Source organism: Maylandia zebra, linkage group LG16, assembly GCF_041146795.1.
Source record: "Maylandia zebra isolate NMK-2024a linkage group LG16, Mzebra_GT3a, whole genome shotgun sequence".
NCBI lineage: Eukaryota > Metazoa > Chordata > Actinopteri > Cichliformes > Cichlidae > Maylandia > Maylandia zebra.
Genome location: NC_135182.1, coordinates 23,480,678 through 23,552,766, shown reverse-complemented (window position 1 = coordinate 23,552,766; position 72,089 = coordinate 23,480,678). Strand labels below are relative to the sequence as shown.

Here is a 72,089-nt window from a genome sequence, read left to right as displayed (position 1 = left end):
TTGGTGAGATTTTTTAAGAAAGTACATTGGTCATCAGTGCTGTCTAATCTCCTGGGTTTGGTGTTATCTAGGTCAACTACTGGAGTGCTGACTCATGAATTCAGGAAGTATACAGCTCCAGGAGGAGAGAAGTTTGCTGATACTGTCACGGCTGGCGGAGGGAGCCGTGTGGTGTGGAGGAAAAGGAGGACCCAAGATGCAGCGAACTGATGACAGAGTGATGTTTATTTACAAGGTGGTGGTGGCAAAAACAGGCAACTCAACATGAGCAATTACAAACCTAAACTGGGAGAAACTAAAGACAAACCTGAGACCATACAAAAGGGGTGCGGGGCAGAGAGACGCAGAGACAGGAACGAAACACCATAGAATGCAGAGCTACACGGAGGAACGCAGTGATACATGGATGAACGCAGACGAGCCGACGAGGAGCACAGGCAGACACCAACTATAAATACACACACCAGGTAATGAGGAAATGGCACACAGGAGGGGACACAGCTGGAACTTAATGGGCATAACGAGACACAGACCTACAAAGTAAAACAGGAAATCTAGAACCCGAACCGGACACAAGGGGGGAGGACACAGAATAACTAGAACAGAGGGAAATAGTCACAAAACACAAAACGCTGGGTCAACGACCCAGGACCATGACAGATACATAATTTCAAATCATGTACATTATGTATTCTTTTTCAGCTGTCTTTCATGTATGAAAAGAAAAACTTTTTGAAAGTCCTGGGAGAGAAAAATCTGTGCATTTCATTAACTCTCAATTCTTGTTTTTCATTATTCAATTTTCTTTTTTTTTCAGCATTTTGGTTCTTTAATTGCTGTACATGTTCTCTGAGTTCCCCTGTGTTAGTAAAGCTGGCATGATAAAAATATATATCTATACAGGGAGTGCAGAATTATTAGGCAAATGAGTATTTTGTCCACATCATCCTCTTCATGCATGTTGTCTTACTCCAAGCTGTATAGGCTTGAAAGCCTACTACCAATTAAGCATATTAGGTGATGTGCATCTCTGTAATGAGAAGGGGTGTGGTCTAATGACATCAACACCCTATATCAGGTGTGCATAATTATTAGGCAACTTCCTTTCCTTTGACAAAATGGGTCATAAGAAGGACTTGACAGGCTCAGAAAAGTCAAAAATAGTGAGATATCTTGCAGAGGGATGCAGCAGTCTCACAATTGCAAAGCTTCTGAAGCGTGATCATCGAACAATCAAGCGTTTCATTCAAAATAGTCAACAGGGTCGCAAGAAGCGTGTGGAAAAACCAAGGCGCAAAATAACTGCCCATGAACTGAGAAAAGTCAAGCGTGCAGCTGCCAAGATGCCACTTGCCACCAGTTTGGCCATATTTCAGAGCTGCAACATCACTGGAGTGCCCAAAAGCACAAGGTGTGCAATACTCAGAGACCTGGCCAAGGTAAGAAAGGCTGAAAGACGACCACCACTGAACAAGACACAAGCTGAAACGTCAAGACTGGGCCAAGAAATATCTCAAGACTGGTTTTTCTAAGGTTTTATGGACTGATGAAATGAGAGTGAGTCTTGATGGGCCAGATGGATGGGCCCGTGGCTGGATTGGTAAAGGGCAGAGAGCTCCAGTCCGACTCAGACGCCAGCAAGGTGGAGGTGGAGTACTGGTTTGGGCTGGTATCATCAAAGATGAGCTTGTGGGGCCTTTTCGGGTTGAGGATGGAGTCAAGCTCAACTCCCAGTCCTACTGCCAGTTTCTGGAAGACACCTTCTTCAAGCAGTGGTACAGAAAGAAGTCTGCATCCTTCAAGAAAAACATGATTTTCATGCAGGACAATGCTCCATCACACGCGTCCAAGTACTCCACAGCGTGGCTGGCAAGAAAGGGTATAAAAGAGGAAAAACTAATGACATGGCCACCTTGTTCACCTGATCTGAACCCCATTGAGAACCTGTGGTCCATCATCAAATGTGAGATTTACAAGGAGGGAAAACAGTACACCTCTCTGAACAGTGTCTGGGAGGCTGTGGTTGCTGCTGCACGCAATGTTGATGGTGAACAGATCAAAACACTGACAGAATCCATGGATGGCAGGCTTTTGAGTGTCCTTGCAAAGAAAGGTGGCTATATTGGTCGCTGATTTGTTTTTGTTTAGTTTTTGAATGTCAGAAATGTATATTTGTGAATGTGGAGATGTTATATTGGTTTCACTGGTAAAAATAAATAATTGAAATGGGTATATATTTGTTTTTTGTTAAGTTGCCTAATAATTATGCACAGTAATAGTCACCTGCACACACAGATATCCCCCTAAAATAGCTAAAACTAAAAACAAACTAAAAACTACTTCCAAAAACATTCAGCTTTGATATTAATGAGTTTTTTGGGTTCATTGAGAACATGGTTGTTGTTCAATAATAAAATTAATCCTCAAAAATACAACTTGCCTAATAATTCTGCACTCCCTGTATATGTATATGTATGTGTAATGAATCTATCTATCTATTTATCTATCTATCTATCTATCTATCTATCTATCTATCTATCTATCTATCTATCTATCTGATAAATGTAATCCACCAGTCCCTTTATTAGGTACACCTGTTCCACTAATTTCATTTCAGAACAAGCATCAGTATGAGAAAGATTGGTGTTTTAAGTGACTTTGAAGGTGGCATGGTGGCTGATACCAGAGTATTTCAGATGATGCTGATCTACGGGGATTTTCGAGAACAATCATATTTACTCTGAAGCTTAAAAGGAGAAAATATCCAGGGAGCAGCAGTTTTCTGGATGAAAACACCTTGTTAATGCAAGAGGTCAAAGGAGACTGCTCAGAGTGCTTTGAGTTGACAGGAATACAAAGATACAACAGTGAGAATTTAGCATAAATTTAAAGCATCCATAAATCCTGCCTTATATCAACGGTTCAGGCTGCTGGCACTGTAATGGTGTGAGGGATATTTTCCTGGGACACTTTTGGACCCTTCGTATCGGCTGAGCCACAGCCTACCCTGCTGACCAGAACAACAAAACGATTTTGGCCCACACGAACATGAACCAAAATCTCTGAGGAGTGTTTCCAGCACCTTGTTAAATCTACGCCACGAAGAATTATGGCATTTCTGAAGGAAGAGGGAGTCTAACTGTGTACTTGCAAGGTGTATTTAATAAAGTGACCAGTGAGTGAATACATACATGACAGTAAAACATAATTTAACTATGGCCAACTCTCTTGTAAACTTTTCAGATCTGTGGTTTGAATGACAGCTAAGCTTCCTGTAGTCTGACTTTAAAGGTGTGCTGCTCTATAAAGATGTGGCACTGGTCTGTTATTAATTTGAGGCTCCAGCACTCTATGGGGTCAAGGCCTGTCTGGCCAAATGAGAGGTGGAGCTTAGCCGCCCAGTGGGCAGTTATAGGAAGGCTCCACTCAGGTAGCTGTTGTATGGACTTAAGTAGGGGATCATTAAATCAGTCAATTATATTCATTTGTATATATATTATAACTTTTGTGTGACCTATTGTGAGTTTTGCTTCTAATCTGTTGGGTTTATTATTAGCAAACAAATTAAACTCAATGTGTTGCAAAGGGGTGATAGTCTGAAACTATAACTAAGCAAAAGGATAAAAAGATTTTTTTTTAAATTATATATATTATTAAAGACATATTATTAATATATTGCAGCAGACACAGGGTCATCATTATTTTGTATATATTTAGGGAGACAAAAGTCATCACTGAAAAAGCAGAAGTTGAGGGAGCTGAGGGGAAGGCAGCTGGATCTACCAGATCCAGATGTGGTTAGAGTAAAACAAAAAGCTAACATGTCATTTGATATCCTGAGGTCCTTTACAAATGCACCCCTGCATTAAACACCAAAATACAAAGTGTCATAGGAAAAGACCTCAGTAACAAAGGCTCGCGTGGGAAATTCTTCTCCTCCTTTCTCCATCACAGCTCTTTCATTCCCTCACACTGCTAAATATGTCACTCTGTTTCTCTCGTGTTTTTGCTCCATAGCTGTTTCAGTCAGGGGCAGCTCATTACGCAAGATTTCATTACACTGTGTAAGAGACACAACATAAATAACTTAATATTGTGTTAACTTGCTCTAATTAGGCCCATAAATTAGTCATGGCCACCTTATGAAAGATGATTTAATTTCACATGGCATCTATCAGCATGTTTGGGATAGTTATGAGTAGAATTTTAAAGAGAACACGGACCTGAAATTTGCTTTGCTTCCACATCACGACATTGTTATAAACAGCATGTATTATTTATTCAATGTAAAATAAACATTTGTCTTGCTTTGTCACTCCTTTAATTGTCTACTGGTGTGTTTCTTATAGACTGTGATTCTTAAAAGTATTTATTGGATCTGTATTTATGAAGCTATAACCAGAAGTCATTAAGCTTGTTAACTAATAAAGAAATAAATTAACGTACTCTTTATTCTTTCTGTTAAAGCTAAGCCACCTTTAAACACATGCTACTGTATTAACCTTTCAGTTGAACCCTACAATATGGGACTCTTATCACTGTCTGTTTCGTCATTAGAGATTCAGAATCCTTCAGGGGTCAGTTTCTTCTGCTCACCAAAAACCTCATCAGTACTGTTGATTAAATCCAGGTTCCAGTTTAAAAAAATCATAAAAAAAATATTGTGGTATTTTACTGTGTAGTCACCATGTTTCAGCTCTTAGACAGTTGGTTACTCTAACTGATGCAGCTCACCATTCATGACCCTGAGATCCATTCACAGGAGGGTGTGAGTCAGCTGTTGCGCTAACTAGCTCAAACTGTGACTTTTTAGAGGTTTTTCTCGGCTCCCTTGAGCCCTTCAAGCCTTGTTTCCTACTCATGGCTGAAGGGTAAAAACAAACTGTGCTATTCTGTGATCTAACTCAGCTCAAATGTTGACATTCAAGACTCAGATAAAATATCTGAGGAGAAAACTATAAAGGAGAATATCACTTTGACTGCAATTGGGACTGACAGGATACAGCTGGGATCCAGTGGTTAAAAAAGGGGGTGGGCACTGTTTATTTTTATGCCCAAAACTGAAGAATTCCTCTACATAAATGTAGCAAGTCACACTTTTAATGGCTGGTGAAAGAGAAAAGTGGAAATTGATGCTATAAAAGAAAATCTGTTCTTTGTGCTTCTCTGTGATGACCATTACCACCAGATGTTTGCTGACATACGGCTTCTGGTGTGAGGACATTCTTACTAAAACAATAGCTTCTATCTATATATTTACAAAAATAAAATGCTGTGCAAAAGTCTTAAACCACCTCTCATTTTTCAATGTTCAATGTTTCAGTGTTTGCTAGGAAAATGGTACACGGGTGCAAAGATTGATTGAAATTTGCAAACATAAATGAACATGCAGTAAATAAGGTCAAAACAGAGTAACGAGCTTAAAAGTCAATATTTAATATGATATTATTTATACTTTAACAAAACCTGAACTCTCTACGGTAAGCTTTCTAGGAATTTCTTTAAGTAATCTTTAGGAATAGTTCTCCAGGTTTCTTAAAGGACATTTAAAGCTCTTTTTTGGATGTTGGCTGCCTTTAGTTCCATTCCTCTGTCAAGATGATCCCACGCTTTTTCAATAAATTTCAGCTCCGGGCTCTGCGGTGGTCAATCCATGACTGACAGTGATCCATAGTGCATTTTTCTCTCAAGGTGGAGTGTACTCTTACTTGTCCAGGTATGCACTTTGTTAGGGATCATAGTCAAAGACATGACTTTCATATAGGTTAATCTGCTGTACATGGCTTTTTAAGCCTGGTACTTTTCTTCCAGGTGTCTGTGCTGTAGTCCAGGCTGAAATATGTCAGGGTTTTGGCTCTTTGGAAATCCCCTATAGTGCAAAAAATACCGTGTTATGCCTGTCAAACTGTGTTAATATAAAGCATTTTTCATAATTTCACCTACAGAAATGGAGAAAATTATGTTTGTCATGTTTTGTGAGAGGCTGCTAATAACAAAGATATGATTTAAAAATTTCTCTATGCTATGTTGACTGTAATGTGTGGAATTTTTCCTTGTTAAGACACTTAACAAGTCACATCAAGGACTGGACTGAAAATGGGTGAAAAAGGACAAAAGATCTTCAGAAAGCATGGAGAACTATTTCTCAAGGCCAGTTTAAAAATACAGAAAAGTGTGTTTCCCTGAAATTCTAGCGTCTGGATATAAGGCATGTTAATTAAATGATTGGTAATAGTCATACATTTTAATTTGTCCAGCCCGCTCTGAAGCATTAATATCATTTTAGGCAAACACCTGCCTTACATCTGAAAGAAACTGTATAGTAATTTAATTAGTTTACTCAAAGAGTGCCAAAAATGACAGCCTACTGATCTCCAAAAAATAATAGCTCACGAGTTATATATGAGACAGTGACAGACCACGAGAAAACAAAACATCATAAATAACTAGCGATACAACACAAGATTAATCAAGCACTTCAGGGACATTAGTGTCAGATTGCAGACTGAAAATGATATACACAACAAAAAGCAAGAACTGTCATAACACTCACTCAAACACGCACACGCAGAAATGCTTTTCTCTCACTCTCGAGACATTCTTTTCTTTTTTTCCTCACACATAGACCTTCTGGATAAGCATACACTAATGTACCCGAGCAAGCACATTAGCCGTACTGCAGATCAAACACCAAATCTGTAATTATCTCAGTGGAACACATTTGCATTGAACCTTCACACACAAATTAAAATTCCCTAACGTTACAAGGTCTCGTCTTCCTCTGAAACATCTTGAAAACATTAATTCAACTCATTTCTGAGCATCACACAAATGCATCCCTTCTGATTAGATTTATATAATAATATATAACATAATATATGCCTGCATTCACTACACTGTACTGATTATCCTGCAACAACAAAATGAGATGCCACGCTGAGTAACAACCACTGTGATATTGTGGAATAGCTTAAAAATGTTATAAAATCACACCTGAAAAGCAAAAAAAAAAAGAGTTTTGCTACGACTTGAAGATTAGACGTTTATTCTCATGTAATGTCAGGACACCAGGCTCTGTTCCGCTTCATGGATTGGTCTCTATGCTGCATTCTCAGCAGTAGCATCCAGAAATATTATTCATTAACCACTTCACTACTAACTTTAAGCAACTTGCTCGTCACAACTGTGGAGCACGTTGGCTCCTATTTGACTGTTTTCAGACCTCATTGATTACACCTTGGTGTTCTCACCTATCTCATTACCTTTGCTGCAGAAAAGTCCACTCCACTCTCATCATTCACTCCAACTCTCTCGTCTACTCAGCTCCGATCATGTCGCCATAATTTCGAAAACATTGTGTAGTTTCACATTGAGGCCACCTTTTCACGCCTTTAATTAAATCCTTTGTAATCCTGTAATTATACACATCACCCCCTCTCAACCTCCATCCTCTTACCCAGCAAGCAATACAGGCTGCCAGTGGAGAGACATAGTGATCCTGGTTACAGACAAAAAAGTGTCACTGCAATGAAAAAAAGAAATAAACATTTGGGCAGTAGCATGTTTGCTAATTAGCAAAAGAAAGCACTGATGGGTATAGCAGCTCATCAAATGGTTTCAAACGAACAGAGTAATGAATTAAACTAAACGAAGGCTCAACACAGCTGAATCCTGAATACGATAGAACAGCTTTCAGTTCAGTGGTACTGAATGACTCTTCAGCCCAAAACTGAAAAAAATGAAACTCAGACGATTGCTGTTTGATATTATTTTTTCCTGAACAGCTGCACAGTTTCCGTCTGGACGAGACATAATGATTAAAACCATGCTCTTTATAATCTTTTTTGTTGTTGTTGTTGTTTTTTTGTATATCGATTGTCTTAATTAAACTATCTTTGAAGCAGACACGTAAAGATGATTTGACCTTTTTCTCTTACTGCACATTGAGGGTTTGTAAACAACTGCTTCACTTCAACCTTAGCTAGGGCGTTTTTTACATTAAGGAGGACGGAGACTTCGGTTTAATTTTGTTCTAGTAGAAATATGATCCTTCATCTCCTACAAGAGCTTGTCCTTTGAATTAGCTATAAGAATGACTGAGATGAAAGGAGCTGATTAAACTCTCTGGACGACTCTATCCTTCATACCACTTCAAGAGCTTGTGTTCTTAATTAGTTCAGGCACTAAGTTGGCCATCTATCATACTGGCGGGCACTGTGCTCAGACTAAGTTCAAGGCTGGAAAGTGACTTACAGAGTAAGAAAGTTACCAATGTTGCTGTTGATTTTCATGCTTCATCCTTACTCAGAGTCATTGTGGTATATAAGGATATGTGCTTTCTAAATACCCGTAGAAAATATATATATATGCTGAGTGAGGTGGATTCACAGGCTGTATGCACACAGTCACAGCTGCTTGCTAATTTGGTGCTAATTAGAGCCAACCATTAGGCATCGTCGCCACAAACACTGCAGAGAGGTCCAGTTTAGTGACTCCAGTTAGCAGAAGTGAGTCAGCTATTTGTTACAGATGCCTACCATCCACCTGTAAATCAAAACAGTCCTAAAATGCATATTTTACTTATCTACTTAAAACTATCCAAAGAAACAAAAAACAACTATCCATACAATTGTCCAGAGGGGGAATATTTGTTCTGCTAAGGGCTAAAATTAGAGGCATGGCTGTTTGATTGATTAGTCTCCTGCCAGAGAGAGCTGCAGATGATTAGTGTCTGTTAGGCTGCTGAGTCACTGAATTGAGTCTGAGGATTGTGTTTGTGCTGTTCATGCCTGGTTGGAGTGTTTTATTGTAATTATCAGACAAATAACATGTGTTTTTTTTTTGTAGTGCAATCGAAGACGTTTGAGCTTTGAGTTTTGGTGAGTGAAATTGTAACATGTCATTACTGTTACTAACTGTTACAGCTTGCTAAAAAAAAGCTTATTAGTGTTAGCTGATCAATTAGACACTTTAGTCCAAATATGGTAACTCCTGTGTCCAAAAATCAACTCCAGCATGGCAGCAGTCGTAATGATATATTCAGCGCTTTAAAGTTTGGAAACTGGAACCCAATGGGTGATATTATGGCCATGTCCATTTTTTACATACAGTCTGTGGTTTCGAGTCATATTAAATGCAATAAAATGGTCCCTGGTCGTGTCAAAAAGGACAATAAAGCAGTGTATGATTTAAGGCAGGTCCCTGTGACTCATGAGTTGCTTCCTCAGGTCCACCCCGTCTCTCATCACATGCAATTTCATATCATAAAGACAGAAATGACAAAAATAGAAGCTTTACAGGACTTCACCATCCAGTGCAGATGTTTCTGTCTTTTCTAAACTATATGGACAAAAAAATAAGGCCACACTTCTTAATCTTTGAATTGAGATGTTTTCAATCACATTGCCACTGGTGTATAAAATCAAGCACTTAGCCATGCAGTCTGCCTTTACAAACATTTGTGAAAGAATGCCACCATTACAACAAGTCAGTTCATGAAATTTCTGCCCTCCTAGTTATTCTGGGATCAGCTGTAAGTGTTATTATTGTAAAGTGGAAGCGTTTAGAAACCAACTCAGGCATACAGTGGCAGATGACATAAAGATAGAGAGCGGGGTTACTGAGTATTGAGGCACAAACTGTGTGAAAGCGAGCAGCGCTCCGCTAACTCAGTAATTGCAGAATTTTAAAACATCCTGAGTATAAAGCTATATGTGTGCTGGGAGCTTAATGGCATGGGTTTCCATAAGTGTTACATGGGGGTGGCAAGTGTTTCTTGTTTATAGGATTTAATAAATTTTGAAGGTAGCCTCAAGTGGCCATTTTTAAAAAAAACAAAACAAAAACAACTGTGATTTTTGCTGTTTGAGAGTCAGCCTGAAGCCTTGCTTATATTTTGTCACTAATAGCTGGAATCAAGAAATCCAAGTAGTCATTCCTGGTATTCTTCTTTGACGTCTTATTTATATCCACTGCCTGGCGTACGTGTACAGGTTTTGCATCCTAATGTAAATTCTCGGGGAACAAATTCCCACAGTCAGAAAACCAAACAGACGCACAGATGTCCACACGGACCCTCACGGTCACCATCTGATGATGATATTTTTATCTTTCAGACCTAAGTGGACCTTAGCAGACTCGCAAACCTGGAAAGTAGAATTAAGCCTCAATTTCAGCACTTGGTTCCAGCTCGTTCCACATCGTCCAGTCGCCAGTTAAGGGTCTCTCCTGTCTTGGCACAAGGTCAGTACTCATCACAAACTTTGCTACAGCTGAGATTTTGGGCCAAAGATGGTAAATGCATGCAATACGATGAGATTTAGATATACCAGGACCATCACATGGCATTAATACAAGATAATCTTCTGAATTATTGCATCTGAAAGCGATCACAGCACTTTGGCTCATCAGTGCATAGGCATGTCTACTGTGACATATTGTTGTTCTTTAATGCACTTTTTGTTAATTTGTTTAGAGCCAGTTGAAAAATATTAAAGCTGTTGTAATCAATATTATAGATCAAATGACTCAGCACTGTATGTGTGTGTGAAAATGGGCACTTTGGGTGATAAACCCAAAGCTAATTATTCAACTCTGCAGTTCCACTCAGCTTTATGGAGCATAGCATCTTCAAACTCATTGTTTTAGTTTTCCTGCCAGCAGCATTTACTGTTTTAGTTCTCTCTCATCAGCGGTGTATCCAGCTGGAGCGGGCAGCTGTTTCCACCAAGACCCCACACTACCTTCCCACTGCCAAACAGCAGATGGACACGGCTTGCGGCTAGCTGGTGAGCAAAGTGGAGCGTTTAGCAGCTAAACAGCAGATATTTCCCCTCAGTGGCCGATGGCGATTAAAAACAACGCTTAAAGCGAACGCTAAACCTTTATTCACCACTTAGTCAAACACACAATTGCAAACGAATACTACAGTTGCAAACAATATTCCAACTCTTGTAGAAAAATGTCAGTGCACTGCTCACAGATGTTTTCACTCCCTTCAAGTGGTCCGAAAATCAGCTATTTAAGGTTCAATTTATAAATATGTATGAGGGCTTAAAAGAAACTGCATGCAATAGGGTGGAAATTTTCTGCTTGATAAGGCAGAAAATGCTGTCTTAAATCTGAACAAGATGAACTCAGATATACACAATAAATTCAGACTGTAAGTGTGCACAGGAGTAATTGCTTTGCATATATGTATTTGCAGCCACGCGTCACATAATGCAGCAGAATTTGGCTCTGAAAATGGAAAATAAACTTTTGTACTGGAAGAATCCGGAGACGAGCATGTGAGGACTGCACTGATGGCAGCACCCCTAATCATTAAAGTATAAAGGTGCAGACGACATAAGGTGCAGACGACAGGGAGGATTGAAATCACGTTCACCTTTAAACTGCTCATATATCTCTTTAGAATAATGTTGTTTTTTTTCTTATTTTCACCGTTTTTTGCACTACCCTTAAACCAATACATAATTCTGGATATGGAACATGTAATCATAAATAGATAAATAAATAATATGACAGCCTGTTTGACAGAAATAGTTCTGAAAGTGACACCCTGAGGAGATATAGGCATAGAGTCCTCATTAATGCACCTTCACTTTTTTCTCTCCCACAATAACTCACATTACTGTCTACCTGAGAGGAATAAAATCTGTTCTGAATAATGACAGCATGATATGTTAATGCCATTAGACGTCAGCCATATCTCTGAGCTCCACTCTGCTCTCTCCTTCTTCACCTCTGCCCCACCCCATACCCCGTTCCTTGTCTCGTTTCCTTTCTGGAGAAACATTTTTACTAGCATTAGGACAGTGTGTGTGCGCACAGGCACGTGTCTGTGTGCTGCTGTCGCGGTTTCTCAGCCCATCTCCAGATGTCAGGGGGCAGGAGGGCTGCAGATGGTTGTCATTCCCATCTGACAGCGGCAGGAAGAGCGAGACTGAGGGAGAAGCAGTGAAAGAGAGAGAGAAGGGGGGTGAGGGCGAGGTGGGGTAAAAGGAAAGAGAAATAGAGCGTGTGAGGAACAGAAGGACAGAGAGAGACAGCCATAAAAGACAGTAAAGATGCTACTCTTGTCACAATAGTGGCAATCTTGCTCACACTTAAACTCCACTCAGCTTGAGGGGATGTTCTGTACAGCAAAACTGATGGAGTGAAAACACATCAGAAATGTGTTTTTTACTATGGTAACACTGCACTGGAGAGGAAATAACACTTTTCCAAAAATCAGAACAGCATTGTTTTTTTATTTAGTTTTTTTCTAAAGCTGGACTCAAACATGGATGCTCAATATCTGGTTTTTATATGTGACCTGTCAAAGACAGTATTATTTCAAGATCAAAAGTTTCATAAATCTAACATTTTGTGGCTTTATATGAGGCTTTATACTTGCTTTCATTTAGCAGCTAAGTAAGGCTGTTTGCCTTAATATCGACAGTCTTTTCTTTCACGGGCTTACTCTATGTTTGTCAAAGTATACATCATTTGAGAGGTGTGTAAAAATTAAATTTTATTCAGACTAAACCTGGTAAACACATGTGAAACCGTTTGTTTTTTTTTAATGGGAAAATGTATTTGAGTAGGGATTAAACGGCTGGGGAGAAAAAAAGCAATGTGTAACAGACAGAAATCTTTAATGAACGAGTAAATTCCCACGTAGGATATTCTTTGATGTGGATGCTGGCGCTTGCAGAGAAGTGAGAGGCACAGGTACTCGGGAATGTTGGATTCGACACAGAGAGGAAAGACAGGAACAGAAGGATGAAGTGAAGGTTAATGAGGAGTCTGACGCCGCAGGGAACCTGTCCTTGGCTCCAGACACGCACAGACAACTAAGCACTATGGTAAAAGCCCAATAAAAGCTGTTAACCTGTAGTTTAGCTTACTGGCCAATAACACAGGAAGGTGGCCTCATTAACACACCTAAATATACTCAGAAGACAACAGACAGTTTTGTGAGAACAAGAACAAGCGTCTGTGCAACAGATGACAGCGCACTGGCACTGCATGACATAGAAAGCAGTCATGATGAAGATTAAAACTCCCAAAGTGCACTGCCTGCGAGGAGCTTCATAAATAAAGGAGTTAAAAGGGTTGCAATTTAAAGTGCTGTTGTTTTGGCTTACTGCACGTGTTACCACTCTTTTTAGTTGTGATGAACAATTTATTTTTGCTGTAAGCTACAGATAAATAATTTTTGACATCATCTGCAGTGTACAACAACAAGATTGAACGAACTGAAATGGAAGAATGGAAACAAGGCGAACTTGAACTTTTTTCTTGAATTCCATTTTTTAAATGTATCCATTTTTACTATTTACAGCTTTTGCTAAATATATCGTAAAACACTTAAATAGTAAAATTCCAACTTTATGCCTATATTGTTCCTTTTATACTCACTGACCACTTCACTAGTTACAGATTTCGAACTGCTCATTAACTCAAATATCCAATCATCCAATCACATGGCAGCAACTCAGTGCTTTTAGGCGTGTACTTATGGTCAAGATGACCTGCTGAAGTTCAATTGGAGCATAAGGATGGAGATGGCAAATGATTTATGACGCTTTGAACATGGCATCTTTCTGAAATTGATGATACTGGAATTTTCCAGTAGTCCGAGTGAAAATACCTTGTTGATGTCAGAGGTGAGAGGAGAATGCCCAGACTGCTTTTAGCTGAGAGGAATGCAGCAGTAACTCAAATAACTACTCATTACAACCAAGGTATGCAGAAGAGCATCTCTGAACACAGATGGACAACAGCAGCACAAAACCACACTGTATTCCACTCCTGGCATGCAATGTGTGGCATGCAGTGGCTACAAACTGAGCCTACAATTTGCATGAGCTCGCCAATATTAGACAAATTGCACACAGAACACTAAAAGGACAAGCTCTAGAGTATTTATCTCAGCTTCTTATTAAACACACTGTTGCTTCTTGTGTTCAGTCCAGGTTTGAAATTTGTTGTTTGATCCTTGTACAAGACTGAGGACTAGCGGGGACAGAGCCTTTTAGTCTGTGGCACCGACTTTCAATCTTCCACTTCAACTTCATTCAGCTGAGTCTGTGGACTCAGCTTTCTGTTGAGATTCTTATTGATAGGAAGTGTTTGAGTTTTTATTTTATTTTATTTTATTTCATTCAATGTTTTAACTGACTTTTGTATTGCCATTAACTATATTTTTTATTTTTCAATAACTATGATTATTCATTGCATTTTTATCCTGATTGTACAGTGCCTTGGGACTACAGGTTTTTATAAATAAAATTTACTTACTGCTATCACATGTGTGTACTCAAAACAACTATTGGTGTAAAAGTGAATATTCACTGATCAGGTATAGCATTATGACCACCTGCCTAATATTGTGTTAATCCTCTGACCGTCAAGGAATGGACTCCACTAGACCCCCAAAGGTGTGCTGTGGTATCTGGCGCAAAAAGGTTAGCAACAGAGCCTTCAAGTCCTGAAAGTTACGAGGTGGGGCCTCAGTTGATCAGACTTGTTTGTCCAGCACAGTCGACAGATGCTCGATAGGATTATCCTGTTGAAAGAGGCCACAGCTATCATTCCGCTTCCATGAAACAGTGTATATAGTCTGCAAAAATTCTTAGTTAGCTGGCACATGTCAAAGTAACATCCACATGGATGGCAGGACCCAAGTTTACCCAGCAGAACGTTGCCCAATGCATCAGACTGCCTCTGCTGGTTTGCTGTCTTCCCTGGCACTCTGGTTCCAGGTGTTCCCCAGGTAACCGGGTTTTCCACATAATGTAACAGAAAATGTAATTAATCAGAAGAACCCACCTTCTTTGAGTTGCTGCTTTCAGTATTGGGCAGGGGTCAGCATGGGTACTCTGACTGTTCTGCAGATATGCAGCCCTATACACGGCAAACTGTGAAGCACTGTGTATTCTGACAGCTTTCTGTCAGAACCAGCATTTCATTACTGAGCTACAGTAGCTTGTCTATTGGATTGGACTATTCGGGCCAGCCTTCGTTCCCCATGTGCATCAATCATCCATGATCCTGTCACTGGTTCACCACTGTTCATTCTTTGGACCACTATAGACACGGACCACTGCAGACTGGGAACACCCCACAGGAGCTGCAGTTCTGGAGATCCTCTTGTTGTCAAGCTTTCACAATCTGGCCTTTTATCAAACTCACTCAAATCCCTATGCATGCACATTTTTCCTGCTTCTAACACACCAACTTTGAGGGCAAAATGTTCACATGCTCCCTAATATATCCCGCCCACTAACAGGTGCCACAAAGAAGAAATAATCAGTGTTATTCACTTCACCTGTCAGTGGTCAATGTTATGCCTGATCGGTGTAATTGGCTGGGGAGATTGTGGCCTAGGCATTGGCAGAATCCATCCAGCTTACTGTACCCCACCTTTACATTCACACACATTGCTCAATGGGAGTCATTACTAACAGGATTGTAAACACATATCACCCTTACTATTCTCATACATTAGGCATGCCTGTGCTGCAGTAAACAGGAAACAGAGAGTGGCTGCTTGTTGAAAATTCAGTGGAGGAAAAACAGCAGTGTAAAATGAGAATAGAATTTCCAATGAAAGTAGCAGCAGTTATAAGTAGGGTGTAATTGTGGCAGTAAACACAGATTAGAAGTTGACACAAAGAAAATAGTGAAATATTAGAGCAGGAAGAAAAGCATTATCCACTGCAAGAGGAAGTGAAGGTGATGGGAAAGGATGAAATCACAAAACCCCTTTTTTTTTTTTTTTACTGCTATGACCAAGTCAAGAAACAAACATGTCACCACTGCTTTCTATTCATTCCAGGAGCTTAGCGGTGTTTCTAAAATTCTTTGTCCTAACAGTGCTAAAATACCAGATGAGGCTAGATGCGTAAACAGTGAAAGAAATTGTCAAACTGCCCCACAGTCTTATTTAAGCAACCTTGCTCTATACCTGACAGTTCCTTTGTAAGACATCCTACAGCAGAAATACAACAAAGAAGCAGTTAAGATGAAGACTCATTGCTTTGTAGCTCAACCTTGCAAAATCAAATTTTCATTGATTCAGTTTAAATATCCTGCCTGCAGGACCTTTGATCAACACAGACTGTCTCTACCGCTCTGTCCTTAGCTCTTCCCTGGAAGCTAAATAATGAAGACTTCCCTCTGCAAGCTGCATTCAAAGACCAAGTGTGAACTAAGTGGGCGTCAATTGTCAGTGGGCACAGTGGATGTGTGTTTTGGTGGAAGGGATACTCTTTAATCTTTGACCAGCTGGAGAGAAGACAATTGTGCTTCATCACTGAAGTGTGAAGTGATCAGTGCCAACCACACACACACAAACAACAGTCATTTACACTGCACAGTTTCTGTATGACCTCTCTGCCAAAACAGGAAGCAAACAGTCCCATAGAGTACATATAGAGACTGATGAGGTGTAGAAATTCTAATACAAGTGATATAAACCACACCGTGTAAACTAGTGGAGGCACATTTTGGCAAAACAATGACGTCTCTTGGCTGGAGGCTTTTCTGTTTGCATTAATGAGAGTCATCAAATTCAGCGTACTTGGCCTAAATCCACTGAAAGTGTGAGAAAATGCTGAAAACTAAATCCTCTGCAATTTTTCGATGCATTTTAGCAAAGATCCCAAGAGACAGCTGAGCATGCACAACTGACAGTGAATCGCTGATGTGGAGAAATCCTCAAATTCAGCTTGAGTTCAATAGAATTATTATTATTGTACTTCTTTGGGCTTAAGATAATAACCAGCTTCCAGGCAGAGTTCCTTCAGACAATACTCAGACTTTGAACCAGAGAACGAAGCAGAGGGACCAAGAGAGGAAGAAAAACACGACACAAGTATGTTAATATATAAAAATGTCTTTCATTTAAGTTTCAGTGCAGAGTCTTCAAACCATTATCGAATGCCCACCATCGTTCTGTGGTATTCTGGATACGGTTATACGCCGTTTCGAATGATCAGATGTGACAGGGGATTTTGCAGATAGAGCACAATGATCCCGAGATTCGATGCAGGAAAGCCATTGAGAGGGAAGTGGATTTAGGAGACATGCAAGAAAATGACCAAGAACTGGAAGAAGGACACGGAAAGAGGTTTAGTGGAGACAGAGAGCATGATAAAGAGTTGAAAGGATGAGGAGCTTGTAAAGAAAGATAAAAAGTAAGGTCAGTATAATTGACTCGAGGGATTAATGCTGTCTTCCACAGGGTTTCGGACATTTATATATGGTTCAGCACACATCCACATACACTTCAGCTAATGCAAAGTACAGTGTGGGCATGTGCATACACACATGCTGGATTTATCCTAATCCAGTAATAATCACATCACATCTGATGCTCTGTTCATGACTTCTGGCAAGATGCATTCTTGCTGACTCTCTCTCTTGCTTTGTGTATATGTGTGTGTGTGTGTGTGTGTGTGTGTGTGTGTGTGTGTGTGTGTGTGTGTGTGTGTGTGTGTGTGTGTGTGTGTGTGTGTGTGTGTGTGTGGCACTGCATATGCATCTGCTGTGAGACAAAGCAGTCTAATCTGATCTTCTTAAAAACATCTTCTCTCTTTCATCCTTCCAACCCTCTTTCTTTTTCACAACATTAAAGGACAATGTAATGCTCCTGAAGCCTAGGAGGGGAGGAGTCATAGATAAAAATGGGGGAAAGATAAAGGGTAACAGAGATGAAGAGATTAAGAATGAAGGCAGAGGAGATTTAGAAGGGATGGAATGCCATTTCCAGGATCTTTATCTCTTGCTTTTTCCCATCTTCTTCTCATGTCTGATTTTTCTCTCTCTTAAATTCAAATGTATCTTAGCAGTTGCATTAAATACAGTACTGCCAATGGACGTTTAAAATGTAATAATTCACAATGGAAAATAGGGAAGATTTTGCACGGCAGCACACGGCACAACTCAACAAAATAAACATTTCACCTTATGAAATTACTGACAGAGAATGAAAATGGCTGCAGAGCATCACATTGCCTTTGCAGGTCAGTGTCAGCTGTTTCATTCATGCTTTACAATCACTTGCTCATTCACTGCAGCAGTGGTTAGTGAAATCCAATTATAAACATGCAGGTTTAAAGCAAAGCCATTATAACCTGAAACTATCAATAATGTGCTGATGACAGCAGCTTTTTTTTCTGGTCTGCTCCCACTGCCACCCAGTGATCATCTTGATGTGCCATTTTTTGACATTTTTAAATATCTACCTGTTGCTGCTCTCATTTCCTTTTCAATATATGTATCTGTGTAACTGTTCGGTTCCTTGACGTAAGTGCTTCTGAATGAAATATACAACACAATAAGTTCCAGCTTAACAGCTGGGTGCAGCACCAGTGAGGGGATTCATAGAAAAAAGAAATAAAAGATCAAAAAGAGGAAGCTAATTTGATGTGTTGTCCAGCTGGTTTGCCTTCAGGCAGTGACATGCCCTGACATATTTTCAACCTCCACAACAAAGTTGTCGTTTTTTCCCCCAAGAAATACATGTTTAATTTTGTTTTGTCCCAAGAGTGTGTCAGACTTTCAGATTTTTGTTTTGGTAAGGAAGCGGGTTCTTGTGTCTCCATTGAAGCTGCAGCACAAAGTCTTGCCCTGCCTCTGATTCTTGCTGTTGGCTGAACTGACACCGTCTGTTTTCGCTGCATTGCCAGCTTTGTTCTGTTCAGTCTCTTTCTGGTTTGTGGTTGGTCGCTCACTAAGCAAGGATCTTTCACTTTAGATATCATCAAAAGTTTGCTTTTTATCATTTTAGTTATTTTAATTTTTTTTTTTAGTGGAAGAGTACGATGTGAAGCTGAACACTACTCGTGTTCCCTGATTGTCCCTATAGAATGTGTGCAATAACACGTGCATCCACTTACTGCATGCATTTTAAAAACGGGTAGAGAAACGGACTAAATGAAAGACAGAAAGCCCAGAAACCTCCATAAAATACACACAGACGCAGCTGCTTATATATCCACAGCGTGCAAACACGTACACACATAGAGATAATAAGAATGTGTGACACACACACACACACACATACTGTATTTAGTGCCCACTGAGCGTATACAGAGTCTACTGATGTGTTGTTACTGCAAAAGAAACACCGCAAACAGGAAATTCTGCAGGATTTCCCACAGATCTCCTTCTTTATGTGGTGGATAGTTGGTAGCTTAGGCTTGGCCACAAACATGTAAATACACAGAGAAAAGCTGTTTTTGCTGGAGGAGCACAGGATCTACATCAGACTTGTCCTGACAGTTATTTTTCAGGCCCTGACTTGCAAACTATCGCTATTTTTGATAAATGGATAAACACACTGATTTCGGAAACTAGATATATATTTTCGGCCCGATAACAAATTTTCTTAAAGAGCATTTAAGATACATTTAACTACTCACAGAAAATGAGTAATTCCTTGACTGTGACTCCTATTTACATTTACACGTCTTAAGCAAAAGCAAGGCTTTTTACAACAAATATTATTTTAATCCCACAATATAAAAATGTAATCCTTTAAATCCACACCATCTGGCTGTAGCTTATCACCTGACTTCATATCCTCCCCATCCAGCTTTTTGAATTTCAGTCTTTTTATACTCCAGATTGCTGTGTACTTTGCAGTGGGCAGCCACTTGAACCTGCTTTATGTTATATTTATTCAGTCACGTCAATAAAAAATTAATAAGAGCACAATGTCTTTAAAAACACTGGACTCAAGTTAACGTTGCTGAGAGAAAACAGTAAATCTAAAACTCCCAACATCAGGAGGTTTGCTCAGCTGTTTCCCCTGGTTTCTTTATCTTACGCTAAAACTAACTGGGAAATGGCTCGTTGGAAATCTCAGAAAATATTTGTGTGTGTGTGTGTGTGTGTGTGTGTGTGTGTGTGTGTGTGTGCGCGCGCATGTGCGTGTTACTCTAATTCTGAGCATATAAACACTTGTGATAGATATTTGGGGCATGACCACATGTCCTTAATAGCTTCAAAAAATTGTTTATTACCCTTAACGGCTCAAAGACACCAAAGCATGTTTTCAAGACGCTACTTGAGACCCCGTGAGTATTAAAATATTAAAAATAGATGTATTTGTTGATTATGATAAGTCTGAGTACATTCATGTGTGGCCACAGTCTTACCCGTGTTCTTATGCCAAATCCAAGATGTGGCCCAAAGAGATTAATTAAACCTAATACATCTGAGTAATCTTGAGGAGATTTGGCTCTTGGTTTTATGAGATCATCAAAGCTCTGCATCCACTGACTCACCGTCTCCTGCCCCTCTGATAAAGAGCACACTTCCCTCCAATCTGTTCTCAAAGAATGACCTTTGAGAAAGCAGCGGAAAACTCCCCGTGGCAAGAGCATGTTTAGCTCTCACTAATGCCTCTGATAGGAACGGCCGCTCGGACAAACGAGCAGCAAATTTGAGACCGAGCCATCAAAAGCCCTGAGATCGGTGTGGAAAAGCACTGTTAAATTATTGGTACAAAATGTTTTAAATGTTAAATGTCTACAGTATTTATAAGACTCTGGCTTACTATTGTTCCCAGAAACAAAAGTTTACCAAACTTTAGAAGCCTTAAGTGAACAGTAAACACCAAATGTTACGAATCCAGCTTGAGTGAGACTAAACAGAGAGAAAAGAACTGGGAAATGGAGAGAAAAATGGCAAACATAAATAAATATTAACAGCCTCAGGGTCATCAGTCCTGCTGACACGCTCACATGCGTTTAAGCCGTTGGGTTGGGCTGGCAAAATCATTGAAAATGTAAGACCCTCTCGCTATCTAAATCCATGTTGCCATAACGACCGCCAGGAAGAGGATGTGTAAAACTTTAGACTTTGTGGTTGTGGTTATATAACCGAGTCTGTCTAAATTCTGACTGGCTTTCATTTTCCACCATGAAAGGATCATCTGATAAAAATTCAGTCTCGAAGCTGTGACAGAGATCAAATAATCTTCTCGCTTTTTAAACTGGAGGAAACCACTTTGTCGCTCTTTAGACACCCAAAGAAGGATCAGATGTGCACTGCTAAGTCAAAGGGAAGTAGTTCTAATGAGTAAAATATTTTGCAATAAATCCCTTCCAAATAAAGTCTGTTCATTATTAAATAGGCTCTTGAGACCCAAGTTTGCATATTAGATCATATAATTGCTGTGGAAATGTTACCTGCCTCCACTGTTTGCAATACTGCGTTAGTGTTTGCAGGAGCACCACGCGTGTTAGTATGAGAAATCACACCTCACTTTCGTATTCAGCTCTTGTTCGCTGTGAATGAGCGCAGTGTTTAACTGTTTGTCTGTGGCTGCTGCTAGCAATAACACTGCTCATTGATCCCCAGGTACCAATAGACCATTTCCTTCCCTGGACATGCACACACACACACACACACACACAAGAACACATTATATAAGGTTACACACAGACACACATGCAACCAATATTGATGCACAGATGCAGAAAAGCACAAAATCAAAAACAAGAGATGCATTACAAATAAAAAGCCACGGCGGAGTAAATGATACAAACATTATCAAAAACACACATCCGTAGTCAGCTGACCGTATCTCGCCCCTCATCAGCACACATGGCTGTACAGGTATTAAACGTCGCCTGTGGCCTTTGTGCGATCAGCTACAGAATAACAATTACAGACACAAGGAAACACTTTTGGGCTGAAGGAGCCTGTAGATTGTGCACAAAGACAGACAAACTGACATCCACACATACATGAATAAAAAATATGCAAATAGACACATGAAAACAATTTTGTAAACAAAGAAACTCACTCACACATACTGGTCTTTCTGCGTTTTGATAGCAGAAGATGTGCATCAGACACACAAACCAAAGCTTGCTGCTCAGTCCTGTCTGTTTGCTTTCCCACTGATGTGGTTTGGTTGGGTTAGGCTGTCTCCAAACAAGCAGAGGAAGTCCAGAGAATCGCCGTTTCCTCTGTTTTCTCTTCATCTTGATGTCTTGAATAAGTCACCATGAAAAATATTTGACCCTCAACAGCTGTAGCCGCGCAATTTCTTTATTGGCGTCAACAGATATTTGTGTTCTAGCTGTTATTTAACGTGATGCATCTTCTAAATGAAATGCTCCCATTCAAATATCTGTTCAGCAAAAAATAATAATTTAGATTTAATTAGATTTCTTTATAACTTGGACTTGGAAAAACTCCTAAGTGACACCTGAGCTGCAGACCAAGGTGCAGAGTTCACATTAACACCATGGCCAGCTCTAACACACACACATGCACGGGTGTGTCCACAAACTGATGCCAAAATCAGATTCAATCATTATTTGTCATCTTTGTATCTTCCAATTTGCAAAAGAGGTCAAATGCTTTGTGCAGTTTCTGTTCTGTGTAACAGATGAGTGAAAATAATTAAAGAAGATCTCATTAGACTACTGCATGCAAGCTAACATCTGATCCTGTGCACATTTCCTCGTCACATTAAATTCAGTTCCAGAGCGAACTGGCCAATTTATTTTTAATTATCAGAAATGACTCAACAAAATATGAGTGAATTATGGTACCACCCCATTCAGTTTTTCTGGAGGCCCAAACATGACCTGTGATGCACTTTAAGATACTCAGCATGTATTCACACACACAGCAGAGCCACTGAGCAACAGAAAGGTGGAGAGTCGGTCGGATGGACAGACTTTACCTAAACCTTTACTCTTTAGCTAGTATACTAACACAGATGATGTCTTTCACAAAGTCAGAGGAGCCTTGCTGAAATACATTTAAGAGCTTTATTTGTTTCTTTTCTTTGTTATTTACATAAAAAATCTATAGACTCTTTTTCTATCTGTGATTTACTTGGCTTGAAAAACTAATAGTTGTAGTAAATTTGGTTTTCATCTGTTGTTTTTACCTTCTTCAGTCACTGTTAACAGTGACTGAAGAAGGTAAAAAAAAAAAAAGGATGTTGCATTAAAAAAATAATACAATGAAGCACCTAAAAACATCAAATAATAACACAAATCTACTTCTTACCAAAGATATTATAGTGAATTAAGCTCATCCCATCAAAGTGGCTTCACTGTGAGGCTATTGCTGCATTTTCACTGTGAACCTTAGGTTGATACTTTGACTGGAGAAAACAGAGAGGGCACAGTTGATGTTTGTGACATAAAACACAGGAGAGATAAAATCTCAAGCAAAAGGTACAAACTGCTCAGCAAAGTTCACGGGAGTAATGTAGAGGAGCATTTTAATCATTTTATTTTTATTTTTATAGTCTTGTGTAGCCTGTTACTTAACCCTGTAACTGTTTAAAGAGCAGAAAGTCAGGAAAGGTTCACGTGAGATCACAAGCTTGGCTGTGTGACCCTTACAGGTTCCAGTTTGTCTAGAGTTTCTTAAGTATGTGCCCTAAACTATAAAATCCTACCCATTATTATATTAGTGCAAATTTGTTTTCAGCATCATCCGTTCACTCTCTGTTACAGGTTTTCTCCGTCCTTGTAGGGCTGATGGCTGAATGAAGCCATCTGGAGAAAAGTGGATGCAGAGTGAATAATGCCAAGGTTACAATCACATTACCATATGTGACAAGGCAAAGAGTTGCTGTAAGACTATAAAATGCTGGATCTGTGGTCCAATAGAAAAAATGAAGTAAAGTGGTTGGCTTCAAGAGTTGATTTTTTTGTTTTTTTGGTGTGCTGTCAAGAGGTGCATCTTATCTGATTTCAATCATACTTCAAAGCAGTGTTTACATACATAGTTCTACGGTGCTTTCTTATATTATTGTAAGTTACTGATGCCTGTTGTAATTTTTTTCCGTGGTGCTCAGAACAATTTATGGGGAAGGAAGCAAAAACTGTCTGCAGAAATGCAAATCGTGATATATAATTTTGATCTATTTCGATGTGTGTAGGATGTGCATGTATCTGTGTAAGTGTGTGGAGCTCCAGAACTCATTTTTGTCTCTTCAAGGTAAAATATTGCTCTTACATTTCTCCTGACAGCACAGATCGTGGCTCAGATTTAAATTCTGCAAAGCCGAGGGTGAAACTCGGATGAAATGTGGTTATTCTAAGCAGGCCATTGATTCCTGTAAGAGACAAACCTTTCCTGCTGAGAGTGTTGTGTCAGTGTTTCTCCACCCAGTGGATATCAAACCACCCCATGAGCACGAATGTAGACTTCCGTACAAAAGGAGACTGTTTAACTGTTTCTGTCTGAAAAGTGAAATACCAGACTTACATGATGCTCTTTGAGTAAAAAAAACAAACAAACCACATTCCCAGACACATGGCTGTTCCAGTGCTTGAACGATTGCACACTTATACACAGACGCTTAACTAAAATAAAGATTATTAACAGAATATATGGCATGCAATAATAAACTGAAACATGCAGAATTGTCATTCAAACACACAGAAATCAGTCAGAAAAAGGCCTGAAACACAGAAGCTGCACACACTGAAGCATAGTTAAAGGATTTACAGGGCGCAGAGGTAGTAGTTTGTTGTTGGAGGTGCACTTAGAGAGTCACTAATGTCAGCACTAAAACTAAATCATAGCCTGTAGTCAAACACGCCTCTTGAGTGACAAACACACAGGCACTACACAACACACACATGCCTAGGAAAATACACTCCTGCACAGACACACACACCTGTTTGCTGTCCATGACCTTGCCTCCGCTGGCCGTGACACACCTGCACTCTATCTGCCTGTTCAGACAGAAATTTAAGTGGGAATCCATCAAGTTTGGCAACAGGGCTCTGCGAGTGCATGTATGTGTGTGCATGTGGGTGTATGTGAGAAAGGGAAAGAAAAAGAAGGATTTTCAAAGAGCAAAAAGAAAGATGAAACAAGATACCAGAGCAGGAAAGTTGTTTGAAGTGAATTTGAGTTTGTGAATTCACAACAGAATTGGCCACGGGGAATCAGCCTCTGCTGTGCGATGGTGAATCTGCTTCTCCTGAGAGAAACAGACAAGTGGATTTGTTCTGGGACCAGCAGTAGATATCAAACTCCAGCAGAGTGTTTATACAACAGATTTCTGATTCCCCTACAAGTTCCTAAAGAGAAGTTGTAGGTCTAGTCAATACTGAGACAGTAAGAAGCAGAGGAACAGACCGACATTCCTTCTGAAAAAAACCAGACTATGACGGATTCACGCTCTCAGCAGAAAATATTGGTTTTGTGAAACTGTCTGGTTAAAGGGGAAAGGAGGGGTAAAGTGAAAGGGAGAAAGCAGGGTGAGTCAGACAGAAAGAATAGAAAAGAAAGAACAGGTCACAGGCATTTCTGAGGGCAGAAAAATTGGAGATGGAAAAGAAAATTGTGATTCTCCTCATGTACTGTGGCAGAACTAACAGGAGGAGAGGAAGAGGAGAAGCCTGAGAGTAGATAAACATCAAAGAATGAGTAGGGAATTTGAGTTTAACCTTTACAGCCAAAAGGGTTTGACCCTTAACATCTGTAAAGATACATTTACTCCAAAACACCTCATATAAACGTACGTTTGCACAGAAAGAAGAGGAAACACTATGAAAACACTTTAAAGCACAGTCCTTACTATTTGCTCCGCCCGGCCTGCCTTTTATCTTTATCTGTTCAACACATACACTCGCTGCTACACTTAAGAATACTTTAAATAAAATAAAAGCTGGCTGACTTAATCTTCCCCCTGATACACACATTCTATAAATTCACAGATAAGCATGCGTGGGCATGTGGTGAAGAAGATCTAAGTGCTGCAAAGGTTTATAATGGCTCCACTACACGTTAACACACTTGTTTCATCTGCCAAAATCGTGGAGCGGATCTGCACCAGATCCAAGTGTCACCTTCCACCTAATTGAGAAACTGCAGTTTTCCCCTGTTTGCTCAGTTTATTGGTATTCTAGTGCTGAGTTTCTAGTGCTTTCACTGGTAGGAAGTCATATCAGCTTAACCATCAAAGCTGAAGAGCAGAATACAAAATTGCCCGTACCAGTACTAACAAAGCTGTGTTCACCAACAACAGCTGAAACTGCTGGGGAAAAAAACAAAACATTTTTCTCATTTCCTGCAGACACCAAGGAGAAGATATTAAAACCTCAGAAGTAAACGGCTTACTGATGTGGCATATTACAATTTTTGGATGATTAAGGATGTTTGATTTCAGCTTTTGCTACTTTATAAAGCAACTCAATTTGCAAGATTGAATGAGGAAACGTTAACTGTATTTTATTAGTGCAGGCAAAATTAAGTTCTTAATATCTTTCTAACCAATCCCACCTAAGCCCTTAAATAGTGAAATTAAAGACCTATAGCAAAGGAATATGTAGAAGGTTGAAAAATGTTACCTTACTTAATAAAGATGTGATGAAGATATAAAGGGAAACAAAAACACAGCTATTGGAAATTGTTAAATGTGCATTTTCTGTTTCATTTCTCATGCTCTTGAATAGTCCTATGTAAATAACTTTGTGTACTTAATGAAATGCATACTCGGAACCTGACCTGATCTGTCCTTGGGTTTTTATACCTTTTTCAGAGAGCCCTATCAGACAGCTTTTGGTGTGAACACTGTCAGGTATACTTAGGTCTGCAAGAACACAGAGCTGAGGGCTATTTGGTCTGTTTTCCTGAGAAAACATTTCACCATGACAAGGTCAAATGGGAATCTTATTCAGTTATAATCAGCTTAACTACATAAGGCCACATCCAGAGTGCATACAACATTGAAATAATTGAACACACACACACACACACAATCATCCTGGTAGTTATCTGCGTCTCCCAGCTGCAAGCTTACTATCCTGAGTTACATCAGAGACACCTGGGATTGCTTTGAATAGCACACACATGAGCAGAGAAGCATGCACATTGACCAAAAAAATCAAGAATCACACTTGCACATACTGTACACAGGAATTGTAGGTGACTTTGTGCAGGTCTGGAGCAAGCTAGATAAAAGTAGAGGTACATAAGTCTCTGTGGACTCGGCTTGTGCATCTGTCAAGTGAATCAGTACACAGACAGTACAGTACCTGGCTAGCTAGCTAAGTGATTCTGTTTGTCTCATCTGTCTCTACATGACCAGACTAGAAAAGCAGAGCTATTTGTCTCAGAGTATCCTGTCGCTTAAACCACAGAGGCCAGAGAGGTTCCACATCCTGGATGCATAATGAGCAAAGGATGTAAGGTGACAGGAGGTAAAGGGTAAGTAATAGCACTGCAGGAGGAAAAAAACATGGTTTGAATTATATGTTTGTAAATATAATACTACTGTAATACAAATCTAATAGTACTACAATGTAGGACTATTTGAAATCCACAGAATACTGGATCTTTTTCATGTCCAGAAGTATGTTATTTATTCATTTGAAGATTGGATTACATAGCTTCAGTCAAAAATTTTGAATTTAAACAACCTTAAAAAAAAATGCAAAGGAATGTCTCCCTTCGGTATGGGCTTTTACAATACCTTATTTGTCTGAGGCAGGAATGGAAGTGGCATTGTACAGACACTGAGCCTCATTTAAAAACAGTGCACACAAACAAATCTTTGCTTAAACCATGCATACAAACCTTTCACACACAGAATTTTCTTTTCTGAATCTGTTCAGCTCTCATGTTGTTCATGCCAAAGCTGTGGTCTAACAATTCTGACCCTATCGCCCAAATGTTAGGAAAAATGGAGACTCATCAGACAAGGCATCTTCTGCTGCTGTAGTCCAGAAGGTTTCAAGGTTTGATGTGTTGTGTGTTCAGAGATGCTCTTCTGCATACTTTGGTTGTTGTTGCCTTCCTATCACCTTGAAGCAGAGAACTGCTGTTAACTGGATAGTTTCTCTTTTTAAACCCTGGCTCGGGCTCATCTGGCAATAACAAACATGCAATGTTCAAAGTCACAAAAATCACATTTCTTCCTCATTCTGATTCTTGTTTTGAACTTCACCAGATTGTTGCCATAACACTGGCTGATTGTATATTTGCGTTTACTGGAATTATTAGGTTTTACTAGATTTCACTATTACTGTAGGTTTCACCACTGCAAAAGTGATTTTATCTCAGTTTTAAATATTTAGCATTTGCATCCTTGCTGGATTTCTTAACTTGCACCCTCATTCCTTTGCACTATCCCGCTTCTGGACATGCAATAACTGCTGTGGGTTTTTTCATCTTGAGTTGACAGACTGTCCTTGTCTTTTCTACCTGCTCCATTCCTTTTTGCTCCTTCCTCCTATTATTTATTTATTTTTATTACTTCAGCTTTGATACCAAACCTTTCTTTTTTTTTCTGACTGCACTGGAACCTATGTCTCAAGGGACAAAACACTGACCACCTCAGTTATTGCAGTCCAAGCCTTTTGTGCCCTTTCTGGCTTCGTCCGTGGACACTATATTTTTCTTCTGTTTCTTCTGTTACAAAATTATTCCGCTTTAGCAGTCAGGCTTTTATCTTACAATAACCTCAGCACTTTTCTCCATTTAATACATCAAGGTAAACATATTTCTTTAAATAGCAAAACCAAAGCATGGCAGTGCACTGACTGTAGCTTGTGTAGCTAGAATGATTGTGAATCACTAACCTATGCATAGTAATAAGAACAAAATTGACTAGTATGCCCATTTCATGAATGTGACTATAATTTTGCACTGCATGCACACCTATTTAGTAAGACATAGTAAGAACATTTCTACACATATGTTACTCAATGGAGAGCATAACACAACAGGAACTGGCACAGAATAACAACCATTTCCTTGCACAATACTGTCATCATATGAACACAAGGATACAGGGGCTTTACGGCTGACAAAAAAACAATTGTTATAATCCTGTAAATATTAATTTTGCTTTGTGAACAGATTCAGTGGAATACTGGTAGCTGCTGTTGTCCTTCTATTGCTATCAATAGAAAGCTTACTGACGTCCTGTCTCTGTGTGGGATTTTCTAGCTGGACAATGGCAGAAGAAAGCACTCCAGGGGGTTATAAAGGTTGCCCAGGAAATCTTTGGCTGCCCTCTCCCCTCTCTGGAGGAACTTCACAACACCCACTGTCTCAGAAAAGCCCAAAACATTTTGTGTGACTCATCACACCCAAATCCTAATCTGTTTGAATTTCTGCCATCAGGCATACAATAAAAGACAATAAAATCAAGGACAGTCAGACTAAAAAACAGTTTCTACCCCACTGCCATTAAACTCAATTAAACCATAGTTTTTATTATTTTCATAGGATCGAGTTCATATTGTGAATGCAGGGACTGGCGACACATTTGCTGAATATCCATCTTTTATTATATTTCATTTTTAGCCTCATCTATTTATATTTCTTTGACCCGTAGGAGGTACTATTTAAATAGGAAATGAGCCATAGACATGCAGTTAGTTCACAAGGTTTAATGCTAATACAAAAAATATATATTTCTATACATGTAACAGCAGACACCAAGTAAACAATTAAAAGATCTGCTTTAGTAATAAATTAAATTAAAAACTATAGTACTGGGAAGACAGGATGATCACTGCAGGGAAAATATCAAAAACAAACATCATGTGTCACACGCTGTTTGCACAACGATCTACATTTTAACCCAAAAGGACAAAAATATATAAGAGAAAATCCTTAATGCCCATCATCACTCAAGCTCTATGTGGTGCATGGAGAAAGTGCAAGAAAAATCACACAGTTTCTGTCTATTTAAACCAAGAGATCAACTAGTTACCTGCACCTTATAAAGGGGAAAACAACAGGGTTGGTTCCAAGTCTCGGGTCTCACCTCTCACATTTCCTTTTAACACTGCACTTAATTTTCTTGTACTTGTAAATGACAATAAAAATGTCCTATTCCATTCTATTGTTTTCTATTCTATTCTAGCCAATACATAGAGAGTAGACTGTGAATTTAAAAGAAAATGCAATTCAGAGACTTAATTCTGTTCTCTGAATGTGTCAAATGTGATTTGGTCCAAAGAGATCAAAATTCCCACCCTGCTCCCGTGAGTGGTCTTTAACCTTCAAAGTGGGGTAATTTACCAGAGGCCTGGGAGCTTGAGCGTCCTGCACAGTGTTTTTGCTGTTCCTAAGATTTTGCTCTTCTGAACAGAGATCTCTGATGTTGTTCCTGGGATCTGCTGGAGCCACAAGCATAGCTTGGCGGTCACTACCCCAAGTGCTCCAACTGCCATGGGGACCAATGTTGCCTTCACTCATCACATCCTCTCGAGTTCTTCTCTCATCCCTTTGTGTTTCTTGGGCCTCTTATGTTCCTTATGTTCCTTCTTCCTGATGTTGGTATACAAATAACAGCCTCTATCACTGCATCTATCACTACAGCCATTGATTGCTTGTCCACTACTACTATGTCTGGTAGGTTAGACATCTGGAAGTCCCACAGGATATTAGCTTGGTCAATCGCACCCAAACTAAGGGGAGTATCCCATTATGACTTCAAGACTTTAAGACCATACAGATGTTCCTGTATACTACACCAGCCGCTTGATTATGGTAAACCATGTATGTCCTGCTTGCTAGCATCTTGCACTCTGCTGTTATGTCCTGGATTATTTCAGGGGCATCTCTGAAAGACACTTCTTCTATCGGCCTGTGGTTCTGATACTCACTAGGCCTCTTTCCTTCAACTTAGCATTCAGTCTCAGGGTGTACAGTTGTACATTTCCAGGCATTCCAGGATTCATTAATAAGGCACTGAGTCTGACTCTTTCTTGTCATCCAGGCAGTGCACAGGTTGGTCAGTCTGGTCTTGCAGTCTTGAGTGATTGCTCTGCTGATCTACCAGTAGTGTTTTGCCCCTCTGGTGTTTGTGCCTATTCCTGACCTCTTCCCTGTCGTGCTGAGGACGGATATTGGCCAGTAGTTGCATGGAACTGCTCCCATCTGGAGATTCTTAGGGATTACGACTGTCCAGTCACTCTGGGTGTGTCTCATTCATTAGAAGCTGATTCCTTTGTGTTGCCAGATGCTCATAAACTGCAGTTAGCTTCTTTATCATGTCCATGCCTGGTGCTGTCCAACTCTCCATGCTGGAGATTCTGTTTTGGATGTCTATTACTATGATGGTTACTGGATCCTGTTCAGGTAGGTTGCTGTGGTCAGCTCTTAGCTCCACCAGCCACATGTTATGGGTTATGTCCTTTTTCCATATGGTCTTCCAGCATTGCTCCAGCTTTAGCCTGGGTGTTTGTGTTCTTATATTGTTCCCCTGGCACTGAGAATACACCTTGGATGGTTCGGTATAGTACAGTTGGTTTATCCTCCTGGGTTCTATCTCTATGTTATACCTCTTCAAGCAGCTAGAAAAGACTGTGAGTTTTTGCTTGGCAGTTTCTAAGGTCTGACGTATGGGCATCTTGCTGTACTTCTTAGGAATCCCTTTTATAATCACTCCTTTCTGCAGATCGAACACTTGGCTAACTTCCCTCTGTGTTACCTTTATCTTGGCCTCTAATCGCCTTCTTCAGAGAGGTTACTACTACTTGTGGCTGTTCATGGTTCCAGATGTTGGGACACTGAGCTACTGTTTAACCATTAATTTAGACCTTGGATGAAGTATCCATAAGTCCCACTTTGTCTTCATGTAAACCCTTCTGCTGGAATAGCTTGCACAGCAGCATTTCAGTATCTTCCTATTCTGTTGCTAATCATCTCTTGGCACCTGTTATTTGGGAACAAGAGAACATGTTGCCCTCAAAGTTGAGTTGTTAGAAGCATGAAAAACAAGCAAGTGTAAGGATTTGAGAAAGTTGAACAAAATGCCAGATTGTGATGGCTAGATGACTGGGTATGAGGATCTCCAAAACTGCAGCTCTTGTCAGGTGTTCCCAGTGTGCTGTGGTCATTATTAATCAAAAATGCTCCAAGAAAGAAACAGTGGGGAACCAGCAACAGGGTCATTGGCAACCTAGGCTCATTGATGGGTGTGGGGAGTGAAGGCTGGGCCATGTGGTCTGATCCAACATATGAGTTACTGTAGCTCAAATTGCTTAAATATTCCATGCTGGTTCTGGTAAATAAAAAGGTGTCAGAATACACAGTGCATCACAGTTGGTCGCATATGTGGTTGCATTGTCTCAGGGTGTCCGTGCTGATAATTTTTCACTGCTAAAAGCCAACAATGTGCATGTGAGAATCAGAACTGGATCCCAGAACAATGGAAGAAACCGGTCTGGTCTGATGAAACACATTTTCTTTTACATCATGTGGATAACGGGGTGGGTCACTTACACAGGGAAAACCTGCACCACAATGCACTATGGGAAAAAGGTAAGCTGACAGTGGTGCTGTGATGCTTCGCGCAATGTTCTGCTGGTAAACCTTGGGTCCTGCCATCCGTGTGGATGTTACTTTGACATGTACCACCTACCTAAGCATTGTTGCAGACCATCTACACCATTTTATGGAAGCAGCATTCTGTGATTGCTGTGACCTCTTTCAGCTGGATAATGTGCTCTGTCACAAAAAAAATGGTTGAGGAGCAGAACAATGATTTTGAGGTGTTAACTTGGACTCCAAATTGGCCAGATCTCAAACCAATCAAGCAGCTGTGGGATGTGCTGGACAAGCAACTCTAAACCATCGAGCCCTCACCTTGCAACTTAAAGGATCTGTTGCTATCTCGGTGCCAGATACCACAGCAGGCTGCTGTTAAAAGAAATAAATTAAAAACAGAGTAGGAGTCTTGGATAGAACTAGTCACAAATCATATGGCCGAAGCAGCAAAATATGGCAGGCTAAAACAGAATAAGCAATAACGTATAACATGAGCAATAACAATGAGATATTTTCTGCATTAATTTATCACACTCAGTTGCTCAGCTCATTTTAATGTGGCAAACATGCAGAAAAAATTATTAAATGAGGCCCAGTGGGAACACGGAGATGCACTCCAGTCTTAAACAACACAAGCAGTCAGATAAACTCAGAGCACAGTGGGTTTCAGTGTGACACTGAGGGTCACATTGCAATACCAATTAGCCTAACTTCTAAGCTATTTGAGGGGACATTGGGGCATAAAGCACAAGAACTTGTAAGGAATTTGAGAATAACTCGAAATGACTTTAGTTTTCTTTGCCTGCAGCTACCAAGGTTGCAGGGTGTGAGATGACCAGATTTTATCCTCTAAGGATCACAGAGAGTTCACACCCCTGTGTGTGTGTGTGTGTGTGTGTGTGTGTGTGTGTGTGTGTGTGTGTGTGTGTGTGTGTGTGTGAGAGAGAGAGAGAGAGAGAGAGAGAGACCAAAGCTCAGTGCTAATGAAGAAAGATAAAATGTCTGGGGCCCTGCTAAGGGTTAAGGTTTTGGTGTGAGCTGAGGTTAGGTTAAAGCTTGGGTTGATTTTCCACAAGGAATGAAAGTCAATGCAAAATCCTAACAAACACAGCTGCATTTGCAATTGTGTATTACTCATTTTGTAAGGACATTAACGTGATTAGTGCATCATTTTTGCAACTCGACTACCTTTTGGGGGCAAACAAGTCCTAATATCGATATGCACTGACATGGATATGCATGTAAGTCAGCATAATTCCTTTCATGTGATTGAAACTGCAGTGCCCTTCAGTGTGTTAGTGTGTGTTTTTGGTAAGAGCTTTTGCAGTAAGGAAAGTCAATTCTGAAGAGCCGAGCTTCCTTCCTGTCTGACAGGCATCACAGGCCAACAATAACACACATTTTCTCTCTATTTTATCTTTCTCTCTGTGTCTGCCTGACAGCAGAGTACACAGATCAGACAGGGATGGCCCAAGTGAATGGTAAACACATGCATAAATACACACACTCACAAACAATCATGTCAAGCAGCAGGACTGCCTGGAAATGGCACACATGCAGGGAGCAGGAATGGGTTTTTTGTTTTTTTTTGCTGTTTTTGTTATATACCCTGGTGTTACTGGCTAATATATCTATATATGTATTTTGTATCTGACTTTAACACTGGTTTAGGTCTATATTAGCAGATGTGACTGCTTTATAAAAAAATAAACTATTTGAAGTTTTGCAGGTTTTTAAAAAATGAAACTTTGCAATAAGCTCTCGCTTATGTTTTCTCTTAATTATCAGGAACAATGCTGACCTCAGCTGGACCAAGTGAGTTACTGCTGTTGTTTACCCTCCTTTATGAAAAGCAGTGGGCATCAGAGAAAACTGAATCATGTAGCAGTTCACCCGCAGAGACAGTCTAACAGAGCATATCAGGGGAAAAGACAGACAAAATGGAAAATGCAAGGCAAAGAATAGAGAAACCAAAGACAGAGAGAGAGGTGAGGAGAAGATGTCCTAACAGGTAGGTAGATGGTGCCATAATGGTGAGAAAGAGGTGAGAGACAGTCAACAGAGAAAAAGCAAGCGAGACAGATGAGCAATATTCAGACTAAAGCATCCTACGCTTAATTAATTAGAGAGTGAACACACTGCGGGGCTCTTGGCTGCTTGAAAGAGAGTTAGGCGTATAACATCCTCACAACACACACCCACACTCAAAACCCCAGACACGTGCAAAAACACGCATGGAAACGCACAACAAAGGAACCCCGTCTGACCTCTTTTTCAACAGTATTTTAGAGGAGACACAGCGAGAGTGAAAGCAGGGGTGAATAACATAAGGAGGGAAGTGCACAAGTTAGGCAAAAAGAAAAGAAAGAGAGAGAGAGAAGAGTCAAAGGGAGGCAGAGATGAAGCGAAGATCAGATGAGAGGCGATGAGACCAGATGAGGTAGAGATAGATGGTAGCAGAGAAGGAGAGAAATGGAGTGTGAGATGAAAAAAAAGGAGAATGATGCTTGGGGAGAGAGTGGAGGAGGAGGGCAGATTAGATGGAAGAAGGAGAGGCAAAAAAAAAAATAAGTGTAGTGAAGTGCAGTGGAGAGGAGAGAGGAGTGGAACGAAAGACGAGCAGCGGGCAAATGAGAAATGAGAAGACCAGAGACTGGAGACGCTGTGACCTCACATGCTCGGCTGCAATAACTCTTTGAAGATCATTTCAAGGTTGTAGATAAGAGGGAACACATCCAGACAGGGGGAGGAGGGTGACAAAGGAATGGGGAAAGGGGGGACTGGGGAAGCGAGAAGACCAACAGGAGACAGGAAGTAAGAAGGGGGAGATGAAGACAAGAAGTACGAAGTAAAAAAAAGCAGGAGAGAAGGATTAGAGGGAGGCACGGGGAACCGTGAAGAGATAAAGCGATAGTGAGAGAGAGTGATAAAGACCACAGAGAAAATGATTCAATGACTCAAGTTGCCATCAGGCATGCAGTAGTGTGTTTGCAAGTGTAGAGGCATGCATGCATGAACATGCGCATGGTGTATGCATCGGTATTCTGGAAACATGCAAAAATGTGTGAGCTTGCATGCAGGAGTGTGTGTGGTTACGTGTGCATGCTGGGTGCATGCTTTCTGGCAGGAGTGATTAAGTACTGCGAACCTTCACGCCAATAAACAACCAGGCAGGCTGTGTTCCATTCCTTAATGAGTTACCCTTATCAGTTCTCCTCTCCTCCTTCTACGCATCCTTTATTTAATCTCTCTTTCCATTATCTCCTTCACTTTCCCTCCCATATGTCCCATTATCATTCGTCTTGCATCCTCCACTTATGCTCCTCTTTTAATATTTTCTAGCTCAACAGCTTTTTTAGTCTTATCTTCATTTCTCCTCCCTCTTTTTTTATTCATCCTTTTAATTTTCCAAGAAAGAAACAAAGGAGGAGATAGAAGTGACACTCTTGTGTTTTTAGAATCTCAACAGATACGGGCCAAATTAGAAGTCTGACATAAACTATATGATCAAACGATACAAAAAAATCGGTGTAGCTTTACTACTTTGGTCCAGCCAGAAAGCAACTTTTGAATGAACTACTATGAAATATTGTACATTCATGTTTCTCTGAGGAAGGTTAATGAGCTTGGTGGTCCTTTGACTTATGACTAAATAGATGCAAAATTAACTTATGCTGTCCTTCTGCTTCAGCAGCACTTTGTGTTAGAGCCAATTAGCATGTTAGCATGCTGATGTCAGTATTTAACTCAAAGCCTCGTTGGGCATAAATGCACACAGAGCTGCTTGCACTTCTGTAGACCCATAGTCTTAGTTAAACAGCTCCTTAGTGCAGTCTCCGTTAAAGCAAGTGGATAAAACACCCCATTAAGAATATGTCTACTAAATGACATATATTCTCCATATGGAAACACGATGCTCACAACATATCACACATAGGACAGCGAACTGTAACATGCTGAAGAACGGCATTTGAATAAAAAACAACAGCATTAAAGGGACAAATTTAAAGCAGTAAGCCTCATAGAGTTAGTTACATTCAGGCAGATCTCACTGTTAGATATAAATTCAGCCAGGTAACTGAAAAATAATCAAAGCCTCACCATCTCTACACATTAGCACGCATAAAGCCTGAGTGCACTTGTTCAAAAATTCCTGATGAAATGACATTAATCCAGTTGGAACCACTGAAGTGAAAGCCAAGATTAAAGACGTTACAAAGGAAGCGTTTCAGTGTCCAAATGGCTTTTGATTCATTAAAAAGCACCCCTCTCCCGAACTGTCAAACTGACGGTGCAGTTTGCAGCAGCTTCTCAGGGCTCGTTCATGCACATGTTGACGTCAAACCAAAATTTTAAAAAAAGAAAAACAACCTGGTCATGACTTGAACTCATGCTTTCTGGTGTGTTGCCTTCCATAAATCAAATTAACCGCAGTTATATCTAGTTAATGGGATTAGAGCAGGGACACAATGTAGGAGACATCAATCTGGTTTGGAAGTCAGCCATGAATTTGGTTCTTTCACATCTTACAGGGTCTCTGTGGCCAGCTGGCAGGGGCTGTTAGTCCATGATGATTTACAGTAATGTCTCCTTGCTGCAGTGGTGGCTTCAGTAATTGCGCCATATATGCACTATAGAGTAAAGCTAAACATAATCAATATATGATTCTTTTTACATGGCTTTGAAATCTAATGGAATAGTTCCACATTTTGGGAAACACCCTGTATTCCTTCAGGACAATGTATAGCACACTCTCATTTGTTCTCACACAGATATGTAGCTTAGCATATAGATTAGAATCAAGATACTTTAGATTTATAAACTCTATTACACATAACTTTCTTCTTTTTTCTTACGAAAAACTAAGTGGGATAACAGCAAGCTGTAGTTTTACCAGGAGCTGAAAATAATTTGGCTGAAACCATTTCTTGGCCGAGCAAGTCCTAAGCAGAGGCTCCAGGAAGTCACTGTTCCCAGCCAAGAAAGAGACACATAACTAGACCCTGAAGCCATACATTCTTATTTAGGCACAAATCAGATATGCACCAGTAATGGGGAACTTCAGGGAAGGTAGCAGGCTCCTACTCTTTATGCTAAACTAAGCTGAGATAAGCTAGTCTCCTATTAGTAGCTGTTTCTGAAAGACTCCATTCTTCCACAGCATTTCCCACACTTAAAACTGGCTTGAAATAATAAATGACATATCATATTTATTTACTGCTATTACTAATATGGGCGCTGACATATATTTAGTTTCAAGTGGGAAGTAGGAAATCTCAAGTCTGAGTCCAAATTTTCAGCTGGAGCGCTCCTTGAAGTTGGATTTCCCGCTTGAAAAGCCCCACCAATCTGGACAGTACAATCCAACATGGCAGCAGTGAGTGTAAACAGCATTAAGACTATAACACTTGTAATGTGTACTACCTCTGTTGTGTATTTCTTAATGGCTAAATAAGCCACACGTAGAGAACCGTCCACACGCTATCTGTAAACACCCTGCACAGCTGTATTAAGCTGAAAAATAAGCATTGTGTTGTGTATTGCTAGTGATGGATGAACAGCATCACATGTCTAGGGAGCACAACAAATGCGGATTTCCCTTGCATTCAAAGCTACCAATACTGGAAAGCAGTCAACTCTGGAATGAAGTCACTCCCACCTCTGACATCAGACTTCCGATGTAAAAGGAATGCAGCATATCGCCCATAATATCCAACGGAAAACAACCACTTTATCTAATCAAAACAGAGATGACATTACTGGAATCCTCCTATTTCACTCTAATTGTTTTAAAAATGAAGACATACAAGGCATTTAAAATGCTCATAATTGTAAAATACTGATATTTTTATTTTTCAAAAATGCAGCAGAAATGTTTTATGCTTGACACAATCCAGCCATCCGCTGAGTCAGTAAACCCATATATGAAAAAAATATTCAGTCAATCAAACATTTGTTAAATGTTATTTTTATATCTCTTTGTAAAAGGTCTTTGCTTACCATCCACAATTTTTTTTTCAGCTTTCATTTTTCATGTATTCTGTTGACAGGTAACTAAAATCTCTCATGAAGAAGTTACTTAGGATGAGAGGAGGTTAAATAGGCCTCGCTGTCAAAGCTGCAATGTAGCTGCACAAATGAGGCTGGGAGGGGGAAAGGAAGGGGTTGGATAGGAACCAGATCAGGACAAGGAAGGCAGAAATAAAAGGGAGTAAAATGGGAGCTTCTCTGCGCCATCGTTATGGCTTTTGGTGAAGTTCCTGGAATCTGGGTTTTTAGTTGGAGCAAAGAAAAAAAGTTTTTAGCTTCACAGTAGCAACCAGATAAGACTATGATTTCATAAATGCTTCATATCCTATTATGATGACCAAAGCAGCAAGTACTCACGCTAAAATCAGCCATTATTTCCACATGATGTAGTCTGGGTGGGGAGGGGGGGAGTGATAATTAATTTAACTGCTTTCCCGGTGTGTCTTGATAGAAATTTGGAAAAATATTGCTCCATTAAGAGGATGTTAAGGCGTAAAAAGCAGCATGTTTGCCTCACACTGTAACACAAAGCAACTGTGATTGTCCCCTCTTCTGCTCCACCCAGACTCCACCTCATTTATCAAATCTGGCAAACAACTGGCACCATGGTGGCAGGTAGTAAGCCAAACATCGAGCTTACTACCGATAAATCGTTGGTGACACCGCCACATTTCTCTACAGACTGTGGGTGACAGCGTCAAGAGAGTCTAAGCAACAAGACTTCTTTGTTTTATTTAGGAGGGGTTGGCAGGCGTGATGGCGGCTTTTATATTTTAATGGGTGCAATTCAGTCGTGGGTTCGTAAAACAGTGGGGCTTGAAAAAAACAACAGAACGAATCCTTGAATTTTGAGGGACATGCTGTGATTTTCGACAGCATGTGTCCCAAAAAAAAGTCTTTCCCTCATGCCTTCTGTAACAACCCCGCAGGGTTATTAGTAGAGGTATTTAAGCCTTTTGTTCTTTGAATGTTTGGGGAGACATGCAGTGATTTTTGAACTCCTGAACAATCACCATCTGTCTGTAAATCTTCAGATTACATTTTGGTTTTTTAGGTAATACGGGTAAGGCCTTGACGAAGAATTTTAGGAATGCGAAGGGAAGGAGCGCAGGAAAGGTTCAAAGGGTTCGTGGTTTTTGGCTGGTGCTCAATCATCAAACCAATATTGCATTATCTACACAGTACTAGCTCATCTTCCCAATGATCAAAAAAAAGACAGGATGGAGTGAAAAATGTCTTATATTTCAACAACTAAACAAGTACCTAAATGCTCACATTGTTAAGAATTACTCAAATGACTGTGCATAGCAAATATAGTCTGTAAATAAAGGTACTGTGTACATATTACAGTGGGTTGAGATAGAAAGACAACCAGCCTTGCTTTAGGACATCTATACAATAATATAGTAATATCTGAAATGAAAGCAATAATGTGGTTAAATAAGTCATGTTTTAATGCAAGAGCAGGTAAATGCTGTAAATCATAATATATCATCTGTATCTTTCCATTCTATTTACAAGAGTTTAACACATAGCTGGTTAGAGTGATTCTTCAGTAAGTCTGGCAACACTTCAGAGGCCCCTTCTTCTTCTGAAGCTAATTTCTTTCTCTTGGCACACTTTCCATTTCTGTGTGTGTGTTTTTTTTCTTCATATCACTCTATCTCCCTTTGTCTTCCTCACTCTCACAGCTGTTAAATCCCTCTCAATGAAATCTTAATCTCTTTCCCACCATCGCGCAAACTTTTTCCTTCAGCTTATGTTGTCTTTTCAATCCCCCTCTTCCTCTTTCTCTGCTTTTTCCTTTTTTGTTTTTTTTTTTACATCCATCTCTCGCTGAAATTTGTTATTTTCTCCTCAGCTTAGTTTGATCCTTGGCAGATAGGGCCTTTGATCTTTTAATGAAAAAAAAATGCTACATTCACATTTCACAGGTTGTTCAAGTTGACATCAGCAGTCTGTGTGTGTGGTACTTCATAACTCAGTTCTGCATCTACATCTGCTCTCTTCAGCCTCAGCACGGTTTGCACTGCGCAGCTCAGGTGCAGTAAGAGATGTAAAGTAACTGACCCCTTTGCCACAGTGCTCCTCATCCTCCTCCTCAGTTGTAGAAAAAGCAGATTTAAAATCCAAAGCAGGTTTTCAGACATTTGATGGATGTCCTGGCTCATCGGGTTATGAGCAAATGAGTATCTCGTCTGATCCAGTTTTAGGTTTCAGTTCCCCAGACATGCAACACACAGCTGTTTGTCTTTACATCCTGTTACTGAAAAATGTCTCTCTGTCAGTCCTTCTGTAACAATCCTGCAGGGTAATTAGTAGAGGTATTTAAGTCTTTTGTTCAGTGTGTGTGTGTGTGTGTGTGTGTTTAAGTAAGGGTGTGTGTTGTATCTATGTGCTGCGGTATCTTGCTGCGGTTATACACGCGTGGTGGAGTGTGTGTGCGTGGAGATGTGTGTGTGTGGCAAGTGTGTATTACTATATGGGCTATGGTGTGTGTATCCCTGGTGAGGATGCCCCATCCTCATCCCGGCCACCGATCCAGGCGTCATTGGGGTCATTGGCGTCGCAGGAGTAACGGGGTGAGACCCCGGGGTCACGGGCAGCGATCCCGGGGTCAGAGAGGTCATGAGGGGGACATCGTCGGGTGAGCGGCGCAACGTGAGGGTGTAATCAGGTGGGCAGGTGAGGCGCACAGTGTCCAGTGTGCTGTAGATGTCCTGGGTGTCCAACCCATCCAGCGCATCTAGAGTATCCAGGGTGTGATGATGGTGAGCGTTGTTCCGTTCATCTGCTGAGGCAGCGTCACACTCCAGCTGCTTCACCTACAGGTTTGGAAAGTTGGACGAGAGAAAACAAGGAGGTCAAAACAAAACAAAAAAATGCATTATTAAATAACCACATCTAGGGCAGCAACTGAGTATTGTTTCTATGATAAATTAATCTACCGGGTATTTAATCAAGTAATTAATTTATCATTACTCCTGAATAAAAGATAACATGAGAAACTAGTTTAATGGGTTTGGATTTCATGTTTTACCCAGCAAACAGTCCAAAAACTGAAAAAATATTGAATTCACAGTGAAATAAATCTGAGAAAAACACCAAATCCCCACATGGCCAACATCAGCACAATTATGTATAAAGCCACAGTTCAGTAAAATAAACAATTAATCATTATACCTACTTCAGTGGGCAATTTTCTTCCCTTTAAATACCATTTAGCAGGTGCTATCCAAGACCAGCATAAAATATCACTGGTTTATATAAATATATAATGAATGCACAAGCCTCTAAATGCCACCTCGATCTAAAATGAGAAAGCGATATCAAGTGAAAGCTCTCAGTGGGTAGCATATGATAATAGAAGGCTTTCACTTCAAACCTGGCTAAACCAGACACTGAGCCTCCTCCAAAATAAGCACCGCTTTCCTTTGTCAGGAAAAGCCTCCATGTTCACAGCACCACCAACGAGAAGATGTGAATAAGATCATCTGACATTTAATCAGGTCAAGTTCCATTTATCAATGTGGTCAGACTATTATCATGATGTTGTTTGCCCCTTTCAGGCACTACTTGATATTTTAGACATGGCATGGTTTTTTAATTTTTGGAGAAAATATTATATTTAACCCTACTTTTTGAGAACTTTGATATATCAAATATACACATGTGATTCAAATGATGGGCAGTAAATGACAACATAATCCTTCATAAGTCTTTTTGAGCAGTAATGCTATTAAATTTTGCAAAATCTGCATTTAAACACCCAAATATATTTCTTCACATGTTCAGGCATAGGAACATATTTTTGAATGTAGTGATTTCAACATATAAAGGACGGTAGTCTGGGCACCGTGTCACACATTTGTGACATGTGTCATGAAATAAAAATAGAAAAATAAGAATAAACCCTTAAATTGACCCATTAATGCCTGTGTATCATTTTTGAAACACGGTACTTTATTCATTGTTGAGACTTCTACATCATCAGTGTGATTTTTCCCCCTGAATAACTTAAAAATGACACAATACAATTTTAAGCCTGATGCAGCAAATATGACACAAATGAAAAAACAGAAATTATTATTAAATTCATTTTTTAAACAAATTTGTCTAATAGTTCCAACTCTCCATTTTTTTTAAAAAATTGAATTTTCTGGCAATTATTTCATGGTTCAGGCTTTAAATGGTTAAAGGGACGGTTTAATAAGCAAAAGTGTGGTTTGTTGCCTGAGGCAACACCGTGCCATGGAGGGTTAGCTTGCTCGACACAACAAGTATTCACTGGTTTTAGAGTAATTTATTTATTTGATATATCATAATTCTGTTTTTATTTTTTATTTATTATAACAACAGCACAGGGCATAGTGATTGTGTAATCTCTTCTATTTATTATTTATTGATTATTTTGTTGTACTGTGTGGCTATTGTTCAGTTATTCATTTTGAATCATTTATTTCCAGTTGAATCTTTAGTGATTTTGCAAGCCTTTCCTACATCTTGTACAAAAAGTATTCTGCAAAACCAGCACAGATGGACAACAGGGGTTTGGCTGCAGAAGACAATTGAATTTGTTGAAAACCCAAGAACTGACTAGAGTTTTTGAAAATAAGGCATTTAATTCAGTCTCAAATGAAATTTTACTATAATTTCTAATCAGGAACCTGATTTTAAAAAATGCTTAAAACAAAATGTGTCAGATGGGCTTAGAGGTATTTGCATCTGATCTTTCATATATACTACAGTAATTTGCACTGTATGAAAGTCATGATGAATGGTAAAGATTGGCAGCCACTCTGCATCTTAGTGTTGTTAGTTATGCCCTCTGTCAATCGTGGAAGGAAATTATGGGGGAACAAGGGCAAAAAACATGATAAATAATAAAATAATATTAACTGAAAGCTTGTGTGTTAATTGCATATATAAAAAATTACGTTTTGAAATATGTCTCATAGTTGCTGGGGTCCATTTCCGACCATTCTCTAACTCCTTTACCTTGAAATGGTGCAACGATGTATGAGTCATTGTTCTACAACTCAATTGAATAAAACATATTTAAGGCTCTAACCAGACCGCCTTTTGTTAGCTCCATTACCCTGCGATTGAATCTTGTGCTTCAGTGAAGCCACTATATTGTTACAGGGCAAGCATGTCTCTTAATGCATGTTTATGGAAGCAAGAGGTCTGTCTGCAATTAAAATCAATATAACACTGATTATTGGCCCAATTTTCTGATATTCCATTCCACAGCCCCAGACTAGTACTCGGGTCCCCCTATGCCACCCCATTTTTAAAAATCCTAGATGCACCTGCACACCGATGTGAAACATTCACATTAGTGAGATCGCCTTTAAAGAGTCAAACGTCTTGGTAAACTGGGATTTCATTGCACCTGATTCAGAGCCAGCTTTGAGCACCTCCACACAGAGTTAGGACTTGAATCCATAAAACAAATCAAATCAAATTCTAACTACCTCATGCTATTTGTCATATAAACCCCTCCTGCCTTTATTTGACTGATTTTTAGGTATTACTCTACATCAGCGGTGGGTAATTAATTTTCCCAAGGAAAACTGGGACCTTTGCGGAGGGCCACACGAATAAGTTGAACTTAGTTTTGGTCAGTTAATTTTATTTCTTTATAAATAAGCTTATTGGTGCGGCCCTCCTCAACAGTCCAAGTTTTGCCTCCTGTTCTACAATCATATGTTTTTCTTAGCCAGAATAATGTAAAATCCAAGAATACGTTCTAATAAAATGTTAGATTTTTATATTTAAAGAAACACAGAATTGAAAATACGGACTTAAAACATAAATCTGGCAGCTGTTGTGCTGAACTTGATTACTGTAGTTCAATTGCCAATTAAGATTTGTCAGCTATAAAACATATCTAACATTTAGCACTCGCTGTGTGAGATTTAAAAGCGACAAGCGGCTAACAATGCTCCAAAGAGGCCAGATATTGAATGAACTCGAGGCAAATGAAAGCAATTCAGGCAATTGTACACAGCTAACACCTGCACATGCATCAACACTCACAGATACACACGGATCCTCACACTGATAATGTCTGCTGATGACGGGCTGTGTTTTGCAAGAGTGCTCTACTGGCAGCTGCTACACTGACAAGAGTTTAATTACGTCGTCACACAAAACCTCAACTGACTCGCTGACAATGAGCGTGATTATTTTCCATATAGCTTGAATCTGAAAGGGCACTCAGGGAGCACAGACCTCTGCCAAGGCTGATCCCCAATTTTGCAGGATTCAAAGAAAGCGCTCTGATTGTGCACACAAAAATGGAATGGGGTCTTACTTTGCCCATGCTCCACCTCTCCAAGAAGGTTGATGTAATTCTATAACTTTTGCTACAGAATTACAGCTAATCTTGGTGACAAACAAACAAACAAACAGACAAACCGCCAAGCTAAACAAAGATCTTTGAAGAGGATTTCTGTGGCTACACAAGCACACCATGACTCACCGCAATCTAGACTTCATCACATGTGCAAAGCATGTGCAGCCACCCACACTGTGACTTACCTGTAATGACATCAGTCCCTCCCCCTGTAGGTGGGCTGCAACGTCTGCTGGCGTGATGTCTCTCCTCGGTGGGGGAAGTGGACGTGGCCTACGATGCTCCAGACGCCTTTTGTCTTTTTTGTAAAGAAGAGCCGCAAATGCAAGTATGTTAAGAAACAACAGTGACGCTCCTACTGCAATAGTCACTGAGAGCTCAGTGGAGTAGTCCTCATTAGGGACACGGACCCCATTTTCTTCTCCACCTTGTCCTAACGCGGGCTCGGGTGGTTGTGGAGTACCTCCTGGGGAACCCGGGTGGCGTGTACTGCTAGGAGGCCAACCTTTGGATAGACGCTTAGTGTAAGAGTAAGGGGTGTCATCCTGTGGAGAGGGACTGTGAGTGAAAGACGACACCGACTGGAGGAGCTCGTTGACATGATGCAAGTGTGGGACCAGCTGGAGCCAGAAGGAGATTTTGGTAGCACGGTAGTGGTCTCTGACACGGGGCTTGAGGCCAATGTGGAGATACAGCTGCTCCTTGGGGGTGTATTTAGACCAAGCCACTTCCTCGAAGCGATTAGGCTTTGTGTGGATAAACTTGGTATCTTGAGGAACTGGCTGGTTTGGATCACTGAAAAATGCGAGAGAAGGATTTATTTGTTGCTAACAAATAACTGTAACCTTAAAGAAAATAATACTAAAAGAAACAAAGAAATTAAACACATTTAGCAAATGATCTCATGTTGCACCACGTGTGGCTCAGATATTCATTTGACGTACAAATATCAATGACTTTTTTTTCCCTTGCTTCTCAAATGTCAGGGAGTTCTCAGCTCCTTCTGTGCTGGCAATCATCCTCCGAGGATGCCGAGTTTCGCTCAAGCTGGCACAACAGTTTCATCAGACTTTCTAATCAATATTAAAGTGACATAAGACAAACCAGAGGCAAAAAATATTTGCTACAACGCAAAACAAGATTTATTTTCCTGTAAACATAGCTGCGAGGTGGTTTCGTTTTAGTTCATTGATTTTTGTGCAGTTTATATGCCTCTTACAGAACATTCCTGTTAATGCACAGTTCAAACTCCTGCAGTTTGAACTGCGTGCAAACCTGTCAGATATCTACATTAGAGATGAATGTGTGCGTGGTACAGTGGAAATAGCTTGAAAAATCACTTCTCTGACACATGCCGACAGGCATTTATTTGTCGATTTACCGACTTATTTGTGTCAGCAGCTAAAATGTTGGGAGTCAAACGGCAGTGCATCTTCACAGACTTGCCAGTTACGTGCTATGTGCTCGCTTGTCAATCAACACCTTATGAACAGCACAAAAAGGCTGCTAGCTTAAAGACCCACCGACACACAAATGCACACAAGCTGAGGATTTATACGCCCACACAGAGGCGTGCAAAATATACATCAGGAAGCATCACATCTCCCCCGTTAAATTGAGCTGTCGCAGAGTTCCATCACCATCCGAGGCACTCAGAGCCGAGAGAAATCTTTCTTCAGAGAAAGTTCCCCTTTGATAATTGAAGTGTATACTGAAATCTTCACATGCCTACTTGGTGATTTTGCGCTGCGGCTTGCTGTGACGGTAATGACAATACAGACTATGGGCTAGAAACAGCTAACTTAATGCAATGTGACTGCCTTAATGCATTCACATTAAAGATATCTTTATTTCATGCCACAGTCAAATTATGTGAGCGCACTGTCCTGGTTCTTTACGCTGTGAAACAGCGAGGCTCTGCGGTGATTTAGATCAAGATTTAGACCACAGATGTTTCTGTTAATCTGAAGAGGTCTCAGTGGATTGAGCCTCAATTGGATTAATTACTGGTAATTACTCACTTCAAGCACTGCAGAAAGAAGGTCCATCTTCAACAATTACTTTTATCTTGTATATAATGTCAGCGTGGAAAGATAAAAGGCACTCTTATCAGTGTGGATTGTCAGGTTTGTAAAGTTTTAATGCGGGCTTTTTCTGTGGCAGCAATATTTTTCAAAGCTATGGGCAGACCACTTCAGTCTGCTTTAATAATTTGGATTGCTCTTTGCTACTTAGTTTTAATTCAACATACTGAATAAACTATATTTCTCATTGCGTCAGAGAAGAGAAGAGAAGAGAAGAGAAGAGAAGAGAAGAGAAGAGAAGAGAAGAGAAGAGAAGAGAAGAGAAGAGAAGAGAAGAGAAGAGAAGAGAAGAGAAGAGAAGAGAAGAGAAGAGAAGAGAAGAGAAGACATTTGTCAAGCAACAGCAAATTAATCAATTGATTCCTCTTTTAGGACATCACCTTGGCTGTCCTCAAAGACTTTTTTTTCAAGAGCAGGAGCTCTTTAACTATTTCCGCCAAGGTCCCAGAAGAAATGCCTGTCAAGACATTGACATGACAGACAACCTGTATGCCCACTTTGCCAAAATTAGTCTGCAGTGCTGCTTTCATTATTGTGTCTACAGCGGCGTCTTCTCGTCAGACATCAGAGAGCTCTTGAAGGAAAAGGCATTACAATAACATATCCTTTGCCTGTGAGCTCATTATTTTTGTTGCTCTAAAAGTGCGATGTTTTCATCTAATGCTACATTAAAATTCAACTTCTACGACAATTGCAATCAAATTTTTCTGGAGAAATGTGGTTCTCGTGCCATTATTTGCTATGTTAAATATTGCTTAATTTAATAAAGAAGCTGAGCGATTAAGCTTATTACTCCTGCCTGTTTTCGATAAACTCATGCCAATGCCTACAACTCAATGCTAACAATCAAAACTTTTACATTCTCCTCTTTGTTCCCTCTTTGACTGAACTCTCTGTGTGTAAACATTGACAGATAGCTCGGTGCCTGTGTTAATCTTTATTATTAATCTGTCCACAAATTAAGCACATGGAAAGGATATCAAGCGCTGCAAAGTGGAGAGGCTGTTTATCTTGATAACATTATAGACTTGAAACTTGGCTGTCCTATTTCAAGCCTGGAGGAGATTTATTCCAGTAAAATCAAGACTGAAATGTCCACACTTTCAGAAACAACACTTTGCGTTGCCAAAACCTCGTCTTTGCATAGTCAATTTAAAAAAAGGACAAGGAACGACTGATCTTTGACTTTGACAGCTGTGCATTTTCTTTTGCACTTGTAAAATGTGATTAAGTGTCTTGGCTTTCATTCTCAGTCATGAGACATTTTACACATGTGGGAGGGGATTATGTATTAATAGCAGAAATTAGAAACGGGTTTCTCCGTTTGAAAAGACTGAATGACGCCGAAGCCATCCTCTGTTTTTTGTCTTTTTTATGGACTTTTGCTTGTGTTTGCTTAATTCTCCGCGGGATTTTCCAACAGAACAACATCTCACATTGCAGCGGACATTTTATTAACTCACCCAGTCTTGGCAAAGTTGGTCCAGTAGGTCATAACGACCGCACTCAGCATCACATCGTTTTTGGAGAAGTTACAGTTGAACAGATCGGTGGGTCCCACCATGGGCACGCCGAACACATAAGGCACCTACACATATACACACATATTCATGTTAGAGTCAATACATTTGTTCTATGGACTCCAACCATAAGCATGACTGAAGCACTACTGAGTCAGATCCTGCACATTTAATTTGATCATATTTCCATACTCTGGTATCTAATCATTTTCATATTACATGTTTTGTTTGTGATCTTACTTTGTAGCAGGGATAGTGCAATATTTTTTATGCTTTTTCATGTTATGTTATCTTATGTTGACTAACAGAGGACTACAGTAGAGCTCTACACCTGCATATCGCTTTCGCCCTTCAGCTATTACATACTTGAGCCAAGGAAAGCCACTGATTAGCCAATCAGCGCCAGGGGTGGGACAAACAAAGAACAGGCATTTATGTATATCATCACCTGTGCACCCATATGCACTGGCAGCAGAGCCCAGCTTCAATTATTTATTAAAAGGGTCTTAGCTTGGTTACAATGTTCAATCACATGTGGAGTGGCAAAAAGTGAGATGGGCAACATTACTGAAATTGCACTGCTGGCTTTAATGGGTAATTTAAGTTAATTGTAAATGTATTTCACTTGTCTTAGTGGACATTTTTTATGCAAGGGTGAAAAAATCAAAGTACTTTCTTACTTAATGCACAACATTTGAAAACCTTGTGAATTACAGCCAATTATGCATTTTACATTTATTTCATTATTTTGAAAAAGAAATGTTGTTGGTGTGCACAAACAAATACACAACCAACAATGACTCTGTAGTCGAAATTAGACTAAAGTGTGAATTTTGTGTCCTGTTATAGCCATATTGTTACCATCATAATTCAGTCATCACATGCATGAACAAAGAGCTGTTTCATATAAATAGTCAGGAAAAATACACATACACAGCATATAACTACTTAACCACCTAAAAGGCCTGTAGCACAAGTTATTTCATGAACATTTCTGATATTTAATGCTCTAACAAATTCCTTAATCAAGTATTTTGAACAGATCAATGTGAAGCAGTAACAAACCCCAAAGCTCCTCATTCATTGTATAAATCTTTCAAGATTCTTTGAGAAATAAGTCATTTTGTCAAATTTGCTTTAGAGTTAATTACTCAGATTAGTCACCGTCCTTTGCGAAGTCTTTCTTCTATCCTCTTTGATATTTAGTCTCATTTCTTGAGCCTAGTGCTTAATAACTCTTCCCATGCAACAGATACTGCTCATGTACTTTGATCTCACCTCATCACCGTGGGCGGAGTCGGCCCAAGGTGGCGTGGCGTCACTCTGGCAGTGGTGGTAAAATGAGTAGAAGTAGGTAGGAGACCCATACTGAGCGTGGAGATCAGCTGTTGCTATTGCTGGTGCCACCCACTGATGGTCAGTAAAAAGCGCCACTAGTGTCTTCCTGCGGGTTTCTGCATTGTCCCGATCCGCCCAGTCTGTGTACATGAACCTTAAATCATAAATACATTTGAAATTTAGTCAATCAATCATCTCATCTTTCAGCAAATCTATTATATGCATTACAGAGCAACAAGATTTCACAGCGAACGGATATTTATATACCAAGGATTCAAATTCTGTTGTCCTTGCACAATGACAATAAAGGTCTTGCACCTTGAATCCAGATGTCGAGAGGAAGAGATGGATCCGCATGCTTATACAGTGGTGATTCAACAGTCACAAAGTAAACCAGCCCTAAAGCATGCAAGCATTATTTGTTTGACACTACATAGCTAACTCATAATGTATAAAATTAACAGTAAATTGCATGAAATAATACCTAAATAATACCTCCTGCAAAACTAGAGACCATAAACTCATCATTGGAAACTATGGTCAGCTCTTTTTGCAACCAGAGCAGTCACCCTATGCAGCGCATCATAAGGAATTCAGGTTTAAGGTCCCTCTGCACTGCTTCAGTTTTAAGACACCACACTATGTCTACAGTTGTCTATGGCTTTTAGATTTTGCTAACTATGCTTTTTGCCATGCCTTTGACCAGAAGATTGTTCCCACTTGCATGTCAGTTTGATATATTTGAAGCTACAATGAGGGATCAGTTAACTTAGCTTAGCATGCAGATACTACAGTGTAGTGGTTTACACATTTGCCTAACAAGCAAATCATCCCCGGCTCAGTCCCAGGAGGAGACTCAAATCCCTTGGGCGATGTGTCAGGAAAGTCATCCGGTATAAAAAATCTGCCAAATCAAATATGCAGAGCAACCCACTGTAGTGACCCCTCTGTGATTAAGGGAGCAGTAGAAGTAGCCTTTTGTTCTAGCAGTTGGAGAAAACAACTCATTTTGTCCGTGTTAAAATAATTGCTAACCAACACCTCTAAAACTCACTAATATGCTGTGTCTTTTTCCACTAAGTCTCCTGCTGGTTTCCTTTATTCTAGGAATCACTGCCTGGAGGCAAGACACTGTCAATGTGAAGGGAGGAAGTAACAAATTACATTTATTCTCATTACAGTGCCACTAGTGTTTTATGAGTCCAAACTTTGGCTACATTGGTATATGCTGCAGAGTCAAAACAAATGTCACATGAAATAGGGATAATAAACACGTGAGAACGGAACAAGAAGCTGTAGCTGACATAAAAACCAGCTTGTTTACTGTGAAGCACACATGTTCTCCGTGAACTTTACCTCATGAATATAGTTGTTGCACTGCTTGTTCACGCTGTTTCGGGTTCAATGCTAAAACACTTGTGTGGGGGGGGCTTTGCTATCCCTTCATCACCTATGACCCGCATGTGGGCAGTTGGTTTTCTCAGACCCATGGCCTGCTTGTATATTCTTATTATTCTGTTGTGTTCAAGGCTGCAGTCGCCCTTACAAGCTATGTCTCCTAGTATGAAGTATGCCTTAGATTTGGACATAGTACTTTAATATAGTGTGAAGTCTGTGAGGCAAAAATTTAAGAAAAAAAATATGCGATTTGGAAGGTTACTTAAATCATCCGTCTTGTGATGCACGGCTCATATCTTCTACCACACAGAGGATTGTGAGTCATAATAACCAGAAAAGCATGTTGGTTTGCATGCTTCAAATAGTGACTGGATGCTGTGGGACATCCTTGTCATTTTGGCATACTGTTTTGGACATACTGTATTGTGACATACTAAATCTTTATCTTATATAATAAGCAGCATGGTAGTAAGAATATTGGAACAAAGGCCATCTCTCTCCTCTGATCTCTGTCTGTGTCATGGATGTCTTTAGAGCCGCAGGTCTGTGTGTCTGTTTGACCAACAGTGGGACTGAGGCAACAGTAGACAGGACAACAGTGTGGGTGTGCTTATTTGTGCTTCAGAACACGACCGCCATGTAACGATCAGAAAATAATGTTTTTCTTGCTCGCACTGCTCTCCTCATCATCCACTTTCTAGCCTGCTTGGCCACAGCTGCTCTCCCCATTTCTCTCTCTCTCTTTCTCTCACTCAGGAACAAAGGGGTTGGGTTTGAATGTTGGTAGTTTGCACGTTCAGATAATCTAAATTTTGACTACTATGACAAATATCCCAGTATGGCCACTTGAAATGAAACATCCAGCCAGACAAAGAAGGCAAAATAGAGGAAAAGCTGAGACTGATTTTTTTTAATTTCCTGAATTTTTAGAAACAGGTTTGCTTTAAGGCCGAGGAGTAAAGAGTTATCTTTAAAACAGGTAGGCATGTCAGCAAGTTCATTGTCAGTAGGCAATAAATGTAAAAATAGCTCAGGTTTGTAATCTGCTTTAACCTATAACTGCAGATCTATTAAAAAATGTAAATAATGTAAAGGGGATGTAATGATCATGCAGGGATCCCATGGGACAGGCAATGTCATTTTGTGTCTGAAAGCCCCATAACTTATTGCACAAATGTTGTAACTTCAAAAGTCTCATTCAGCTCAGTGTTTGAAGGCTTAGAGGCAGATTAAACTGAGAAGTGAAAAACAGAAAAGCTGAACCTGGAGCAAAATCAGAGTCAGGAAGGAACTACAACAAACTAACTGTAAGCACCACAGTTAGTGCCTATGTAATCTATGTGTGTTAGTGGGCTGCAGCTGCTGTGTGTAATTAGCTTATATTGTTTAGAGATTTCAGTGTTGTCGGCTGTACTGATGCCTCATCAGCTGAGGCTGATTATTTGATTTATGTAGCTTAATATTGCTACACAGAGTCTGAGGACACCCACTCTGGTTGTTCGGTTCTATTTTCTTCTAAATTCTGTAAAGGCCACCACCTGCAAAATACTCTATTGACAGTTGCCATGTTAATTTTACTCACATTTTAGTGACTACATTTGAAGGAAACTCTTTTTATTTTAGCATAAAATCTCTTTAAGGAAAGGGATACTTTTCTTTTTTCTTTTTACGAAGGAGCAACCTCCAGAGCTGAAAAATGAAGCCAACTGCAATTCCTCCAGGTGCCACTTTAGGCTGGCTGCAAGAGACTCAATCTTCATAGTGGTAAAATGTCCAACTTTGCAGCATCAAAAAGCATATTCACAGCATGGATCAAAAACAATTTTGGGCTCTGCGGATAGTTTCCCTCCTCTTAACCACTGGGTAATTGAATTATGGGCATAACCACATTGATTGACTAACCCATCATAGGCAGATGGCGCTAACTGGTGTCTGCTAGGCCTCACCTTCACTGCTGCAATAGAAGATAAAAACTGGACCTTTTTATCTTCTATGTACTATTGGGGCCCTGTGGAGCATTTTTAATGGATTATCTGATTAATATTGTGGCTTCTTTTGCAGCCATCCAAGACATTTCTCCTTCAGTTTTGGTGAGTACAATTGTCACTGTGTTATTTGCACGTTACATAGCGCTAATTAGCTGATATGTGTGTCTATGTGTTGCACCGGAACAGTTTATGAATGCAGCTTAGCTAGTATTAACTAATGAATTAGCACTCCACTTTTCCATCCATATAAGCTAACTTCTGGCTCCAAGAAAACAACATGGTGCTGGGGAAAACACTAACACTGATACTTTAAAATGTGAAGATCAAAACCAATGGGTGACATTAAACTGTCTGATTTTTACTAAGTACTGTTGTAAAGTGCTTATTCCATCCCTGGTCACAGCCATGACAGATATTTTTTCATAAACTTTAGACATGCTGGAGTCTGTTTCTTTAGGACAGAACATCAAGCTGTTCACACTATTACATCACAGCTAGCTGACACACTTCTAACTGCAGGGTCACATTTATTAGCTTCGTATCAATGATCCCATCTAACTTTCTAAAAGAAATCTGATAATTATATTATTTGGAATGTCACATTATTATCCCCTCACTTATTACTCATTTTTTAAGTATATTCAGAAACATAACTCACCTTATGCTTTCTCTCAATGTGTCTCGGCCCTCTGGGTATCCATACAAACTATCCACAAAGTCCGACACTGCAAAGTCAAAGTCCTCAGCACTGACACCGTCCTCTGAGTCCACTATGCCCTCCACAAACTTCACGCCCTCGCCCTGATTAACCCCCAGCATCACGTCGTAGTTCAGAAACTCTCCCTGCTCCATCAGAATCTGGGGGTCATCAGGTATAACATCACCATCAATCACCGGGGCAAAAGCTGTATGATATTTGGCTGGTGTTATGTTCTGCTCCACAAGTTCACGGTAACTCCGGCCCTGGAGGCAGGCAACCAGTTGCGTGCTGTCATCGATGCCGCAGCCCACTCTTTCACCGAGCTGCCGGGCATACTTGCTTGGCTGGTAGTTGACAGCCCAGCTGGCTAAAGCACTGCCGCTCTGGATGATGGCTCTGTGGAACAGGTCTGATACACATGAACACACAAACATACTGTAAATACAAATCTGGGTGTAGATGTAGCCTGTATACACTGAGGCACATATATATGGGTGCACATGCACCCACACATGTGTGCATGGATGCACAGCCACTTGAATGCACACCGGAAGGTTGCACAACACATTTGCACACATAAATAGATCCAGAAGCAATCATTCCCACGGCAAGGGAAAAAAAATTGGCATCGAAGATCTGCATTATTCTGATTTAAAGTATGACAGGTTATATCTGGCATACTAAGTTGAAGTAAGAGTTAAATGTTAAAAGTTAAAAATAATAACAGCCCTAGGCTATATGAGTCACGGGCAGGCTATATTATTCACAGAATTCAAAGGCTTTTTCAGGCATTAAGACCACTAAATGAAAGCTGCAACGGTTCACTGGAGACCTTGAAAAGATTCATAATGGTAAATGTCAGAGCTTACAAAGCAGCCACCTACCTACCAACCACCATCACAATCTGTCCATTCTCTTTATATATTTTTAAATGCAAAAAAAAGTTTAACATACAGATGGGTGATAATGATCGCAGAATTCTTGAAATCTATGGCAAGGAGATCAAGTGACTGGTGGTGGATGGGGGGGGCATTTTTTCTGCCATGATTGGGTTCTCCCCTTGGAGATTCTTGGAGGTGGGTCACTGCAAATCAATACATTGTTATTCTGACTGATCACCTTTATCCTACGATGAGGCATTTATTTATTTTTTGTCTTGATCGCCGTGCTCTCTCCCAGGATGACAGTGCCTCCACCCATAGGGATAGTGGACTCACTTAACTCATTCACTGCCAGGGTTTTTGAGCATTTTTACTCATTTTTGAAGAGCCACAGAAAACTGTGTGTTATGATCATATAAACGCTGAACCTACCAAAATGAAGAACAGACTCTCTTCTTCCATCCAAAAAAAAAGCTTGTTTCTACCATTTTCCATTCTTTAGTAATCAGCTGTAGAAGAGAGGTGGGTTCCACCAAAAATGCCTGTTTTGACCACAAAAAGGGAGAAAACGAGCTTTTTGTGAAAAATACATTTCAAGCAGTCTGATGTTCACTGACAAGCTGCCCGAGGTTGTATTCTAGCCCGTGCCATTGGAAACGTAATTGTCGTCTATAGACGTCAATGGCAGTCAACGTAAGTTTTTCAATTGACGTCTATTGACGTCAATGGCAGTGAATGAGTTAATGATGTAATAAGTATGAAATTACTTAAGTCATACATTGTGGTCTTCAGAGTTTTTGGATGTCGACTCCAATGAAAACACCTATGGGAAATTCTGGATTGACATGCTAACCAGGGCTCTTAACCGCCATCATCAAAAGACCAAAAAAGGGGGAAACCTTGATAGTCCACCACTACCCTAAAGTTGCACTGATGGCATGTTGTGGCTTGACAGTTGGTTTTTCTTTTCATTTGTCACCCATCTTTAAAGGTTGAACTGAATAAAACACAGTACATCAATACACTTTTTATCTTTGATTCTCGCTCACCCTCCGAGTAGTGCGACAAGGTGAGGAGGCTCACGCAGGATGCTCCAGCCCCTGATCCAAACACCGTGACCCTGTTTGGATCCCCACCAAAGGCTGCGATATTTTCCTTCACCCAGCGCAGGGCCTGGATCTGGTCAAGCAAGCCGTAGTTCCCTTTTGCTGCCTGGTCACCTGTACTAAGGAATCCTATAGGTAGGCAGAGAGAGAAGGAAGAAGTGGTGCATCTTTATCTCACAATAACAAAAAGAAACTCAAAAGAAAACACAAAGTTGGGCACAAGATTACGGCATTCATACTGTTAATTATTCACAAGTTGTTTTTATGATACATTGAAGTTTAAAATTCATGAAAAGTGATGTGCCTCTCCTGCAATTCCTCAAACTGAATCAAATCAACAAGTTACATCCATATTCATTCATTCATTGTTGGTTTAAAATGGAGCACTGTAACAAAAAATAATTTCCCCCAGGGATCAATAAAGTATTCTGATTCTGATTCTGATTCTGATGTCAGGAAATATCAATTACACACGGAGATAAACGCATAAATCTACATGTGCATGCAGTTACAACTGCAGCGATCCCTTATTCCCTTTACTACTGATGTTAACTAAACACGAGGATCCTAACGGCTCACTCCTCTATCTCATTACTGCAAAAGCTCATTTCTGTGAACCTCAAGCACATAAGAGTATAATGAGCAAGAAAAGCAATGCTAAAATACATTTCACCACTTATGTGCATTTGTCAGAAATTTCTCTGAAGCAAAACAAAAAGAAGGACACTGTAAGGATTATATTCGTTTAGAAGAGCTCTGTGATTATTATAACTGTATAATGTGCTTTCATATTCTGGGGAAAAAAATTTTGAGTCAATCGTTTATTTATTTCATTTATGCTCATGTGCATAATTGTACATCGCTTTTAATAAATGGGCTCACCTCATGCATCCAACTTATGGTGACAATGGCGAGGAGAAGGAAGAAGATGTACTCGAGATGTAGCTTGATGGTGATAGTGATGATGATGGAGAAGGCGCAGGTGGTGTAAACACAGGGGATGGAGTGAAGACACAAAGAAGCATGTAGGAGGGTCTTTATTTGGCTCTGAATGATGATTACAGCAGTAGTTGCTATATTTTCCCCAAGGTCAGAATTAAATGGAATTTCTTCTCACCCACTAACCACATGCAGATTTATTCCATCTTATAAAATCAATGTCTAATGAAAGCCTTGGAAATTAGCATTTAAAAACGTATTAACCTTTTAGCATGTATTCAAACCCAATTTTCAAAAAACATTCTCTGCCTAATTAAGGAGGAACCCAGATGTGTCCTTACTTTTGGGAGAGAAATGTCTCTCAAACAGCCTGAAAATGATTTGCATGTGCAAGTAAAAGATATATAAACCGATAAAATTTAATTAAAAGCCACCTATTAATTAATACAAAACACCAGTCTAGTTTTTCTATTACTAATTTACATAATCATGCATATTATAATAAGGGATGTCATTTTTTTTAGCTGTATAAGCTAAATCAGGCATTAAAGTAGAAAAGATACAGTATCCACATGTTTCTAACTTACATATTATTTTCATATTTTCCTCACTCTCACTGCTAAATAGTGGGCACCTTCTTATTAGAATGCTTTTACCCAGTCAGTGGGATGTGTTGCCTGTATATTGATTGAATCAATATACGGGCCTCACACAAACAACTAAATGTTCATGCCCTTAGTGTAATACAGTAAATGAGGCCTCGCATTTATTTTTAACCCTCCTGTGGCCCTACTCAGCTCTTTGTCATTTTAATAATTACAACCACAAGAATGCTTAATACCAGGATTTTAAGACATTCTGATTATCCAACCTGTGAGCTTTGCATAGCTGCCTAAAATTAGAAAAACCACAGGGAATCAGATTTTTGCTGTTCAGAGAGCAATGAGTCAGAGAGTCATGGAGGTAAAGTGGATCAGATTTGAGTCGATGCTAGTAGTGGTGGTGGGGGGGTGGCTTCAGGGGGGTTTTCTTTTTCCACCAGGGACCCCCATACTCAACATGTTTCCACTTAAAGAAAAAAATTTAAAAAATAAACGGAAAGGGCGCTCTGGGTAAAAACAGCTCACTAATGGTTTTCACATTTCATAGCTCGTTGAAGGATTAAACAATCCAGATGGTAAGTATACTCTAGATTTGACTTCTGTGTTGAGACGTAAAAACTGAATTTTGTTTTAAACGAAACTGTTGTATCTTATAAAAGAAAGTTCCCACATAATGAGAAAAAGCAGAAATATTACATGTAAAAAAAATTCATTTACAAAGTACACACTGCATCAACCCTGAACTCTCAATTATAGCTCATAATATCTAATAAACTAAAACTAAAACTGAATTAGTGTAAAGCAACAATGTAAAATGCCGTTTTCTCCAAACTAATGCATTTTTTTCCTGGTGTAAGATCATTCTGATAAATCTCACCACTGCGGTGACCACTGCCATCGGTGGACCTTTTGATTTATGCATTCCCACCTTCATCTGCTTCTATCATGGGGTAAAATATCCATCTCTTCCTATGCAATTTAATTTTTCTGGAAAAGACTAAATTCCCAGATTAAATAAGTGCCACTGAGATGTGGACAACGCATTTCAAATTATTATCCATCCATCACCCTTTAGACTACCGCTTCATAATGGAAATTACCATACAGTAGGTGTATGACACTGCAGTGATACCCAGAGCACCTTGGCAGTAATTGCTCTGCTATTGTTCTCTCTCGAAGGGTGGAGCACAGTTTTGAAGCTCAAATTCAGCCATTTTAGAAGCGATTCACTAAAAACCTGCTTGTGGCTGCTTGGATTTGGGAGACTTAAACTTAAAAATAAAGGCAATACAAAAACAAACCATGAGCATATACACTTAATACAGCCAAATTGTATACATACTGGAGACAGGATGGGTATGAAATGTAGATAATTTTTACCTAATACTCCTAGGCGGTAGTTGAGAGTTATGACGATGACATTGCCATAGCTTGCAAGCACACTGCCATCCATCATGTTACCGGTGCCTTCTGTGTATGAGCCACCGTGGACGTAGACCATCACTGGCCTCTGCCCCTCCTCATGGATGTCTGGGCAAGAGAAAGATAGAGATGGGTTAAGATAGATAGATAGATAGATAGATAGATAGATAGATAGATAGATAGATAGATAGATAGATAGATAGATAGATAGATAGATAGATAGATAGATAGATAGATAGATAGATAGATAGATAGATAGATAGATAGATAGATATTAGCATCACATGGCATTTTTTTGCATAACTTTTTGCACAGCTTTATTCTGTTTGTGTGTGCATCTGTGGCTGTGTGTGTGTAAATGTCCATGTGTCCATTTTTATGTATCTCAGCCTTTGATCACTCTTCGGGTTTATTTGCTCCCCTGCCTTCATTTTTCAGTTGGTGGGTATAAATTGAAGTGGTGGGAGCGTTCAATGCCATGGCGTGTGTATGTGTGTATGCGTGTGCGTAGGGTCACATGCATGTGTATGAACCAATATGTATGCATGAGTTAGTCTGTGTCCTTCCCACTTTCCTCCACAAGTAAAGGCGTAAACCCCATGGCGACTGACGCAGGTGTCTGCATATTAAGTGTTGGTTCAACCAGCAGTGTGCAGAGGGGGTTGAGGGAGCAAGGTATAGTTTAAAAAAAAAAGATTTATTTGTTTGTCAAGGTTATGTCTGTGCTCTGACAGGACACTCATGATTTAATCATTTGTCATGCCCAAAATATTCCCACAATCAAGTATCATCCTCTTAGCCAGTGTAGAGCAAAATGAACCTAACCATGTAATCCTAATCCCAATCCTGCACGCTTGTTTTCCTTCCCTGCCCCCAGATTTCACTGCACACCACTAGGTTCACTTACCTTCCTCAGTTGGCACATAGATATTGAGGTAGAGACAGTCCTCGCTCTGGTGAGTGAGGTACGTCGCTGCTATATCCAAGTTAGCAGTGAGCCAGGATGGCATCATGTCTCCCAGTATGCTCCTCTCATCCAATGACTGTGGGCACACAGGAGCAAACTGCGTCACGTTTCGTATTCCTGGCCAAGGTAAGGGCGGCTCAGGCGGCTGGAAGCGCCGATCCCCCGTTGGAGGCCTGGCGTAGGGTACTCCAAGGTACTGAATGACAGGCCCAAGGAGGTCTGAGGGCAGCGGGGTCAAGATGCCACGGATACGGCCCTGTGCCGTAGAAATGACCGGCACAGTCTGTTGTGCCAATAAGGAGGGTGGATAGAGAGAAAGGGAAAGGCAGAGGGAGAGGAGGAGGGATAGAAACCTGAGGTGGAAAGAGAAGGATGAAGGGGGGGATAAAAGTCTGCTGGTCCTCAGCTCGGACATGATGATGTGTTTTGGGGATAGCTGGAAGAGGAGGGATAGGAGGGGCAAGGGGAGGAACTGGGGGAGGCAGACGGTTCCGGCTGCTTTGACCCTTCAGAGGTATCCAACACTCACACACAGCTGCTGCTCAGCTTGGCCCATAGCACACACAACACAGTCCTGGCTCCTGCAAACAACCTTTTCCCCTTGTGTATGTGTCTGTCTGTGTGTGTTCCTGTGTGTGAGTCAGTGATTCTGTTCCTCTGAGTGTGCAGTGACTCAGTCAGTGACTCCGTTCAATACGCCGTCTCAGAGTGTATGCATGTGTGGAACTGTTTAAGTGAGTGTGTATGTCTTGGACTGGCGATTTGAGCCTGCTTGCATGTCTGTGTGTATATGTTTGTGCATGTATGTGTGTGCAAGTCTCTCCTGTTATGTAAACAGTGGCATCACTGTTCCGCTGTCACTTTCTCCTTCGGGTCACCCCCATAACAAGCCCAAACTGCCGCCTGGATAAGAGAAAGAGAGGCAGAGAAAAGCGGAGGAGGGGAAAAAAAGAGAAAGAATGGATTTAATTAGTCCTGATTAGAATAATCACAGGGCAACAAAAAATAAATAAATAAAATGTCACACACACACACAAACACACAGGAGACACACATATGACATCACAAGGCCGGCTTGTGCACCTTGCTTTCTTTTCATGATAAAAATAGATATGGGAGTGATAGATAGGGCAAACGAGATGTTGTCCGCTCAGCTTAACTCGGTGTCAGACTGTCAGGGCTGCTGTGTCACATCCTCACTACACACTGTTTCACAGATCACAGGACCCCGATGGGGGGATGGGAGGGTGTCACGTCACACGCTTAATTAAACCCCGAATACACCGTAGGGCTCCTGACCTGCATGTAGCATAAGGTAGGAAGCCTGTGACGCGCGCACGACCACGCACACGCATACTTTGCTCTCTATCCCACCACCTAAGATGCGTGCAATACACCTTTTTTTTTAAAATGTCTCACACACACTTTCTTTGTCACCTTACATGCTCAGTCTTTTTCCCTCTCCATCTCAAGCGCACTCACACACACTCTCACACACACACACTCACAGCTGCTTCCCAGCCGACACTGCTTTCTCTCTCTCTCTCTCTCTCTCTCTCTCTCTCTCTCTCTCTCTCTCTCTCCGAGGGCCTGAGGGCAGAATATTAACACACGCGTCCACATACGCGCACAAAGAGAGAGAAACATCAATTCTCTGTATAATCACACACACATCCGCGCGCGCGCGCACACACACACGCCGACCCACTGTAAGCTGCAAAGATATTAGAGTGTAAAAGGATCAGCGCGCTGTCGCTCCTCTTATGTTAGATTGTATTGGTGTCTGCTGTCCAAGGTGCTAGTTAACATTCCAGTGGTGATCACACACACGCTGATGAATAACGCTCCATTTATCAAGGCAAACCCGCCTGCCACCCTCCCCTTGTGTATTTTCATATAGAAAGAACAGATAAAAGCTAGGCTGCTTTCTTATTATAACGAACGAGAGGGAAAGCGTGTGCGATGAAGAAGAATAAAAAACAAATAAGTGTGGAAAAATGCTTGCCTGTGAGGTAGAATTCCCTGTCTAAATCTCTATCGGCTCTGAAGCTGACTACGGCAAAACACGCTCACACACTCACACACACACTCACACACACACTCAAATGCAAAGCCTCAACCTGCATCCCCGCTGCAGTAGAAGGGGAAAAAATCCTCAAATGACAAAAATGTAGGATATACCGTACCCAGGCTGGGTGAGAGGTGTGAAATCCCATGGACCTGCTCTCCTTTCCCTTCCACCGCAATATTTGCCGCGTGTTTTCGCTGCTGCAGCTTATCCGACGTGCCCGGGATGGGATATTGGGAGATATTCCTCTGCTGCTGCTGCTACTGCTGCTGGTGATGGTGGTGGTGGTGGCACGTCTCCGGGGTGGGAATAACCCAAAAAAGAAACAAGAAGAAAAAAAACAAAACAACCTACAAGCCTTCCGCCTGAGAAAGGTGGGAAGAACAAGAAGAAGGAAAAAAAGATTTGTTTGGAGCTATAGTAGAAATTTTAATGTTTCTCCGAGGAATACAGGGCCCAGGACGTTCAAGTGATCAATCTCCTTCTCTCCCTCTCTCCCTTTCTTTCTCCTCCCCCATCTCCCCCTCGCTTCCTCGCTTCCCCCCCCCCCCCTCTCTCTCTCTCCCCCTCTTTCTCTCTATTTTCTCTTCCTAGATGCGATTGGACAGTGTGGCAGCCAACAGCTACTGATCCAATGATACGCACCTAGCTCCGCGAGGAAGCGCAGACATGGAAAGAAGGGGGTGGAGGAGAGGACAGGACAGGAGAGGAGAGGACCGACCTGTTCATGGGAACACACACTCACACACATACAGAGAGGTGGACACCATTACACAATAAGTGCATAAATACACACACACACGCACACACACACACACCTGTGGAAAGTCCCTCAAAGCCTAGAAACACACAAAAAGCATTAATGCATATTCCGACTCAACCGCATACTCTTGCATGGCCACAATCACACCTTGACAAATTTACAAATTTACTGGAGTAGCTGCACAGTAACCTCCTCGGGACCAGAACAGGAGAGTCTGTCCCCATTCTATTTAGCTATGCCTGCAAGCAGCTTTCTCCCTCGGGCACTGCGTGTCAGGAGTGTGTGTGTGTGTGTGTGTGTGTGTGTGTGTGTGTGTGTGTGTGTGTGTGTGTGTGTGTGTGTGTGTGTGTGTGTGTGTGTGTGTGTATGGTAATGCAGTTGGTCTGCAGTCGCTACTAACTGTGTTTGGGAACACTCCTCACGTCAGCACAGCCTGCCGCAACAGCATTCAGGACTTTCTATTCCTCTCCTCAACAAGCTTCCATCCACCCATCCATCTCTTTGTCTGCCTCTCTACCTCTCTGTCTGCCTGTGCACTTGTTTGCTTATTTCTCTGTGTCGCCCTCTACTCACTTAACCCCTCCCTCCACCCTCCCTTTCCCTTGTCCCCTTTCAGAAACATGCTGTTTACATATCCAATAAGGCAAAAACAAGCTTGTGCATGTTAATTTGAACAGATGGGGTTTTGATAAGTGATTTAGAAGAATGATCCTGACATAAGTGGAGACCTGTCCAGGGTCCTTTCTTCATCTTTATCTTCCCCTGCTTGCTCTGCTTTTCTTCCCCAGGCTCCTGCCCCCCCTGCAAGCCTAAGATGGATAAGCGGTTAAGAAAATTGCTGGGTGGATGGATACTGACATAAGCTTTACAAAGCTATAGCTCCAATAAGAAAAAGCCCTGTCACTTATTCTCTTTTAACTCAGACTTATCCAAAAAATACCCTATATCTAAAACTGTGCCGAGAGTCATTTCGGCTTAAAAGGTTAGAGATGAGCTAGAGGTTAGACTAGGACGATCCAAAGAAGCTATCCATAAAATCCCAGTAACAACTCTAAAACTGGCAGCCTATTAAGTAAGACTATAGAGCAACTGGTACTGAGGTCAGAAGGGTTCAAAATTTAACAAAAGTAAGCAATATTTCATGTTATGAAAGTTATTTTAGTCTTGTGTTTACAGAAATTTGATTGTCTACCCAATACATTTATTTTAATTCCTTTAGTTTTTACATCTACACATGCATTTTTCCATTTTATTTTATACTACCACTTTTTCTCACAGTGATTTCATTTGTCAGTCAGAGCGTGTACACTATGTGACTGATTAGTTTTCCTAAAACGCGTGAGGCTTTCTGTAGACTCAGATTAGCACCGGGGAAAGTAAACTGTCTCGGGGAAATGAGCGTTCCATAGACTGTATGTAAAGACAGAAATTATATCAACACTTCCTGACATCATGCAAAAGGGAAATGAAATATATTCGTGTAACATCTCAGTCTTTATACCTGTTATGTTACTTAAATTTATATTCTATTACCTCTATATTGTTATAGTGTTCATTGTCTCAGACACTACCCAAGGTAAATAAACAAATAAATATGTTTTAAAGGTGAAATGTACTGTATGTTTCCTAACCCATAAACCCTAAACTACTGTTTGAAATGTCTTTTAAAAAAATGAATAAATGATATCATTGATAAATAATAAGAAGAAGAATTTGTTAAGTAACAGCCAAAATTGTAAGGTCAGATTAACAACTGTGGGCTTTATGGATGGAAGACACTTTGGTGAAATTTCTATGAAAAAAAAAAACAATCAGTCCATTTTTGCTTGTTATCAGTCCAGAGTTTGTTTTTTCAGATCTTTAGTTTTATTTTCATTCCAAAAAAATTGTAAATAATACTGTAAAACAGCCACAACACTGATGTTATTGAACCAGTCCTAAAAACTCTCACTGACTCTATTAAATTTAATGCAACAGATAAATAAAATACAGCCAATATTACTTACATTTAAGTCATAGTAATAATATGCAGCCTCTTCAGTTTATGTATGATAAACTTTCAAAATTCAATTCAGTTTTATTTATATGGCGCCAAATTACAACATTCACCAAAAGGAGCTTTACATTGTAAGGTAAAGACCCTGCAATAATATAGAGAAAACTCAAGCAATCAGAATACCACCTATGAGCAAGCACTTGGTGAAAGTGGGAATGAAAAACTCCTTTTTAACAGGAAGAAACCTCCATCAGAACCAGGCTCAGGGAGGGGCTCCGACTGTTGTGACCAGTTAGGGGTGAGCGGAGGTAGACAGGACAAAAGACACACTGTGGAAGAGAGCCAGAGTTTAATAATAATTAATGATTGAATGCAGAGCGATGTATAAACACATAGAGAGCAAAGAAAAGGTGAGTGAAGAAGAAACACAGTGCATCATCGGAAGTTTCCAGCAGCCTAAAACTTTTGCAGTTTTAGCCAAACCATACAAATACAGAGTGTCTGTCTCCCAAATTCAACACAGATGAGGGGCCTGAAAGCTGAAGGCTCTGTCTCCCATTCTACTTTTAAATACCATAAGAACCACAACCAGCCCATTAGTATGGCACCATGGTACTATTAGATCTGTAGTCCCTGTCTGTACTCTTGGGTCAGCATTTTAGATCAACTGAAGGCTATTCAGGGAGTTTTGGGGACAGCCTGATAACAATGAATTGCAAAAGTCCAGCATAGAAATAATGAATGCACGAACTAGATGCATGACATGCATGAAAAATGGCACTGGTTGCGTTTTTATAACAGATACACAAAGTTCTGGGATGAAATGGCTGCACGGGCCCTAAAATAAATTACATTTGTAAGTGCCTCTTAAAAATTAAAAATTACTACATTGGCTCTAAAGTTTTGAAGTTCATTAATTTTAACAAATGTGTATAGTTCCGCTCAGTCTTTTTGGTGAACAGAGAGGATTAAACCAAAATGTATTTTATTTCTGAGTGTTTCATATTTTTGAGGCTATGTAAAGACTACTCTACACTGTCAACAATATATGTCATTACTAATGTACTGTATATGCCACTTTTCTTTTGATTCTGTGAGTGTCCTGTGATCATTTATTAAAAACCAACACCATCAGATCGGGTTCTCATACTTCAAGGAATGACAAAGTACAGGTTAGCTCAAAAATGATACAGCAGTCTATCCAATTATTGGGTGTTTTTTGTATCATTATGAGCTTTCTCTAGTACTCAGCTGCCTGATTTTGTATGTTTGAGCACTGTCTTAAAATTAAATTCATAAACAGCTCATATAAAGAACTGACCCTGGAGGGAAAATGTTATGAGTTTTACAGATGCTTAAGGTTGGCAAGGTAGCTTTGAGAAGTTAGCAAAACAAAAATAACCAACTTATCCCACGTAATGCAGGTGAGAAGTTTACGTAAGTGCTCTTGACTGCAGCAGTTCACTTTGCAATGCAGTTAGTGAACCAAAAAGAAAGATGTACACGAATTAGCAATCACAGTACGCTTCTTCTCTAATACAGTCTGAGCTGCAGATCTTAATCTGACTTAATGTGGTGTTGCATATGTCTCATATCTAACATGTGCCTCGATTGACAGAGTCATTAGTTCTTAACATGCACCATGTCTCTATATAATTATATTAAAATTAATAGAATGATTCTGCATTCTATTAATTTTGTGTGGTATTGGACATATATTTGTTTTATTTGTTTGTTTTTTGTAATTTAGGTGTGCAATTTTGTATTTTATAAATGTTGTATGTTTTGTCTCATTTTTATAGTTAGCTTGTTATTGTTTTGTCACTTTGTGGAAGTTTTAATTATGACCTGTCAGGGGACTGCAGATAGAAATTAGTCTCACGCAGACTGTGGTAAAATGCATCAAATGGTACCACGTGTTTAAAATTTTGCACGGTCCCTTACAAATAACAGTATTTAAGGCGTGTTTGATTAAACTTTTTCACATTTTAATCATAACATTAAACATTTGTTTGTTTCTGTAATTGAATTAGATTAATTTATGTCATATTTATTCTGTGAATTTTCATGATTTCATTTGAAAGTTGTGGAAACATACTCGGGTCTCTGTTTTAAATTACACTAAAATATATTTGCATACATTAAGTAAACAGGATGATTTGGGAGAGTTTGCATGGGGTCAACCTGGAAAAAGATGATAGAAGAAGTCATAAATAAAGGATCAAAACAAACATCTAAGTTTGTTTTGAAGTGGATATTACAGCGCAAGCAAAGAGATCATATTTAAGATTTGTTCCAAAACCTAACCAAACCAAAAACAGAGACTTTTCAAATCACAGAAAATATGTATTTTTGGAGTGGTTTGCAACAACACTGGAGGGTAAATAATCTTCCTTCACATGCCTAACATCTGTCTCTTCTGCAGGGCATGGACCTGTTGTGTGATGAGGAGTTCTGCAATAATAGTCCCGCATTAACATTCTCAGTTACGTAAGGAGGAGTTTATCTCCTATGTTTCCTTACTTACCACTCTAATGCGCAAGCACTGTGTGCTGTCAACCAAAGCTTCTTTTTAATGATATCTCTGTAGTATTACTCCTGTAATGATCCCCCTTACAAAATCTCATTCATACAATTCCTTTTGTTCCTTGTCTACTCATCTACTTCATATTTATTCAGAAACTCCTCATTAATAATCATGTATTTCCTAAGTTGCCTCTCACAAGTTTTACTCATATCTTTGACTAACACGTTGTGAAACAATTCATAGAAATCACCGAGCATGAGATTGGTGTTATTGCTTAAATGTGTTATGTGGTATATCCATACGGAAGTATTGACGTATTTCCCACCACCTTTCAAATCACATCAAACACATGAGATATATCAAGACAGCTCTGTATCTGCCTCGATTTGTTCGATTGGTACAAAAAGTAGATAAAGAACTTCAAAAAAGATGGAATATATTTGCCTGCAATTTGCTTCTTGCCAAGATTACAAGTGCTGTACTGGAAAATTGTGTCGGTGTTTCCTACCGCTTTAAAGCACTTTCTCAATTCAATGCCAATCATGCATGATGCATGTTAAGAACCTAAATGCTTGCCACTATTAATCTTAATGGGCACAGTGAAAAGCTGAAACGCACAAAATGGCAAAACTGGCAGTAAAGTGGCAGGTGAAAGCTGCCTCCTAGTGTGTGGGAAAATGGTGATAAATACTGAAGTCTAACAAGAAGTGCAGGATTAAAATTTGTTGTTAAATGAATACTTTTACTTTCTTTGCTAAGAGAGACTGTATATACTTTGAAGCTGCTTTTTTAATAGCTAAACTTTAATAGCTAAACATACTAACAGGACTTGTGCAGACTGTAGAAACACAGGAAATGTTTTAACACCATGTTCGATTCTGTTGCGTGTTCACATGAATGCAACACTCCTGTAAAGAGTACCACTTTTATCTTTATCTTTAAAAGACAGTCTTTTTTAGTCATTATGTCATTACAGCTGAAAGCCGGAAGTGTGCTGTTAACAGTAAGTAATGTGGATGTAGAAAAGTGGAGTTCAATTCATCTCTCGTTGGTGGTGGTCCAGCTTATTCTCTGGTTACGACTCTCATTTACAACAAGACTTACATCTAACAAATACAGCGCACCATCATCAGCATTGCAGTGGAGCAGAGTGTCATTTTGACAAGTGAGCTAGTGAAAATAAAACTGCACTTCAGAATTAATCCTGAGGTATACCGAACCCCCGATTCAAAGAAGGATAATACTGTTCAACATGTAAGACAAATCACTGCGGAGATAACAAGTCCACTGTGTCACAGCTTTCATTAAAAGGTCTGTTTTTGCCTCACCTCTGTGACGCTCCATGTCTAATTTTTGCTGAAGGTGTCAAGCTTGTAATCAGATGAAACCAGAGCAGCTGACAAATCATAAATTTAGTGTATTTTCTGCCTCTTTGTGGCTGCGTTTGTGCTAAAAATGGAACTAATTAAATGTGTTGGTTGGATGTATTACAGCTTATTCTTTCTACTGCGGCCCTAGAGATGATTAACAATAATAGGTCAGGCCTTTAAGGTCAACATGTACAAAGCTTTGATGATTTCATCAGTCTCAGTTTCAGGAAAATATTGCATAGTTTTTATTGCCTAAACCTAACCAACCAAAGGAAACAAAAACAGGAAAAAGAACAAGGAAAAAGGAAATTGTAAAACACAGACCTTCAGATTTGCAAATAAACTGTAATCAGCTCCTAGTTGACAAACCGATGACTTACTCTATCACCGCCTTCCTTTCGTCTGAAAATGCAAACTTCTTCATTTCCTTCACGTCTAATAAGGCCACAGAAGATGCTTCAAAGAGATGCCTTGTGTGTATTGGGTCTGATACCAGCCACATTTGATGCTCTGGAATGAGAACACATCCAGTTACCACACTAACCTCACATCCAGCTTTATAGTACGGGTTTCTGACCTCATGAGTCTAAACCTTATTTGAGTCTATGCCTAGATTTACTCTCATTTATATTTTATTTTTTATTTCACACACCTTTTTTTTTTATTATTTATCACAAAGCCAGTCCAAGTTTAGGGTCTTTTTTAACATTGCACAATACATCTATTTGCTCATTCATCTATCTTATTAAATTAATGTCGCTTCTTCTCTCCATTGCTTAGTCCAGATTAGTCCACCATTCATTCATCTCCCATCCCTCCAGCTTTTTTATCTCCCCTCCAACACATTTGCTCTGCCCGTCTATTAAATTATCTCTCCGTCTCTCAGCAGACCAACTCTCTTTCAGCTTGTACATCCTTCCCACAGCTCCCACTCTCTCTTAAAATATTCATTGATGCCTTAAACACTTTTTCTGTCTCTTTGACACACAACTAACTCTTAAATCTTTTATTGCTCCCTATAATCCCCATACACAACATCGCAAGTAAATTAATTTACAAATATACATATAATTCTTTGCTTTATTGGAACTACTATAGGTGCTGTTATTTAGTATAGCTTTCTGGTGAGATGTTTTACTATTAGCTATAGTTTTATGGAACATACTGCATGTGTTATACCCAACAAACCCGTGAGTCACAACTTTCTCAGCTTGTTTCTTATTGGAACACTGATTTAACATTAAAGATAGTCTTAATTATCACTGCATAACACAAACTTGTATAATAAATAAATTACTTAAATCATTTTAAAAGTGTGAAGGAGGAGTTTAGCAGTCTGATGGTGAAGCAGCAGAGTTACTGTATTACTCTATCACTTGAAAGATGGTAGAGGAGTGAGCTGGCTGTGTTTGAGCTTGGTATTGTCTTTTCGTGTCTTTTGGGCTCGGCTCATCACACCAACAAGCTGCACAGCTTTTTGGTCTGCGCCCACAAGCCTCCCATAGCAGTTAGTGATGTTTCCTCATAGGATGCTTTTCTTTAAAAGTTAACAAGTTACTGGCACTGTGTCTCTTGTGTTTGTTATTTCAGCTTGTGCTACACTGGGTCTGAAAAATAATGAGAAATAAATGAGCGTCTGAGCTCCAGAACTCACAGCTGCATTTTCTTGAAATACCTAAACCTGTTGCTTGTCTCGTAAAAATTGTTCCATTTAAACGACAGTAAAGTCTGTGTTCAGTATAAGCAGCTTATTACTGCCATCAAAGAAAATCTTTTCTTATTTCTGCCTGCGTACAAAAATCTAACCAGACACAAAAAAAATACAGCGCACAAATGGGGGGAGTTATTGTTTTATCTTGTTCAGACAACACAGATGGGATAAAAAGAAGCGCTCCACCACTTTCCGAGCTGCATTTCGTATGTACCGTCTTGACATGAGATCTCAATTTATCTCATTAAATGTTCAAATTGTATTTCAGTCAACCTGCATATGGTGTCTGAGAGCTTCTCTCCTCATGCCCATTTCCTTGACCATGGTTCACTGATGTAGTGGCGCTGTAGGAGTATTTTTCATCTCTGCCATCATATTATATGGCTGAGCAGTCAAATCAAGTTCAATTTATTTATAAAGCACTTGTCACAAAGTGCTTTGTCACAAAGTGCTCCAAAGAAAATAAAGGACATGCAAACAGATATTAAAAGAAGGGCCAATAAAAAACAAAACCAAGCCCAAACTTCAGAGCTTCTGTTGAATTTGTGGCTTTAGTGACAACATATGGAAGCACACAGAGTCTGGAAGATACAGGCTAACAGGCTATAAGATAAGGAACTTTTTACTTCACTTTTTTACTTAATTGGCATCTAGCCTTAAGCAACGTTTCACATATTGTCTGAAGTAATGAAATGGGTGGAGCGGCATGGGAATATGAATACTGTGATGGAAAATATTGTGCAGTATTATGTAACAGCTTAAAACCATAGCGATAAAGGTGAAAGGGAACAGAGAAAAGTCCTGAACACTGTAAATGGCAAATGATCTAAGTGTCCATTGTAGAAGAAGTATTATATCCTACAAATGCAGGATTTTTTTTTAATCACTCGTACACTTGAGTAAAGTAAACAGAAAGAAGATATCCACAAACATACATCCCGTAAGAAAAGGCAACAAATGGCAGCAGTCATTTCATACATGCACTCACCCACTCACCGGCCACTTCATTAGAAACACTTTGCTAGTATGGGTTAGCCCCTCAGCTCGACTTCAAATTAGACGAGCTGCTGTACATTCCTCAGAGATTTTGGTCCATATTGACACGATGGTATCACACAGTTGCTGCAGATTTGTAGTCCACACATCCATCAAATTAAATCCATGAAAATTTCTGGTGTTTATTGAGCTTGCTAAGCAACAATACTCGAGTAGGAGTGTTCAAATGATGCTCAGTTCGTACAACAGGTCCCGAGGTGTGCTAAGAAAACATCCTCCACACCATTACACCACCAACAACCTGAACCAAATTCTGACCCTACCTTTTACCTTCCTGTCATCTTGAAGCCGTCCGGGCATTCTCCTATGACCTCTGTCATTGACAAAGCATATTGATCCAAAGAAATGCCGCTCACTGAACAATTTCTCTTTTTCAGACCATTCTCTGTAAACCCCAGAGATGGTTGTGTGAGAAAATCCCAGTAGATCAGCAGTTTCTAAAATACTCAGAACAGCCTGTCTGGCACCAACAACCATGCTGCGCTCCAAGGAACTTAAATCACCTTTCTTCCCCATTCTGATGCTCGGTTTGAACTTCAGCAGGTCGTCTTGACCATGCACACATGTTAACAAGCAGTTACACAGGCGTAACCAGCAGAACAGCCAGTGAATGTTGATAGATCTCACATAACAAACCACTAAAAAAGTGATAGGTATTTAAAAACTTTGATTTTGGGTCATTTTAAATGTTCAGCAGTTACGATAACTGTAAATGTCTCATAAGTTACGATAACATTAAATTGGTTGTAACTGTTATAGAAAAGTGTGTAATGAAAGTTAGACTAAAGGGTGTCTAATTTGCTCTTGGCTCAAGTTATGGCCTCTTAACCATTTTTTTAGATTGGCTAAAGACTCACCCTCCTTTGCTCTCTTTGTTAGCTGCTAGAACGAATTCTCTTTCTGTTTTGTTACTGATAACAAAACAGAAAGTAATCACTCATTAATTACTCACAATCCATGAAGAAACTGTTAGCCCCGGTAAAAT

At 39.9% G+C, this 72,089-nt stretch overlaps 1 protein-coding gene and 1 long non-coding RNA gene across 2 annotated transcripts; one reads left to right on the top strand and one right to left on the bottom strand.

Annotated features, from left to right (window-relative positions):
- The first annotated feature begins 8,457 nt into the window (after positions 1-8,457).
- LOC101469750 (uncharacterized) lies at positions 8,458-11,661 on the top strand. Its single transcript, XR_191295.2, has 5 exons — positions 8,458-8,507; positions 8,848-8,879; positions 10,116-10,242; positions 10,692-10,787; positions 11,207-11,661. It is a non-coding gene; the product is annotated as an uncharacterized LOC101469750 (long non-coding RNA).
- A 26,435-nt stretch (positions 11,662-38,096) lies between these two features.
- Positions 38,097-62,200, bottom strand: LOC101469195 (neuroligin-4, X-linked). The gene is made up of 9 exons (XM_004555484.2): positions 61,800-62,200; positions 59,554-60,516; positions 58,605-58,754; positions 55,627-55,812; positions 53,655-54,105; positions 49,551-49,764; positions 48,216-48,340; positions 44,854-45,463; positions 38,097-41,132 (listed from the first exon to the last, which is right to left on the bottom strand). Exons 2-9 carry the CDS (start codon positions 60,026-60,028, stop codon positions 40,725-40,727), a joined length of 2,619 nt encoding a protein of 872 aa, XP_004555541.1. The 5' UTR covers positions 60,029-60,516; positions 61,800-62,200; the 3' UTR covers positions 38,097-40,724.
- Positions 62,201-72,089: the final 9,889 nt, after the last annotated feature.

Coding starts and splice junctions, on each gene's coding strand:
- LOC101469195 (XM_004555484.2), bottom strand. CDS start 60,028: ATGTCCGAGCTGAGGACCAGCAGACTTTTATCCCCCCCTTCATCCTTC. Junction 58,755..59,553: donor CTATGTGCCAACTGAGGAAG/GTAAGTGAACCT, acceptor TCTCTTGCCCAG/ACATCCATGAGGAGGGGCAG. Junction 55,813..58,604: donor CTACCGCCTAGGAGTATTAG/GTAAAAATTATC, acceptor GCCTACCTATAG/GATTCCTTAGTACAGGTGAC.